Below are 72,089 nucleotides of genomic sequence, written 5' to 3'. Positions count from 1 at the left end.
ATGGTTAATATTTTTTGTATCATATTTAAGAAACCCTTCTTTACTTGAGGTCAGAAGGGGTATTCATGGATATTTTATTCTCACCATTCTAAGATTTTGTTTCTAAAATTCAAGGTCTAAAATCATCTGAAGAGTTTTTTTTTTTTTTTTTTGGTATGGTATGAAATAGCCATATGCTTTCCTTTTTACTTATAGATGAATAGTTATTCTTTTCAGCTTATTATGTAGACATCTGTGCCTTTCCTCAGTGACCTGGCCCATTAACTCTATAATTTTTAAATAAACCCCTACATGTGTAAGTTTGTTTGAGGGGCTATTTTTTCTAGTTCTTTGGTCAATGTATTATTATAGCCTTATAATAAACCTTTATATCTTAAAAGAAAGTCACTCCTTTTCCTTCTCCTTCAGAACTAGCTTGGGTATTTGCTCTTCCATATAAGTTTTAAAATAAACGTAAGTTCTATAATGTGTGACTGGGAACTTTGTTAATGTGTCTGTTTAGTAAACATGAAGAATAGCTTTACCCTTTAATGAAGGGATCCAAAGGAAGACCACAGGAGGTATCATTTGCAGCTGTTGTCAGAATTCACAAGTCTAATGATGCCAAATATGGACGTGGATTCGAATCAGTCTAATCTCTTGCACACTGCTGGTGGAAGTATAAATTGGTACAAACACTTTGGAAAACAAGATGGAATTGTATAATATATAAATTTTGCACATACCCATTTACCCCTCTGATTCTAGTCTGAACCTTCTTCGTCCTGTTTTGTGTTCTTGGAAGCTGAGCTTTATAGCCTCCAAAAGTGGGTAACCTGAGTCCTGGCTTCCAGCTGGGTTCAGCTGGTGAGAGACTCTGGAAAGACCAGAAAGGTAGAGAGTCAGGTTAGGGTTCTTAGTGATATCAGGTCCTTTTTTTCATTCAGCTGTTGTTACCTCTGTTCTACTGATAGCTAGATCTCTGTTCAGTAATCCTCTCCTATAGCTGCTTCTACTCACTTGAGATTCCTTATATAAACTCCTTCCCTTTTCTTCCTCGAGCTAGGAATAGTTTTGTTTCCTTGCTCTTGCTATTCCTCACATGCTTAATTGTCTCATAATAGTTCTTTTATTAAATTTTTACCCATTCCACAACTTGATATTGTTCCTACCAGGATCATTGTTGGCACAACTTTAAACTGAACAGTTTCACACAATGCCTATATTCAAGAGAAACCACAGCAAGTGTGTTCTCCATGAGTCATGTTCATGAAAGTTTGCAGTAGACATCAGGCACTTTGAAAATGGCAAAATAATAGTAGTAATAATAAGGAGAAATAAAAAAATCAAGTGTCAATTGTCAAGTAAATGGATATTTGGATATTGTGGTATATTTGCTAAATGTGACACTATATGACAAGAAAACTAATCAACTATATCCACATGCAAAAACAGATGAGTCTTAGTGATCAATGTCAAGGAAAACACTTTTAAAGCAAGCCACAAAGGGCAAAGTGTAGTACAATAAACTTTTGTGAAGTTAAATGGCCTATTTACATGTACATAAACATGCTAAATATTTTTAAAAAGTGATGTAGGTAAAAACCCATTTCAAGGAGAGTGGTTACTACTGAGAGAGAAGAAGGGGAATTGATTTAGGATACACAAGAACATAGGTTAATTATTGGTGATATGTTATTATTCTGTTACATGACTTTGTAGATTCAGGGATATTCATTATGATATAAATTAAATAAAAACAAATGCATAATTAACTACTACTGTTAAAAATGAAATATATTTTTGAACAACTAATGAAAAAAAAAGAATTAAAAAAAAAAGAAATAGATTGAGAGAGTCTAGAGTTCCAGGCTAAGAATTTAAAATTCACGCACTAGTCCTCTGAAGTTTGTGAGCAAAAAGGTAATAATGATGTATTGAAGTTATCCACTAGAATTGGATAAAAACAGATATTCAGAAGCAGATTTTGCCAGACTCCAAATGTGAATACATGAGATTCTGGCCCTAAGGTTATGACCATGGTATTTTAAGAGAAAGAGAAGGAAAGAGTAGCAGAGTTAAGAATTCATAGTATTCTTGCTGTGAAAACAGAAGGTAAAAGCAAAGAGATGACCAACATACAAGGCCAGAGTTAATAAAGAACAGATTTCCATCTCAGAATTTCTTAACCAGCATTTTAAATATAGTACATTAAGAAGATATAAACGGTTTTTGAATATTCAATACCACTTCTATAGTGGCTAAATTTATGTTAAACAATATGGAATGCTTCCATTTTTTGGCCTCTCACTAGAGCTAACGACATGTTCTTAAATACACTTGAAGATTCTTTGACAGCTTTCTTTTATATCCTTCTCTAGATGAGCTGTCTGCAGAACAGCTCATCTAGAGAAGAATATAAAATGTCTACATTTAATTAAATATGAATTAAAAATCTGTGCTTCCAACATCTTTGATATTTTGGGGCCAAAATACCAAGTGTATTTAGGAGTACAGGCAAACCACAGAAATATAAAAGGTTCAGTCCAGACCACTGCAATAAAGTGAATGTTGTAATAAAGCAAGTCACAAAATGTTTGGTTTCCCAGTGCATATAAAAGTTATGTTTATATTGGGTCTGTTAAGTATGCAATAACATTATATCTTTAAAACACAATGCATGTCTTAGTTAAAAATGCTTTATTACAAAAAATATTATGATATAAACTGTTGGGAAAAAGGCACCAATAAACAGGTTTACACAAATCGGTCAATTTGGTTTAAAAAAAAGGAGTATTATCTTCAGAGCACAATAAAGCAAAGTGCAATACAAGTTTTGCTTATGTCTGCTTAGTATTTTGCAGATAGTCCAAATCAGCTCAGTTCTAAAAGACTAAGAAGGTTTAGAAAAAGAAATGAATTGTGTGATTCTGATGTGCTGTTGTATAGTGAGATAACAGTGGCTGAGTAGATGGTATGTAGGTTTCCTCCTTCCTACTCATCAGTCTATCAATGCCATCTGTTGCATAATGTGATGAACAACTGAACCCATCTTCAACAAACACTGGCAGTTGGTCTTTTCATTTCTTCCCAGAAGTACTCATTATCCAGACAAAGGTCCCTGGAGCATCCCAGATATTTGTGCCCTAAGGAATGTAGCAAAATGAAATTAGGATTGTTTCTTGAAACTTTAAGTGGTCATGGAAAATGAGAAGAGAAACAGAAGAATAAATTGTTCCAAGAGAATGTCTGCCCAACATAATGTTCCTGATAGAAAATTTCACTTTTTATTCACTTGAAAGTGTGTGATTTGTTATAGAAACATGGAAGATTTCAAGACTCACCAGGATGTGGAGAAGTGAAGTGCAGTGCAGCTTCCCTTGGTTGCAATAGCAGAAGAAAACTACATGTGAACATTGAGAGTGATGTTAGATCTGAGCTGTATTATTTATACTGTGCTTAACTTAGCAATCAACATAGTTTTAGTTTAAAAGTTGTTTATATAGGTATTTATTTAAAGACTACTTTCCCATAACCTTCATTTTCCAGGGGAGTAGAGACCTGTCTTATTTATCCTCCACCTCTTATCCAAATATGTGATAATAACAATGAGTGTTTTTTTCTCCTTACCATATGCTCTTCTAAGGGGTTTATTAAAGTTAATAATTCAATATATAATAAAAATAGGTTTCATTATTACTTCCATGTTACAAATGAGGAAACAGAAACACGTGACCCAAGACCACTTAATTAGGTAATAGAAAACCAGAACACACATCTGGGCACTTTGGCTCTGCCTGCCATTGGAGTCACACAATAAATGTTTGTTGAAAGATTGCATGAGTGAGACAGAAGGTTATAATTTTTGTAAGATTATAATTTTGCTAAATGAGAGATAGATTTTAATTTTCTCTTGCATTCTCATTAGAAATACTGACCCAACTTCCTATAAATATTGTAAGAAAATAGGAGTAGCCAATTACTATTCATAGAATAATAGTATGACAATGTCCTAGCTTCATTCTTAACATAATTATTGTAGAACTCCTTTAAGTTTTAAATAAACATTAGGGAATTTGGGATACTTAGATTTAATTTGTTCACAGTTGTTAAGATTTCCTTTAAAATATAGTTAGTCTTCCATAAATACATACAAATACATTAAAAAGCACAAACTCTTTTAAATACTTGTAAAAGCAGCTTACAAAATGAGAAATTTCTAACTATGAGTTTATTAATCAATTTTTAAAACATTCATTAGTTGCTCACTGTGTAAAGTAGTAGGCTTCCAACCAATCTTGACCTTTCTTTCAGGCCCTCATTGTTGTTTCTATGAGGGCAAATAACTCTGCCAATAGTCTCTGAATTTTTATTCATTATGTATTTTTAGCTTGGCTTTATTATTACTTGTTTCCATTCCAATAGATTTCCACAAGGGAACAGCCAATTTTGCTAAATCATTAATAATAAAACTCTTATATGGATCATCAGAAATAACAGATATTAGTTACCAGTACTTTATAAATATGTTTCCTTGTTTCAAAATTATATTTCATGATAAAAATTCAGTAGTATTTATTTAAGATATTTTATTGCTAGTATCTGATTCCTTCAGCAATGTGTATGACCTGGCCTAACACATGGTATAGAGGGGACGGGCTGCATTCTGGATTAAGACACCAGTGATCTGGGTTCTAATTGTGGTAATGCCATCAACTTGCCAGGAGACTATATCCAAATCATTAACTTTGCAGATCCTCTAGTCCTTCATTTATAATACTAACATTCTTTTAAAAGACCCTTGTCTTTTCCAGAAAACATATTTAAATGAATCATTACATGAGTACTGTAAATTTAATAATGAATTTTTTTAAGTAGCCATTTGGGGGAATGTGTACCCTGCCCTTTCTCCAAATCTGAATTCCATTTAAATGCTACTGTCTCTCTATGGAGAAGTGACTTGTGTAAATGATCTCATTTGAGAGGCACCGAAGGGACAGAAACTTGTCATTGCCAAGTAAGTCACATTTAAATTTCCTCAAGCCTTGAGAAATAATGTAAGGGAAAGTGCAAAAATAGCACTCATTCCTTTGGACAAAGTCAACTTCTAGGCCCCCTGAGAATACCGAAGCTGTGTGTTCATCTATATGCAAAGAGAAATAATAAGAATCCTCTGTATTTGGACACTTTTCAATATACTAGTGCATTTGTCTATGGATACATTTTATGTTGAGACTTTTGGTAAAGAAACCATGCACACTGCATCATGCACTGCAATAAGCACATATTGAAGATGTTTTTTTCTCCTGCAACACAGAAAATTGCAAGAGCACACAGCCACCCTGAAACCAACCAGAATGAAACTAGAGGCAGCTGTATCTGATTGACAGCATGGTGAGAATAGAGATTGACAGAGTTGCAGGGCTAGGAGGTTAATGAGTCCATAGCCCTGCCTCCAAGCGGAACTGTCCTAAACCATTCCAGGCAAATGACGGCTCAGCCTGTTGGAAAATAAAAAAAATCCTTACAACACATTCCATTGTCTAAGTGTCCTTATCCTCATAAAGTTCTGAAAGCAATATACGTCCACATTCTCCTACATTTAATCTCCATGTTGACAGACATATAAAATAATAAATTGACAGAAGCATCAAAATGATGAGCTTTAGAGATAGGTCACAGAACTGGTTATCATTACTTTTCCAAAGACCTCCGAGGAGAGAATAATTAACAATTATCCCATGGAACGTGATTATAGTTATAGTTATATTTTGAGTTTAACAATTTGTTTGTAGATGATATTTATTTTCTCTGAGTTACTAAATGAATTGTCAACTTTCACAGCATGGGGGGGACAATAGGTTTAGCAAATACTATTTTTTTAACTGTTTAAAAAGTATTTATTTTTTCATTGTAGTTGGACACAATACATTTATTTTATTTATTTTTATGTAGTGCTGAGGACCAGACTCAGGGCCTTGCATGTGCTAGGCAAGCGCTCTACTGCTGAGCCACAACCCCAGCCCTTAAAAAACACTATTTTAATCTGAAGGAGGTAATCAAAGAACGAGTTTTTACATAAAAACAGCAAATAAAATGTAGAACTGATGTGCAAATAGACCTGTACTCTCTTATTTACTAATTATTTTTGTTATATATATTCAATTTATGGATAATTCTTACATATAATTATTGTAGTAATAGATTACTAACTGACTTTTACTTCTGGGAACTGGGAGTGACAAACCTATTGGCAGATTTTTTAAAGAAAAGAATTCTGGGTTCCAGCGTTCCAGTCCCTGTTCTGCTACTTTCCCTCTGTGCAGTTTCCAGGACACTGTTTTATTCTGGGCTTAATTGTCCTCATCTTTGAGGTGGGATGGATAGTACCTATTTTGCACTGGCCCTGGAGGATGAAAAGAATAATACTAGAATCATCTTTGACTTAGCAAGCCCTAGAGTAAATGTTAGTTGACCATAAATCTAATCTGTCACACATGGCCTTTCTTTCTTCTCTTTTCCTTGCAAATTCTGAGAAGTGATTGAGAGTGAGGGACAAACCTGCCTCCTCTGAGGCAGGAGGTTGGATTTCTGCTACCACTTGGACTCTGTTGCCTGTCACCATGCAAACACATTGGGTGGGGGCTGTCTCCTCAGCAACATGAAGGGCCAACACAAGGAGCCCTTCTGATGTCAACATAAAATTAATGTTGGATTACAGTTAATTTTTTTAAAAAAATCTGTGCATATTACATTTTCACTAACAAAAAGTAGAATTCTGGTTCTAATATCATATTCCTTTTTAGGAGGCTATGGTAGAAATGCCTGTGAAATTGATTCAAAGACTATTATTGAGTGTGAATTATAAATGCTATAATCTTTATTTGAAATTGATTTAAATAATTTCTCATTATCAAAGAAATATGCTTTAAACAGACAAGTGTAGAGATTTTTAAAACATTTCTCCTAATTTTGTGATCTAGAGACAATCATTAATAACACTGAGGTACATTTTCTTTCTTTTCCTGCACATATTCTGACAATCAGGACTGCTTTCAAGTTTATGTTCTGTTACTTAGTATTTGGTCTTTGCAAATTATTTAGTTTCTCTAACCATCTGTCACTGCACCTGAAGAAAACTTATCCCAACTTCATAAGGTTATAATGAGGACTAGTGAGATAATGCATAAAAACAATACCATGTGCCATACATACTTTGATACAGAGCTGTTATTATTATTTTTATTTTCTGTATTATATTTTAAATGGAAAAATAGTAATTCAAGGAGGGAAAATGAAGGTCACCAGTAAGTTAGTGTGACTGGGTTTTTAGAACATGTGTAGTACAGAAAGTCAGATTTCTAATATAATAACAACAAAATAGAAAATTTATTTAATGCTTTATTATGTGGTCCTACATACCTCAACCTAATCCTTACAATAGACCTATAAAACACATACTACTATTTGTATTATTATTCCCATTCTACAGATGAATAAACCAAGTCAAAGCCAGCTTAAGTAATGGGCAAAATATCACAATTTAGTGGCAAAATAGGGGTTTAAATACAATCAAACTCATCCCAAAATCCATTTGTAAATAGATTTAGAAGAGGGTAATATTTACCAGGAATATGTGTCAACATTACAGTCAAAGTCAAGCATTCTAAAAAAGCACATGTTTTGCAATTAGTAAGAGAAGGACCAGATAGAAAAATACCAAGAAAATAAATCAATAGATAGCCTATCTTTTTAGATATATTGATCTGGGGAGGTCTCAAATTGGCCTTTTATGCCCACCCAGTAAAGGTATAGGTCTCTCATCTGGTCCATTTCCTCTGAAATTCATATGTAGCTAGAAATGGTTGGGCAGCAAACAGTGTTCTTGGAAAAATATATTTGTATTACTCTTGGAAACATACTGTGTTGTAAGAAAGTCTTTGGCATGAAACAAGGCTGAGTATACACACTTGTCTTTCAGATGGCATGGGGCTGAAAGCACACATGGACAAGCCCAAACCTTGAAGTTTCCCTTTTCTTTTGAATTGAATTCCAGAAAGTTTTTCATGAGACTTTATGGTGTTCATGTTTTTCCTTACTTATTCCTGCATAATATTTCATTGAGTGGATGTCATAATGTCTGTAGACAAAAATCTTGAAAACAAGATTCTTCAGTCACTCCAGATGATTTTAAAAGTCCCATGTACCCTGAGTTCATCTACTTAGTGAGGAAACAGGATGGACAAACGATAGAGCAAGATTACTGTCAACTTTGGGGAAAAACTGCTATGTTCAGATACTGCTTGAGGAAAGTGTAAATTGGTGCATTCCTTTTAGAAAACAATTTGGCAACATTTGCAAAGTACTATAAATGTTCATACTGTTTGGCACAGTACTCCCATTCCTGGGAATTTATCCTAAGGCAATAATTAAAAAGAAAAAAAATATACAAATGCTAAGAGAATTCAAATGTAATGTTAACTATAAAAGAAACCTAAGGAACAAAGTGATTGTTCAACAAAAGACAAAATAAATAAACATCCCTGCAATATTTTGCTCTCTCAAATAATTATAAACATGAACTGCCTAAAAATAGAGAAAAATTAAAAAGCATAGCACCAAATAATCTCTCTGTATACTTTGATTATCCCATCTAATGTGAGCAAACTGAAAGGGAACATTGAATCAATGGAAGTAACGTTGTTAAAATAGAAATACAAACTGTGCAATTTTTCTTCTTGAATTCCTTTGTTGCTTGAGGAATGCAAAAGATTTTATAAGCACAATAAAAAAATGGATAGATAAATAGACAAAGAGGTTTCTTTGTTATTGGAAAAGCAAGTAATTTTTTCCCACTTCTAGTACCTCAAATCAACTAAACAAACACGTCACAAACTAAAGAATTTTGCCCTTGAGCTGGCCTCCCTAGGGAGGAAGATATTGGGAATACTTCAGGAGCAGGATCTTCGATTTACAGTCAGATTTCACTTCAAACTTAGATTGGTTCCATGTTATAGGACTCCCCTATAAGTTTTCTTTTAAAGGAGTCATTTATGATTCCTCTATCAGTGCATTTATAACATGATTTCATGTGCAAAATTTCTATGTCCACAATTTCTCGGTAGCAAACCTATTGTGTAAATGACTATCTACTTGTAATCTTCTTATACTTACTAAGCAAGGTGAATAGCCTCAAGGTCATTCAGACTAGTTTTTGGCTTCTATGTGAAGACAGCCCCAAGCTATTTAAGGAATATCTGGCTGCTGGAGAGCTTGGAGCCAAATTTGCAGCTCATCACCAGCAAGTGTGTGTTTTAAGATGCCTACTTCACTCCTGGCTCCTTCAAACTCTTCTATTCTTAATTTTTTCTTTGTTGCTTTTAAATGTACTTATTAACATAAAAGTTTTCATCTTTAAGTATTCAAAAAACTCTCAAAATCTGCCATACATTGCTTTTGGTACAATTGGGATATAAATAAATAGGGACTAAATAATTTGTGTGAGTATCAGGAAGCCCAAAAGAACAAGATTATGAAGTATCTATTATGTTTACCTATTTTTATGTTAGGAAAAAAAAAACTGAATAGCCATCTTAACAGCCAATCAATTAATGCATTGATAAATGTAAAGAGATAAAATGGGGAAATTATTTAGTCCAAATACATGGTTTTATTTGAAGTAATCCTTAAGGTACTTATTTATAAATTAAATTCCAAACAGTGCATTAATTCACATAAATAGATATGACATTCTGAAAACTCCATTTTGTTATTTAAAGTGATCCATTGAAGTTAATTTACAATTTGACTCATATGAAGATACCTATAATGACATATACATTAATACACAGTGAAAGGGCAGTAATCAAAGAAATTTCTGTGATTCCCACAGGAGCAGCAGTGGTGCACTGCTTAGTGTAACATCCAATTATATCCTGTTCAATCTGTGCAGAAATGTTTGAATATGCTTAAAATGTCTGTGGTTAATCATTTTGGGGTCTTGATTGAACATTTTTCTGTAACAAATTATAAACACTGAAATAATATTTTTCCATAACTACCAATTTATTTTGGAAGACTTCAACCTCAAATCATTTTATTATTTTCTTTGTGTGATCCAAATTTTGTCCAGAGTTTTTCTGTTCTATGGCAAATAATTCTAACATTTATAAAATGTTTATTTTCATCCTATAGCTATTGGTCATTTTTTGCAATTCAATATATTTGTATGTTAATATAGTAACACCATAGTGAGTTATAGTGTCTTCAATAACGACATATGCTTAAAGTTTGACATGTTTCCCTAATGATAAGCTACTTAGTGCAATGTACTGAAGTAGTAATGTTCAGTGCCAGACTCAAAACTATATTATGAATAATATTTTAAAAAAGAGCTCACTTTCATGGTAGAAACAAGTTGAAATGCTATTCTATGGTTGGCACAGAAAAGATTTTATGTAAAACTGAAAAACACTTTTAATTTAAAAAAAGGTCATCTTAAAAACCTATAACATCCCAGGTACAGTCTCTACAACTGTAAGATCCCAGAAATGAGCCACTTTCCAGGGTTTAAATCACTACTTGGTTGAATGTTTCAATCAAATAAATTATTTTGAAAATTTTTATTTGCCCACTTACTTGAAATAAAGTATATCTCTAAGAGCTAGGATTGCTTGTAGTAATATAATTAAAAATAGATGTAAATTTGTATTTTTCCAATAAGATATAAACTAAAAATTTGAATTTTGTTTTTGTTATCATTTTCCAGATAAATATGAGTCTACAACCATTTAAGAAGGTGTACTAGTCAGTCCTAGGTTGCAAAATGACAAAAATAAAAATAAAATAACACAGCAACAAAATATAGTCAAAGGTATTTGGTATTACAAGACTTGTTTTTCAGCTGAGATCTAATGGAATTTTGTAACTCCCTTCCTCTACTACACTTGCTTTGCCTTAAGCTTGAATCCCTGTGGGATAGAGTTCTTTATCCAGCACAGTGAGGGATCTGACTCTCAGTGGCCTTACCTGAATCAGGTGGTGGTAGAATCTAACTGACATTTTCTTCCTATTGCATCAATAACTCTACTTTCCTTTAAGGAGAATGAGGCAACACAGTAACAAATAATAATATTAAGAATCTTTTTCCCACCTGCTTACATAGAACATAAAACACTTAAATTCATTAGGTACAGGTTTAGCTTCCCATTTAAAGGAATATTTTGTGTTCCCTCATCAGAGAATTTCTCCTCTTTTGATGCAATTCTATAAGGGTCTCAAATCAAAGGGACAGAAATCAAATAATTGGAAAGTGAATCAGTAATTGTAATATGAAGACCCTCCTTTGCAATCTCCAACCCTGGGATTCCAGACCTGTGTGTTACACCTGAAGGGGAAAAGAACTCCAGGTGGTTCAGAACCTGAATGATATTTTGCAGGTGAGCACCTCTGACACCCAAGTGGTTGACCTTTGAGTGAAATTCATTCAAGTCTTCATTAATTAATTCCTTCTGAGTCATGCAGTATATGATAAGACCAGTGAAACCCTTAACCATTAGCCTGTTACTTTGCTTGTTTCTCTAGAAAATGATAATAAGAAACTTGTTTCCTTTAAACTGAGGAAATTCCATGAGATACCATGGCCTTGCAGCAAATAGTGTAATGACAGAAGAAAATAATAATAATCAGGGAAAGCTAAAACAAATGTAAATAAAGCAACCCTCCCCCCAATCAAAACCTACAAACAAACAAAAATACAAAACTAGAAGAAATATCTATTGAAATAAGGAAAAAATGCTGCTCCTTCTACTGATACTATAGTTACCAGGGACAACCTGGCACCAAGTATTTCTCTGGTCCTTCTAGTATGATGCCAATTAAGAGCTCATGGCTGCTTATTGCTACTAGAAAGTGGACCCTTTGTTAAGGTTATGGAAACCAGGAATATTCTTCATTCCTTCCAGAATACTCTTTGGTTCATGAGGCTACTGATATTGCTGAGAAAAGTAACTTCTAGCTACTGAATGTGTCACCTTATTCACACTAATTTTTTTTTTATATTTTTTATTGGTTAAATATGATTTGTTCCATTTTCTTTTTCCTTTTTGTGATGGGAATTAAACCCAAGGCCTTAAGCATGCTAGGCAAGTGCTCTATCACTGTTTTTCATTCCTAGTCTACACTATAGGTCTTTTAATGGATATATAATTTTCCAAGAGCTATACAGTCTTCTCTTGGCATCCTTGGGAGATTTGTTAGAGGACTCTTCTAACCCTACAAATATCAAATCCATGGATGCTAATTTTTTTTGTATAAAATGACATAGTACTGGAATATAACCTACATAATCTCTGGATTACTTGTAACATCTAGTACAATGTAAATGCTGTATAAATAATAGTTTTCTGTTTAGAGAATAATGACAAGGAAAAGAGTCTGCACATTTTCAGTACATATGCAACTTATTTTTTCCAATATTCTCAATCTGTGGTTGCTTGAAGTTGAGGATACAGAACCAGCTGAGATGTAGGGCCAACTGTATTCACCTTTTGTACTCATTATGAGTAATTATATTTCTTCTGAATACTCATTTTCCAAACACCCTCCATAATCCTCCAATCCAGTGCTTTGCAAGTATTTGGGACTCCAACCAACCTCTTATCCACTAAATTGGTATAGATTGTATTTCTGGTCATTGTTGTTGCATGAAAAATTAACTCATAACCATGTTATTATAATCATGGAACTCTGTAGATCAAGAATTCAAGTGTAACACACTGTGGATGTATTCTCTCTGCTCTATGAAGTCTGAAGCCTCAGTTCAGAAGTCTCAATGCCTAGGGATGACTCTGATTGTGGGCTGGAACCATCTGAGGGCCTCTTTACCACAAGTTCAGTACCTAGGTTGGGCTGATTTAAAGATGAATACCTATGTTCCCTCCCTTGGTAATCACACACCGTGACAGCCAGAGAGTAGTAGGATTTCATTCCAGGTAACCACAGGCTATAATTAGCTGCTTTATTTTTGCATATTAGGATTAGGTAGATCTGTATTTCATCCCTAAAATGATGAGGAATTGAAATTATTTTAGCCTCAATAAGGTCAGACAGGAACCCTGATTTTTCCAGTTTCTCAGAGGCTCCATTTTGCAACTTATTTGTGCTAATATTTTCAGTGTAAATCAAAGTGAAAGAAAAACTGACTTTTGTCTTAACCAGAAAAGGATGCCTTTGAAAGACTATAGGTTCAGAGAGTATAGAGGACTAAAGAACCAAGCTCAAGAATTGGACTAAATGAGAAACTGGGAAGCAGAAAATGTATCTAAATTCACATCTCAGAAATAGCCTGAAAGGTCATTTGCCACTAGCAGTAACATCTCTGGATCCTCATTGCTGCTGCTGGCATGAACACCTAGCATTTCTGTTGGCTACTTGCCTGACTGGCCTTGGGGCCTACAGAACAAGTCCAAGTTGCTTGTAATTACATCACTTACTATGGATCCAACTTTCCTGCACAGACATGCTGTCCTCAAACCTAAGTGACTTATCTGCATCTTATCTCTTGGGATGAAGGAGGGAGATAAGTATTCTTTCCAGTTCTCTAGAGGGATGGGGAACCTTCCCTCACTGCATTTACTCAACATAATTCCTCCCCAATATAAAGTAGCTTAGATTGTGCACATATAAAAGTAAAAATCCATTGAACATGCTCAGTCTGATTATTTAATAACAAAAATTATTGAGTGAGTGAAACACAGTAAGATTTAGTCCAAACAGCTGCTTTAATAAAAAGAGTCCCAAGATCCTAGTCCTTGTGCACTTAACCTTGGATAAATCACTAACTTCTCTAGTTCTCCTTTTATTTATGAAATGAGAGTAGGACCACTGATATGCAGACTTCATAATAACGTCAACTTTCTCCTCCTTCTTTATAAAAAACATTATTGTCAGATTTATTTGCAGAGATTCATCCACATGGTGGAGTCATATGCCTAGGACTTGGCAGTACCCACTACATGGTTAAAGAACTCTTTATGAACTAAGTTGGCTAGGTTTTCTGAAGTTCCAATGGATTGTTTCATGTGAGTGTACAAGCAGGTATAACTACAAATTATTAAAAACAGTTAAATTTCATTGTTTCGCATCTAATTTTCTAATGTGGGAGCAAAAATCTGAAATTTTTTTCTTAGTCTTATTTAACTTCCTCAATTCTAACAAGCCTGACTCTCTTGAGATAGCCAAGAGACAAGAATAACAAACTCAGGATCCACCAACTTCCCAAGATAGTGTGCATCTTTGGTACAGAAATCCATTCATGAGAAACTTAGTTTCAAGGTTCTCTATGAGGAAATTTGGGGACTTTCCATTTAATTCACCTCATCTGAGTCATTGCTTCAGTGGCCAGGATGTTACCTCTAAGGATGATCCAAATATTTCCAGCCAAAACAAGATCTTTCCATTCTCCTTTGGGAAAGACCACAATATTCGTAGAGGAAAAGGTGATATCACTCCAGAGTTTTGGCTGGCTTTCCTTTCACAGTGTATCTATCATGGAGATTCTCAAGAGAAATGTTTATGGGGAATCCTCTGGATCCATCTTTTGGTGACCAATACTGAACCAAGAGAAAATCTTCAGATATTTCATGTGCAATAGCTCCCATCTATGTGAATGACACAGAACTTTCAAAACAGAATAATGTCTTGTGAATTCAGAGATGCAGGTTCGCCTTTTAGGCAAAGATATTTGCCAAAACTTGCAGATTTTGCTATTCCATTGGCTGTAGAATGGATCCAAATTTCTAAATAGGATTATGACAGAGAAATAATAGATTTGAACTAAGCACTGAGAAATGGCTGTTCATATAGCAACATGATGTTAAGGTACTTTTGGTTTTTACTTTCCCTGCCTGAGTCATGTCTGTGCTAGAGGGAAAGTTCTAGTGAAAGTACTTGGTGTGACCATGGGTGTGCTCTAGTCTCTTCAAACTAATATCAGATCCAAACAGGATTTTATTTCATAAAGCTTAGAGTCAGACTGAAAATGACTATCTTGCTGAGGGACTGGCTCCATGGTCACAGAACAGGAATATGCATTCAGAAGTTCCTTTTAATCAACTACACTAACCCCAAATTATGGCAGCCAATAGTGGTTGTATTTTGTCACACAAACACAACTGGAGATTATTGGATAATTCCCAATTTACTATAGATAGATGATTGGTGAATTTCATTAGTAAGAGTTATTTGAGAATTTTTAGTTCTTTTTCATAACACCAAGTTCTTCTTTAACTTAAATAAAATATTAGTTAATGTAAAGTCTGACTTTTTCATTAACTTTTCATACATATGGTTCAATTTACCTATGATGTATATATTGTGCATTGCCTGATTTCCAATGTTTTATGAATATGTAGACAAAAACAAAAGCTTTTGTATTCTTTGTATTTTTATATGGTTAAACAGAATTATAGATTGCATTGAATTATGTGAACATAATAGATTTTCTGAAAGAACTATTTTAGTGGCCTATATTTGGCAGCCTCAAGATCAAGTTAACATGATAAAGTTGGAAAAAAATATACGTCATTTTGGAGGGTTCCATTATGTCAACCTCCATGGAACATTCTATCAGCTCTAACAATAGCAGTCATTTTAAAAATCACCTGTTACTCTATGTTCCTTTCTATGCTCTCTGAGGATTTATTTCACATTATATATTCAAATCAACCTTGTTGTATCCCTTAAAAAATACCATTACAGAGAAGCATATATGTTTGATTACCTATGTCTAAAACATGAGATGCAGGCACTGTTTTGAGAAGCTCATCTTGGTCTTCAAAGTTTTCAACTGATCACTGAATCACATGCTAGCCCCTTAATATTTGTCGACTCATCACATCTTTCCTTCCAGATTGCTTCAACTTAGTTCAGGCCTTCAGCCTGTTTCACTTGGATTACTAAAATATCTTTCCAAATTCTTCCTTCACATCTGAGCCATTCTATTCTTCACAAAATAAAGATTACATCATTACTTCCCATCGCCTTCCAGAGCCCAGTTCTCTTACTTCACAGCTGTGCAACTTTGGCAAAGTTTAGAACAGTGCAGAGCCCATAGTAAGTGCTAGAAATGTGTCACATAGTTACTCTTACTATTTAGAAGGATGTCCACATTCCTTTACAGAGAGCTCAGCACAGTCCCTAATCTTGGGTTAAACCCTCATCATTCTCCATACCATTCCCTTCCCAGTACCAGCAAAGGTCTGCTATTCCCTTACTGAACTACCTTTAGTTATAATGAGCCTTGCATTATTTCTTTTTTTCTTAAGTCTTTTTATGTGCATCTCTACTCTGTCTGGAGTATCATACCCAATGTAATTTGCCCAATTAAATTCTATCCATTCTTTGGAATTTAGCTTCACTGTTATTTTCTCTGCAAATACTTTCCAGGTCTCCAAAACTGGGCCAGGTCCTTTTTCTTACTAGATGACCTTTAGTACTGTTTAAGCTCATTCAGGCTGCTGCCTTCCCCTCCAAAAAACAAACAAACAAACAAATAAACAAACAAACCCACCATAAACCCACCATAAGCTTACAAGCAAAAAAAGTATTTCTCACTGTTCTGAAAGCTGAGAAGTCTAAGATCAAGTCACTAGAAAATTCAGTGTCTGGTAAGGATATTCTTTCTGATTCACAGAAAATACCTCATTGCTATGGATGAGGACCTCTCTGAGATCTCTTGAACAAAGGTACGGATCCCATTCATGGGGGTCCCACTCTTATGACTTATTCATTTCCCAAAGGCTCCACTACCTACTACCATTACCTTGGGGGTGAGAATTTTAATGAGTTTTGCAGGGAACACAACATTCCGACCATAGCAAGTATGCTGTGTTCCTTTCTTCCTGAAAGTCCATTGCAGCTGCTTGCTTCTTTGGCTATTTCCGCCAGTCATTTGTAAGATTCTTAGAGTCAGAATTTTTTGATAGCAGTACTTGACACATGATGAAACTATAATAATAAACCAACAATAAATGACTAAGTCACTTATGGCATGATAAAGTTGTTATTTCAAAACTGAAAGCAAAGCAAAATACATTGGTGGCAATTATACAAACATATGCTTTCTGCTCAAAATATTCAAGCATGTTTTGAATAAATAAGCAAATGAGGAATTTAAAATATATATAGCTTGGCAGATGCTCTTTAAAATTTGAACTGCGGGAACAGAAGTTCAATCCATTTGTTCTCTTGACAGATAGAGGCCAAATGACACAATGGAATGATATTCAACCAAGTGTCAAGAGGAACTCATGTTCTAGAGTTCTTTTTGCCACTGAAATTATCTTTGTTGTAAGTGTATCATTCTGTATTTGGCATAGCATGGTGGTAGAAAAATCTCTGAACACAGAGGCATCCACGGAACCCTGGCTTTGTTACTCCTACTTAAATAACTACTGAACCATTTGTTTCCATTTTGTCTCTTTCACTTGTTGAACATTTATGAAATTCTTGGCATAAACTGACATCTTGTAAGGAGGCACAAAAATAAATAAATGGCTCTGATCTAGAGGAACTCAAGAGTTTAGTGTAAAAGACAGCCTTCCAAAGCTTTGAAAACATTGTCATTTGCAGACTCTCTCATTGATTCAGTCAGTGTGGAGTAAGTAATCCCTGTGATTGTGCCCCACTGCTACTGAGATTTCTCACAAGTTTCCAGGTTATAAGTATGGGGATCAGTATTTGAGAAGCAATTGCAGTAAGACATAAACTGTACAGAAGAAAAGAACTCAATCTGAAAGTCTCCACTAAGGAAGTAGAATGAGTGAGAAATATGGTGAAGTAGAAATATAAGTAGAAATATGGTGAGGTGGTAACAATAATTAATTATGGATAGAGAGACTATGAGTGTTTAATGGATATTTTGTATTTTATACCTTATGATTTTCTCAAAGATGATACTAGCAGTCATATACAAAAGTAAATGACTGTGTGTTCATATGTGTGTGTGTATGTACGTGCTGTGTACAGTTCCACTCTCATAAGCACTTTGCTGGATTTACGCTAACTCAGAACAAGCCTATGAGGTGGAAACCATTGTTTCCATCCTCCTTTGACCTATAAGGAAACTGAGGCACAGAAAGTTGGACCTGCCCAAGATCCCATGGTTATTTAGGAGCAGAACCAGAAACCCAACCTCTGCAATCCCCATACGGGGCCTCTGCTTTTAACAAAGTCAGGGAACTGAGATAGCAAGTAGCATGGGGAGCAGAACACAGAGCTTTTAGGGCAGGGAATAAACTTATTCAGGTTCCAAGAAGAGGGAATGGCCTTCCAGGAGGGACAGGCACAGTTATGAGGATGCCTGGGGCTAGGGGTCAAGGTCACAGGCAAGTATGATACTAGACAAAAAGAGACAGAGGTCAGTTAATGGATTGGGGAGACAATGACCTCACTTCTCCAGACAACAGAAGGCAAGGTCACTTGTAGGGAGGCTGAGATGGGGATATAAAAGCAGCCAGGCCAGGCAGAAGCATGAGAGAGCTGGTGGTCCCCAGGTGGCTGGGTGTGGGGGATTGGCCATCCAGGACAGGAGGGGAGGGGAGACATGCAGACTGGGTGGCTCCGTGCCTCTGTCCTCCCTCCTATTTTACTGAAAACTTTATTGCTCTATGACAGACAGACCAGAGACCTGAGGAGGCTCACCTGGGGTGAGCTCAGGAAGCACAGTGGCTCTGGGGTGGAGGGTCCCTCAGCAGTAAGCGAGGCATCATAGACCTTGCAAAGCTGCCTCTGTCCCCACTGGACACAGGCTGAACAGTCACAGGCTTCTCCCCCGCCCCTCTAGAGAGGGTATGAGTGTGTGTGTGTGTGTGTGTCATGTGTGTGTGTGTGTGTGTGTGTGTGTGAGAGAGAGAGAGAGAGAGAGAGAGAGAAAGAGAGAGAGTCAGTCAGTCAGTCTGCACAGGGTGGATTGCTACTCTGCCAGGGTCCAGTTTGAGTTGTCACCTGCTGTGCCCTGGGGCTGGCTCTCCAGGATGCCCTCTGCAATGGCACCTGCATGAAGCTCTCTGGCTCCCAGAGCTGACATCCCAGGAAGACTGATCACTCTGCAGAAGTTTCCAGCCATCCCCAGGAAGCCACGCCAACCCTCCAGCAAATCTCCCCCAGTCCGACAAGATGTCACCTAACTCCCAAGCTTCTGCATCTGACCATGGAATGAAGTGACTGAACTCCACTCTGCCCCTGCTGCTCTGCTTCTGGGGGACTATATCAGTTATTCTGAATCTCCAGACTAGACCAGATCTCTGCATCCCTCAAATGGCCTGTCTTCCTCTAAGCAAAGGGTGTTGTGAATAGGGGGAGACTGGGGTGTGGGTTCACAAGAATACTAGCAGCTCCTGGATGTTTGGGAGGGGGTCATGTCTGAGTGGCAGAAGGTGCCTGTTCCTGGGAAAATTTTTAGCCTCCTGGTTGTCCTGTCAGGGCTGTTCAAAGCCCTGTGTGAGCAATAATGCCTCTGAGCTGCTGCGGCTATTTGAGTATCTGCTTCTATGTCTTTATTTCTACCATTCACTCAGTTGCTCATGTATTTATTCATGCAGTAAATATTCTATAAATCTTACATGAAGCTTTATAGTTGGGAGGTAGCAACTCCTTCACACTGGGATTTCTGGAGGCTGGAGGTGGGGAGGATTCCCAAATGGGAGGCTGGAAGTGCAGATGACCTTTAAGAGTGTACCTGACCTTGAGAGGATAAACCTCTGTGATGCAGAGCAGATATCAAAGCAATAGGTATGCTATCCCTGAAGCACTCTGTTTGAAAAGAGAAACAGTGACATTTCTTCCAGTCACAGAGTTTCCTCTGGGGTATGGTATTGCCAGTTAGGCAAGAGCTGGGAGTCTCTTGCATAGGATGAGGTGTGGGGCTTCTGGATGGCACAGAGAGGCTGGGGGACCCAAGTAGATTTTTGGGAGGAAGGGGTGCTTGTGAAAAGCGCAGAACATGGCTCAGTGGGTAAAAAGCTGAAAAACAGCTGTAGGGTGAAGATGGATGGGGAATAGGATTCAAGTTACACTGACTTAATTGAACCAGGATTCAGGGGGTGAGAGAGGCTGCATGGAGTGTGGGGGTGTGAGGGAGAAATAGGGATACCGTGAACATCAGCCCGAAGGGGATGTTGGTGTCTGAGCACTTGGCCCACACCATCTTTTATGCAAAGGCTTCTCTGTGCATCCCTTTTACCCAGACCTTACAGATAGGAATGTAACCCCCACTGTGATTGCCCCCCAACAACAACCAAAAAAAAAAAACTGCCATTCCAGTCATGGAGGGGGTCAGAGTCCAGAGCTCTTTCTCTTTAAATACCTTTGTGGACATTGACTCTAATTACTGTCAATTACCTGGAACAATTTCCACTTTGGTTTCTGGTTACAAATTAATGAAATTATCATTATGGGCTAATTATAAAGGATGCAAATTTGAGGCATGTTGCAGGAATATATCCTCTAGAGTCAGTGATATCTCATTTGCACTTCTTGCAGAGAGTCCAAGTATCTCTCCTTGCGTCTCTAAATGATGCAATTTCAGTATGCCTGGATTCCTAGTCTCATTAATAAGGGAAAAATAGTTTTTTATTTAATGTATTTAGTTAAAAGGTGAAACAGATTATAACTGTGGAATTTTCAGCCATGATATTGGATGGAAGAAGTTAGTAATCTGTACATGGAGCACCCTGGATCCAGGTGAGCCCAGCTTTGGGATGGGCACCTATCCTTTCTCACCATCTCCAACTGACCTCAGTTTTGATAGTGGCTTAGCAATAGCAGTCACGGTGCCAGGAGTTATAAAAGCAGGCAAGTTCTGGCTGAGATGCTCACACATATTGCACTTCTTGAGGAGCATTTTGCCGCACTATAATTCAGAAACTAAAGACCTGAGTTTGAATCCCAGCTTTATCACTTTTAAACTATGTGGATTTGGACAAATCAGCCAACTTCTCTGAGTGTGGCTTTTTATTTTACTTGTAATAGGTAGTAATGTCTCTCCTCCACACACCCTTGGGGGTGGGGTGAGCCCAAAGCTGCAGAAATGCCTTTTGAACCTGCAAATGGCATAAACAAGCTGTTCTCAGGAAAACCTTCAGGGGTCAGCACCAAAGGAACCCTGGCCTCCTCTTTCTCTGCACTTACCTAGCCCTGTTTTCTAACTTCAAAAGAAAAACTATCATGCCTGTGCAATGATAGTGGTAAGCAATTGCAATTTATAATTCCTCTTCGTTTTAACCAGCAAAACAAAAAACAAAACAACAACAAAAAAATTCCAGTAGGTGGTGAGAGTGTGGATGAGGTGATATGTAAGCATTGACATCCCCAGGTGAATTTGGAGGGCCTGGGACACTTGAGGTCCTTCAAGGTAGAGAGGATGAAAGAGGAGAAAGGAATAGAAAGTCAGGTGTTCTAAAGACAACAGAGAACAGAGGGGAAGTGCCACCTGCTTCCCCTGGGTGGTAAAGAAGTTTAGCCGCTGGTGGCTTAGCTCAGCTCTACTCAAGCTTCTCAGGTGCTTACCCAGAATCAGACTCAGGGAGGGACTTCCCAACATGGGGAATTGTTTAAAGCCTGGAAGGGAAGCCTGGGTGCACCTGGGCCTCCCTGGATGACTCTGAAACCAGTGGGGTTAAATGAATATGATCAAGCTCGGCAGCAGGTGGGGATGAGTAAATGAGAACCCAGAGTTGTCTTTCTTCCTGTGTCCACTGTGTACCTCTGGGGTCAAGTAACTTAGTTCTCTGTCTTGTTACCCAGCACATCCTTGGTCCTGGTAAAGGATGAAGTCATGGAGAGATAAATCATAAAAAGCAAACAATCAGATTATGAGAGTAAATGTCTTCTGTAGTCTTGTCCTAAACTCCCTGGCCAGCCTTGGCTTTCCCCATCCACTCTCCCAGGGACTCTTCCTCCCTGGTACTTTCCCAGGAGGCTCTGCCTACCTAGAACTCACAGGGCAAAAGGTGTCTGGGGAGGCAGGCCTGGGCTGGAGACTTGGGAAGAGACCCAGCCTTCACCCTGAAGAAGCCAGCTCACAGCAGGGATTTCCGCTCTTCTCCAGAAGCCTCTGCAGACCATGCCCCAGTTGTGGGGCCCCATGAGAGGCCTGGAAGCCTCAGCTAAGGCAATCCCAGGTGAGCACAGCTGACTTTGATTTTTATTTACCACTTTAACCACTGGGCAGTTCAGTGGTAGTGTGTCCATCCAGGCTGCTCCGCCACCATTGCTTCCATCCATCTCCAGAACCTCATCATCTTTCCAAACTGCAACTCCTAATCTCCCCTCTGTCCAGCCCTAGACAACACCCATTCTATTTCCTGTTTCAGTGCATTTGGCGACTCCAGGTCCCTCGTGTAAGTGGGATTGTACAGTATCTGTCCTTTTGCGTCTGGCTTATTTCATCCATGTTGTAGCAGGTACCAGAATTTTTCTTCTTAAAAGGCTGAGTGATATTCCACGGTATGCACAGTCCACGTTTTGTGTATCAATTCATCTGAGCTTGAGTGGCTTCCCTTTCCCAACAGTTGACCAGGGTTATTGCATTCTGTTTGGATAGAGTTTACATGATTTTTTGTGAGCCCCCTTTCCCCATGAGATTGAGGGAGAACATATACAAGCATAGCAGGCATTGCTGCCTATAAAAGCAAGGGAACAAACAAATAAACAAATGCACTATTGTATTAATTAACTGATGCATCTTATGGTTGAAAATTTGATAAGTGTGGAAAAGTGTCAAAGACAAGTAAAATGGCTTCTAATCCCTGAGATTGCAGGTGATCTATACGTACCTGGAGGAAACGGTTACAAGAGGAGAAAGCAGGACAGCAAGGAGAGCTCTCCCTAGGAAGAGCCTGGCTATGCTGCTGTCTTTGCAGAGGGTCTGCTTGGAGGAAGGGGGACAGTCCCCTGTGAGGGCTAGAGACCCCCGGACCAAGCGGCTCTGCTCACCAGGGTCAGGAAAGCTGCCAATCCCAGGTGGGTGGGTGCTGCACAAACCTTATGTGGCACTCAGGGGACCATTAGTTGGTGAGTACATGAATCTGCACTCTCATGGGAACCTGGGCAGCTGTGCCACAACACCTGGTGTGTGGACAGAGCAAATCCTGAGGTGTCTGAGCTTGGGTCTGTTGTGGGAGGCAGGTTCCAAGAACCCCTGTCCCTCCCATGTGGGGACCCCTTCTCCAGAACAGCCACCTCTGGGAACCATTTGGGGGACTGGAAGGAACCAGTCACCTCTAAGAGAGGTATAATGAAGCAGGAAACCCCAGGGTAGCAGTGGGGTAGTGTGGCACCAGATGAGTAAGAGTTGCTGGTGGTAAGGGGCAGTATTCTCTCAAGGAACAGGGGACAAACGTAAATCTCACTTTCTAGTGAGTCTCTGTGTTGAAACCTCCTGGGAAAACTGATGTGGGGAGGCCTTTTGCCCCAAAATACACCCTGGAAGAGCCTGTGGCAATAAATAAGTCACAGAAATTGCAGGACACTGACACTCTCCTCAAGCCCTTCCCACACCCTCTCTTCCCCAGTTGGCACGAACTGTCTCTGTGTGATGCCACTGGGCCTTGGTGCTTTGACAAGCCCAGTAGCAGTGTGCCCAGCCCAGCCACTGCAGGGCCAGGAGCTTCCAGGAGCACAACCATCCTACTTGTTCCCTGCCCCTGTCCTGGAGGTAGGCAGGGCAGGAGAAGGATAAGCCAAAATTCCAGCAGAGCCTAGTGACTTGGCTAGGACCCATAGCCACATTTGCAAGCTCCAGGCCAGTTCTCTTTTCCTGGCAAGAGGGCAGAAGCGAGCAGTGTGACAGGTTTGGGGAGAAGCAGAAGATCATGGGTGATGTGTGGACTCACTGCTGAGATGTTGGGACAAGGAGGGCTGAGAAGGAGAATGTGGTTTTGTGCCTCTGTTAACGGTTATTCTAATTCTGTCATGCACGAGGTGGCTTACATTTTTAAAGCACTCTCTTAGCCTTGTTCTTGTTTGTTTGTTTGTTTTTAGAAATTGTGTTTAAAATACACTTAACATAAAACTCACCATTACACCCATCACCACTATCTAGTTCTAGAACATTCTTACCATCCCCAAAGGAGACCCTGCTCCCACAGCTTGTGCAGAAAGCCAATGTTATGTCTGCACCCCATTAGCAGAGTGTACCCAAGCAGAGGGCATCTTCTCTCCCAATAAAAACAGCTCTTTAAAAAAACTAATTTGAATGGGCCATTTTTTTTTTTGGTGTACATGGACACAACATAATGCCTTTATTTTTATGTGGTGCTGAGGATGGAACCCGGGTCCTGCCTATGCTAGGGGTGCACTCTACCACTAAGCCACAATCCCAGCCCATGAATGGGCCCACTTTTAAAGGTAATACTTAACATGTTACCTTAGTGACAAGTTTAAAATCACATAGGACATACAATAATATATACACCTAAAATACTGCATTCCCCAACTCTTGCTGCCATGACAAGTCAAGCAGTTTACCGTTCTTGACGTTCTTGACGCTGCCTCCATCTCATTGCTGTGTTCTGCACACAGCACCATCCTCATGGCCTGAGAGTGGCTGCTTCTTATTAATCCAGAAGCATTTTAACGACAGCATTTTCAAGGTATACTTCACATAGCATAGAAGTGCCCCTTTAGAAATGCTCCCAGAATTGTGAAGTCATCCCACTGTGTATTTCCAGAACTTTTTTGTTACCCCAAAAGGAACCCCCCAGTGATGTTTAAGCAATCCCTCGCCACCCTCCCTCCCCAGATTCACTTCCTGGTTGTCCTTCTGTCTCTGTGGAGTTTTCTGTCCTCATCCTACAGGGGCTTCTGTGACTGGCCTCTTGGGGTCTGGGCTATTTCCCAGCTTCTTCCACGTGGTGGCCCCATGTTAGTACCCCATTCCTTGTTGTAGCTGAATCACATTGCATCACATCCATCCAATGGCTTTTTTCATCTGTTTATAAGTTGGTGGACGTTGGACCATTTCCACCTTTAGGCTACTGTGACTGGTACCTGTGCTCTTCTGCTGACTAGCTTGTGAAATTATCCCCATTTTACAGATGAGGTGCTGAAGCCAGAGTGATGGGAACGTGGGTGCCCCCTGGTAGGTCAGCCTTGTCTAGGGAGAGCAGCCGGCTGACACTGGAAAGTGGGAGACATGGATTCCTCAGTCAAGCTGGGGATAGTCCAGGAGCCCGGTGCTCCTGGAAGGCCTTGCACCCCTCTGTGGAGTGTTGAGGAGGCATGACTCAAGAGTCCTTCTCTGGCTTTGATCAGGTTCAGGAGAAGGAGCCTTGTAGAATCCAGTGGCCCCCTGCCATGCCAGCTTGGTGACATCCTGCCAGATTAGACCACAGCAAGCTGTACCTGCCCTCTTTTGGATGTGCAGGGGAAGCCAGACCCTCCTCTGAGACCATGGACCCCTCCCATTCTGCACTGCCACCCTGGATGAAGTTTGGCCTGTGGTGGCACCTTCTGCTCCCAGCAGGTGAGTGGCTGCCTAATCTCTGGGACTTCACCGCTGTGTGCTCATGTGCCAGGTGAGGGGATATCCTGCAGGTGGGCTCATTGCAGTCCTCAAGGCAGCAAGGATGTTAGAGGTCATAGGCTGGTTCCTGGTTCCACAGGGAGAAGATGGAGGGGCTGTCACAGCGCTGATATTAACAGCTGTGTTACCTTGAATGTCCCCAGCTTCAGTGTTGCTCATCTGCAAAACACAAATAGTGCAGCGGACCTCCCAGAGCTATTGTGGGGACAGAAGGAAAGCCTGTGCCTAGCACCTGGGTCATAGGAGGCACCCAGGACACACATGTGGTGGTTATTGTCCTTGCCAGGCTTTCTGTCCCAGCTGGAGCTGCTGCGGTTCTGGGTTTGGAGCAGTAGCTGTCCACTCACTCAGTGGCAGAGCCTTGGTGTGCCAAAGCCATTGGCAGAGTACTGAAAACCCCCTGAGAGACCCATTGACAGTGGTTGGCCTAGTTGATGAGAGGTGGCAAGTGCCAGTGGTTTAGGAACAACTCAGGGAGGTGCCCTCAGTGGCAAGGGCTACGGCTGGCACCGCTGGTTCCTCTGATGACTGGGTGGGAACTAATGCTGCTCACCACCAGGCTTGCTGTCATGGGGCAAGTCCCCTCCCTGCACCTTAACTGGGACCTGGGCTGGATCTCCCCCCTCCCTGCCGCTGCACTCTGGCTTTGTTATCTAATATCACACAGGTACTGATGTCCAGTACTGACGACCAGCACGAGCGAGTGCACTGTGGCTACGGGGCTCTGCACAGCTGTGATGAACATTATCATAGTGAGTCCTCCACAGGGTTTGAAGTGGAATCTGGATTCACATCCTACTTGACAGATGAGCAATCTGAAGCTCACACAGATGGCGGCCTCTGCTTTGATGGGAAGCCGGATGCCCGCTGCCTCCTTGGCTTCTGGAGACCTCTCCTCTTCTCTCCCATCCCACAGTGTTGACTCAGTGAGGCCCTCACACCCAGGCTGAGGATTGCCTCTTCAAATACCTCTTCAGGTGCTATAACCGCTGGGCACGGCTGGTGCCCAACACCTCAGACATGGTGATCGTGGGCTTAGGACTGTCCATTGCCCAGCCCATTGATGTGGTGGGCCTGTCTCCCAATCCTGGGCCCCTCAGAATCAGCCTCCAGACCCCAGGCTCTTCCCCAGGGTCCCCCCAGCCTCCCAGCCCATCTCCATTAGAGCGGGGACCTCAGCCTGTTTCTCCTGGGCTGCCACAGCCCCTTCCCCTCTCTTGCTCAGATCCCCTTCTGGGGCAGCAGAGGGCAGCAGGGGGGTTTCTTGTGTGACCCTGAAGAATCTGAGTCCAGGGGAATGTTGGGAGGGATGCTGGGCTTGGGTGCCGCACAGAGGCTCTTCCTGTGGGTGGGGATCCCTGCAGCCCCCTCACTCATCCTGTGCTCGGGTTCTGTTGCCCTCTCCCTCTTACCAGCCAGGATGAGAAGAACCAAATGATGACCACCAATGTCTGGCTGAGGCAGGTGAGGATTCTCCCAGCAGGGGGGGAAAGTCATCGCTGGACCCTGCCCCACCCCTCCCTGTACCTTTCCCTGACAGGAGCAAGCTGCTGCATTCAAGGTTGGTGAACACCTGCCACTTGGGTCATCTGGTTGCAAGTGACCTCTCCAGCGGACTTTGCTTTCATGGCCAGGCTCTGAGTCTACTCCCTGGACATGTCACCAGAGAGCCAGAGATGCCTTTCTTAGAAATGGAAATTTCATATTCCTTGCTGCTTGGGGACAGGCTGCATTGTCACCAAAACCCCAGGGGGTCTCATTCTGCCCATTTTACAGCTGAGGAAAATGAGAAGCAGGGTGTGGCTGGGACAGTAAAGGGGGGCACCCAGGTGTGCCTGGCTCTGCTCCTTCTACCAAAGAACACTGAGTTCCCTGTTTGTGTTGCTTGACAAACCCGAAGCTCGCCAACTAGAGCCACTTGGATGCTTCGTATCTCAGTTTCATGGTCAGGAGTTTGAGTGTTTCCTCTGCTTTGCATGGCGACTACTTGGGAGCATCTGGCTGGTGGCTGTCCTGTTCTGAAGGGTTAAGGACAAACTTTACTCACAGAAGGGGTGTTTGGAAAGTTCTGAAAGGGTGGGCCTGGCTGGCCTCCTGGCCCTGCCCAGGACCTCTTGGGGTCTTTTCCTGCAGTGTCTCCAGGAGGGAAGTCAGATTCCCACCTGTGGCTCAGGGCTCCCAGAAGGAAGGTCCCTAGAGAGAGGCAGAACCTGCTGGTCTCTGATGGCCTGAATGGGCTCAGCATCCATCTTGCCATATTCTGTAGGTCAGGGCAATACAGGAGTCAAGCTAGATTCATGGAGGGGCCATAGACCCCACCTCTCAGTGGAAGGACAGCCAAAGAGCATGTGGCCCTCCTGGATGGGCCACTCCTAGGGCAGACTCATTAGAGCACAGGTCTCATGAGAACCCCAGTGTGTTCCCTCCCTTCTTACCCCTCCTGATCTGCTCTGATGCTCTGAAGGCCTCTGACATAGAGGTGGCAGTAGAATGTGAGAAAGAGGAGCTGGTGCCCTGCCCTACCAGCACCTGACTGTCCCTGGGCAGAGGTAAACATGCAGAGAGCCACACCCACCAGAATGTTGATTGGCATCTCTGTTTGAGTCCTTTGAATGGGTGCCTGGTCCTCCAGTGCCCTTTCTGTAATCCCTGTCCCCCAGGAGGCCCTGGATGGTGTTGGGGTGTGGTGTTTCAGCTACTTAGTTTAAATTAGACCTTGGTCCAGAGACTCTGAGTGGATACTGTACATCCCAGAGCTGTTGGAGCGTGAGGAGGCTCATTTTTACAGATGTGCCAACTGGGGACCAGAACAAGGAAGGTACTGTGTGTGTAGTTGGGGTAGGCCTAGAACCTAGGTCACTGCAGCTGTCCCCATGGTCTGGTCACCTGGGCCAGGGGCTGGGCAGGAGGTGAGAACATACACTGCTGTGGGACCTGGGCTATCAATCCATCACCACCTCTGACTAGCCTGAGATGCTGAGCATGTTATTCAGCTTCTCTGAGCCTCATTTTCCTCATCTGTAAAATGAATGTGATTCAACCTACTACCACATGCCTGAGGACAGTAATATGCCCCAACTTGATGTGGGTTCCCCAAAATGTTGATTGGAACTGAAAACATGATGAATGGAATGGAGAGAGAATAAAAACTGATCGGAGGAAAGAAACATAGGTTCACTTGGACATGATTTGGGGGGAGCAGGAGTGAAGTCCAGAGCAACTCTTGCTCCCTCCTGGGCCATCCCCTGGGTAGGGAGATCTCTGGAACATATTCTGGAGGTCACAAATAGCTCCGAGCCTTAGCCGCATGCCTCTGGCAGGTGGCTTTTCCCCTCTGTGGTCCTCACTTCCACCTGCTCAGCATGCCCTGGCCGGCTGTCTCTGGAGCCTCTACCTGGATGGAGAATCTAACCACTTCTGTAAACTGTGATGTGCTGAAACACGACTTCAGCTCAGATCCTGCAGTGCCTCACCGGAGTCAGCCAGGGAGGCAAAAGAGAACCAGGGGCATGGATGGGGACACCACCTGCCTGGGAGTTAGCTACTGAAGTGGGGGCAAAGTGAGGAGGGTGTTTATCTGGGAGGGTGTGCCTGGTTCCTTGGTCAGAGCCCTTTCCTGGCATTGCAGCCTCTCCGTTCTGTGGGGCTGGGTGGGGCTCTGGGGGCTCCTGAATCCCTAGCTCAGCCTAGGTTGACAGAGGCCCCTCCCTGGCATGGCAGTGATGGGACCCCTCCCCTGCGCAGGAGTGGAGGGACTACAAGCTGTGCTGGAACCTCGCTGATTTTGGCAACATCACCTCCCTTCGGGTCCCTTCAGAGATGATCTGGATCTCTGACATTGTCCTTTCCAACAAGTAGGAAGCCATGGAGCCCTGGGAAGATCACCAGGAGGGATGGTAAAGGGGACTTGGAGGGCTTCATCCTTTCCCTCTCAATACTTAGCAGAGAACCCCCTCCTCTGTATTCTTTTATTCCTTTCATTCTGTTCTCTCCCTCCTACACACCATTTACTGGGCACTGAAGATGTATTCATTTGTAGCAAGGTGATATGGGACAGATTTGCCAACTCTGAGTATCCTTTGGAAAATGTGGTTCAGGCTCTCTAAAAACACTTAAGAGTTGAAATTTTAGAGGATGACAATATTGTCTGAACAGGTAAGTGGCATCCTATAGTAGCACCTTTGAAGAACAAATTCACTGGGTATGTTTTTTCTTTAATCATGTTTTCTTATACTTGCTTTGGATTCAAGACCCAAAGGATCAATCTCATCCTAACAACTAGAATCTAACAGAAGCTGGAGGGTGGGGGGGGGGAGGAGTATATAGAGAATCCCAGTGGGCAAAAATCAATGAATTAACATACTTTTTGATAGGAGAAATAGAAATCTATATTTTTATTAGTTTGTTTAGTATCAGGCAATTCTTCATTGAGAAGTTAAGAAGTTCAAATTTAAAAGAAGGTGTTATAATTGTCTAAAACCATTTTCTAAAGAAGGTTGCTGCTTCCTTAAGATATGAATACCTATGACAAGGTTCTGTGGTCATGGTTTTGGATCACACTGTGTGTCTGTCATCCCCTGCCAAGGGCTTTGGAAGCCAGCAGAGCGCAATAGCGTTTTAAATGCTGTTTTAAGTCCTGCAGCAAAGAAACCAGCTTACTGAGCACTTCCCAATCCCTTGGACCCTACCTTGGAAATGATATTTTTGACCAATAAAACATATAGAGAGAGTCCATTTCTAGACCTCGAGAGAGGTCAGTGGTTCCTTACACCAGTTTCTTACACTGTCTGGTCCTGGGCAGGCCCAGCGCCCTCTCACCTAAGCCGTCTTGGTAAACACACACTTGCCACTGGGTGACCTGGCAGGTCTGACACTGCAGGTACCTGTGTTTGCTGACTCATTCCCCCACCCCATTGCTCTGTACCCAGGAGCTGGCACCCAGGAACATTCTAGTTTCTACTTCCTGAGCATTTGGCAGAGATATGAGCAAAGTCCTAGGGTCAAATCCAACTTCAATTTTCAGGATTGTCAATAAAGCCATGACCACTAAGACTTGATTTTCACAAGAAAAGCCCAGTTAAACTTCTGTAGACATATAAAGAAACATCTGTTCCACCCAGGTACTACACTCTGGCCAATCAATAGAACTGTTCCTTCAACCAAATGGGTGCATGTTGCCATCTAGTGGCAATTATGTGAAATGACCAAAATGCCTTTAATTTCTTTTTCTTTTTTTCTTTTTGACTTTTTGCCTGATGTATTTGTTACTCTCTTTCAAAATTCCTGTTTCCAGCCAGTCTGTCTCTCTACCCTGGAACTACTCCATGGGAAACTCCCTTGTATTCTGATTCCCTGGACTTTAGGACAGACCGTAGGAAGCTAAGGGGGAGTTGACGAAGTCCCATCTGATTGGTCACCATTGTTCCAGTGTCCCCATAGTCCTTGTGGGTCTTTGGATTCTCATTCCCACGAAGTCCCCAACCTCATCTACCACAGTCACTATGATGCCCACCTGGTGGCTCCAGTGAGCACTGTTAAGGTTTTCCTTGGCCACAGCTATTTCTTGTTCCTGCAGGGCCCTCTGCTGTGGTGCCCCCTCCCCTCCCTTGGCTGAGTCCTCCCTGAGCACTGCAGCCAGCCTCCTGTTGGTGCCAAGCTGCCTCCTAGGGGGGCCCTAGTGGTTGAGGTTAGATGCATGGACTCCAGGAAGTTTCCTCACTAGCCAAAATCTTAGGTCTCTTGAGCAAAGAACAAAAGATCCAAGTGGGAAAGTCATGATCTTCTACCTAAGAAGCTGCTTGCTCACTGTGTGCTAGGAAAGTACAGTTCAAAATTATCACTCTAAAATATTAAAGGAATAAAACAGGCAATGGAACTGCATACACCCTGTGACCTCAAATATGCAAAACCATCAGAATCATTGTCTGCGTGACAGTAGAATAGACATGTATCATATCACATTGTTAATAGTGGGTATTTTAAAAATTCTTGGTACTTTCCAGTGTTCTTCAAAACTCCAACTTTTGCAATTAAAACAATGTTATATCAAAAGAAAACTCAAGTATATCCATCTTCTGGGGGAATTTTATACTCTTGCAAAAGATGGGACACTTGGCCAGCTAAGAACTGCCTTGTTCAGGTTGTTCTCTGCAGCAGTCTGGGTGGGTCAGGTGGGTGTGCAGAGCCCCCAGCTGGTCTTCTCTCCGCAGTGCAGATGGGGAGTTTGTGGTGACCCACCTGACCACAGCGCACCTCTTCTCCATGGGCACTGTGCACTGGGTGCCCCCCGACATTTACAAAAGCTCCTGCAGCATCGACGTCACCTTCTTCCCCTTCCACCAGCAGAATTGTAAGATGAAGTCTGGCTCCTGGACCTATGACAAGAGCAAGATCGACCTGGAGCCGATGGAACAGACGGTGGACCTGAAGGACTACTGGGAGAGTGGTGAGTGGGCCATCATCAATGCCACGGGCACCTACAACAGCAAGAAGTATGACTGCTACCCCGAGATCTAACCTGACGTCACCTACGCCTTTGTCATCTGCCGGCTGCCGCTCTTCTACACCATCAACCTCATCATCCCGCACCTGCTAATCTCCTGCCTCACCGTGCTGGTCTTCTACCTGCCCTCCGACTGCGGCGAGAAGATCACGCTGTGCATCTCCATGCTGCTCTTGCTGACCAGCGAGTACCAGCTCTTCACTATGATCTTCGTCACCCTCTCCATTGTCATCACCGTCTTCGTGCTCAACGTGCACCACGGCTTCCCCAGCACCCACAACATGCCCTGTTGGGTGCGGGTGGCCCTGCTGGGACGTGTGCCCTGGTGGCTACTGATGAACTGGCCTCCTTTGGAGCCACACGACTCCCCAGGCCTGAAACTTGGCCCATCTTGTTACTGGTTGGAGACCAACATGGATGCAGAGGAGAGAGAGGAGGCAGAGGAGGAAGAAGAGACAGGCAGATGGGTGTGTGCAGGCCATCCAGCCCCCTCCATGGGTATCATCTATGGCCGCAGATGCCTGAACCCACCAGCCTCAGGGCCCAGGGCCGAGGCTCACTCTGGGGAGCCTGAGGTCTTGCTGTCGCTTTGCATACAGAAAGCCCTGGAAGGTGTGCACTATATTACTGACCACCTGTGGTCTGAGGATGCTGACTCTTCGGTGAGTGAGATCTGGGTGAGGGCCTCCCCTGGGTGACCCTACCAGCTTAGCAGGGAAAACTTCCACCTCAAGGTGGTAGCTAAACCAACCTGGACCCCTCCCTGTGGGCTGGCCTCACTCATTCATGGCTCCAAAGAGTCTGAAATCAATTGGGAGAGAACATTTAGCTGGCTCTTGGGACACTTGATGGCAGTAGGAAAAGAATGTCCCTGCTCAGCCTAACTGGGAGACAGCAAGCAGAGAAGGGCATGCTTAGATGTGGACTCTGCAGTGCCATGCTATGCCACTACCTACAGGAGTTGGCAGGGATGGGAGGTGGAGGGGGGATTAGGAGAGCCTGGTGGGATAGCCCCCTGTGGTAGTGGCCTTCCTCTTTTATGCTAGATGGTCCCCTCTCCTCTTTGCTCATGAGGCCCTCTGTGAAGCTCATGAGTCAACCACAAACCCTGCAGATTCTTGGTTGTACGAGGCTGGTCCTCTCCGCAGCCTCTGCCTTATCTAGCACTCAGCATCAGCATTTTCTTATCAACTTAGGGAAGGGTGAAAGGCTGGAAAGTATCACTGGATAGCCTTGATAAGTGAATGAGAAAATTAATCATTAATTTGGGAGCAGCTAGGCATCCATCCCTGGCCTGGGCTGGGAATCCAGGCTACACAAAGCCCACCCACTAACCTGCCCTGAGTCACACCTACCCCACCCACTACCTTCTCTGCACTGAAATCACGGCAGCCACTGGGAGTCCATCTCCTTAGATGGTACCAGCACCTCTCTGTGTTCCTCTAGTCCCTTTGCCTGAAACCTGCTGAGCCCCGGCAGTGTGAAGGGTGACATAGGTGGGACACAGGAGAGGGTGGTATGGGGCTTGGGCCAGCTCTGTTTCTCCCTCCACCCTATCTCTGCACCTGTGCCAGTCTAGCTTCCCCTTGGGTCTCAGGGGACAGTTGCTTTTGCCCTGTGGTTGTCCCTACAGGGACTGAGCATGAGAGGAACACTTCTTGAGACCTGGCCTCTGTCACTGTGAGCCCATTTCTCCCGCAGGTGAGAGAAGACTAGAAGTGTGTTGCCATGGTCATTGACAGAATCTTCCTCTGGCTCTTTATCATTGTCTGCTTCCTGGGAACCAGGCAGCAAGCAGAGTAGGGCAAACTGCCGACTCCCCTCCATCTTGGGGTCCTGTCCTTCTGAACTTCCTCCTCCTCAGCACACAACACTCCTTCACACATCTGGAAAGACCTACCTACCTGTGACCCTGGCCCAGGCCCTGCTCCTGAGTTCTCTCCTGAGACCCCCCCCAACTCCATGGCCCTCTAGCCTCATTCCTCCTCATTCTGTAGCCCCCGCCCTCAAACCCCTGTCTCTCTGCCTAACTGAGGCTCCCAAAGGTGATCTGCTGCAGGAACAGCATGGAGATCTGTGTTGTTAATGTTTCATGTCCATCCATCTTGCATGTGAGTAAAGTGGTTAAATAAAGCCAAGTCTGCTGTTCCTTCAGCTGTGTGACCCGCTAGAGCCCAAGTGGTCTGGGTGCAGCTGAAAGAGATGCCACATGGATGAAACTGCCCTGGGTCCCTCCTGGAAAGTGGCCCCTGAGTCAGGTACCCTACTGACCAGTTGGGACCAAGGACTGGAGCACACCTGTCCCACTGCCAGGTGCTTTCCTTGGCCATGGCCCAGCATCCATCAGCCCTTGATCTGCACCCAAAAGAACACCATCCATCTCTTGCCTGGCTGTGGTTCATGGCCAGCCTCCTCCCACAAAGGGCACATCAAACCAACACCACAGTCCAACAAACCACAAAGAAAATGGTATGAGTTTAATTCAACCATAAATCTGATAGAAAGGAGGCAATAGAAGGCTCAACACAAACACTTGAGAAAGGAAGGGGTCAGATGAGAAAAGGGGGAGAAGAGGAGCAAGAAAAGGCAGGGAAGGTTAAGGAAGAAAGAGAGGAGGTTGCCAGGGATAAAGCAGATTGTAGTCCAAAGTCCAGTCCTGGCCACTGTCTCTCTGCTCCTTCCCCAGATACTTGGTGTGATAACAACAGTGTCCTGTGCCAGAATTCCCAATCAGTTTGTTCTTGGACTGTGTTCCAGATTCCCCATCAGGAGGAAACCCAGCTGTCAGTCCAGACCAAACTCACATTAAATAAATTTGAATATACACTGTACAAGAAAGCCAGCCCATCCCCCATCTTTCAAGCCTCCTGACCCCCCCCCCCAATAAAGCCATTCCCTGGCCCCTCTGTGCATCAGGGGATCCCTGAGGGCTGGAGAGGAAGGAGAAGAAATAGCTTGGTTCCCATATGGGCCCGCCATGTCCATGCATAAGGTGTTTTGGCTGCTAGGGACACTACTGTGACCCCAATGAGGCTTCAGCACCCAGGTTGGGGTAGGAGGGGTAGCTGGCGACGACAGTGATCTTGGAACCATGTGTGTCACACCAACCCTGCGTCAATATCCAGAGTCCCCTCCATCCAGCTGCAGCCTGAACAGCACAGTCTGGGGTGGGGCGGGGAGGGGTTCATGCAAAGTGGTGAGGGAAGGACCCCTCACCCAGGTCCTTCCCTGAGAAGACCATGTGACCAAAGGCAAGGCAGGGGAGGTGCATGACCGGTGGGGGTGGAAGATGCAGGTGGGTGGCCACCATGCTAGGTCACTCTGCAGGCAGGTGGGCCAGATTGGCCAGGACCTTGGCCTGGTCCATGGCATCCAGCAGGTTCTTGGCGTCCACGGCCAGGGTGTGGGAAGCCGTGAACATCTGTCGCTTGCACTCCTCACTCAGGGAGGTCAAGGCATTCTGCTGCACCAGCTGCATTTTGTTGATAAGGTCTGCCAGGTCCTTGTTGAGCAGCTTCTCTATCCCCTCAATCTGTAGGGAAAGCACACAGACAGGCGAGTTGCTTGGCCATTGGGAAGGGTATTGGATGAAGTCCCTGGGGACAAGGTGGGTCTAGGCCTGGCTGAAACCAGCCCCCCATACAGATTGGAGTGGGCATCCCAACCCCTAGCCAATCGTGTGAGCATGGCCTGACCCCACCCCATACGCAATCCAGTCGCAACAACCCTTCACACCACCAAAATTCAGGTGAACGGTCAGGGTCCACGTCCTTGTGCCATTTTGTAACTGTCTACCATCAAATCAAGAGATCTGGGATTTTTTTTAACCACCACATGCCCAGAGCCTAGCCCACTGAGCACATGAAACACAAGAGATGTTTGTTGAATGAGCGAGTGAGTACATGGTCATCCCTAGGATACAAAGCTATCATATCACATCTGACCTCTCCTCAGGAAATTTGCCCTAAAGCTGTCTAGGTCCCTGGTGGCCATCTCAGCCCTCTGATGGTACCTGCCTAGATGGGGTGCCTCTGTGGGCTACTGCTGCCACCCAGAGGCAGGTTGAGAAATGTCCCAAGTGTCCCTGCTCTGTCTTGCCTTGAGCAGGCAGATGGTTAGGGTGGTGATGGGATGGGCCACATGCCACATGGATCATGTGGCAGATGGCTGACCATGAGAGGCAGAGGATCCCATGGCTCCATGGGAGGTCCACATTTGGTTTCTAGACAGACAACCGACAAATGTCCAGTAGCCCTGGATCAGCTTCTTACAGCTGCAGTAACAAATGACCACAAACCTAGCAGCTCCGAGCAGCACAGGTCATTCCTTTACAGTTCTGCAGGTCAGACTTCTGAGCGGGCCCAATGAGGCTAACACCAGGGTGCAGACTGGACTGCATTCCTTCTAGAGCTGGGCAGGGTGTTCCCTGTCTTTCCCTGGGTTGAAACTGCACCTTCCAACAGCAGTGTCCCTCTGACTTTGGTTTCTGTCATCACAGCCCTTCTCTGACCTTCCTCCCGCTGCTCATTAACAAGGACACAGGCCCACTTGGGTAATCCACATAATCTCCCCCTCTCAAAAGCCTCACACTGATCACATCCCCCAAACCCCTTTAGCCTTGTAAGATAATGTGTTCACAAGTCCCAGGGATCAGGCTAGGTCCCTGGTGGCCATCACAGGGCTGTGTCAGCAGAACACCGGGATTCCCAGGGCTTCATTGACAGGATTTCAATGAGACATTCACCTTGACCTTGGTCCAGTGAGTAGATAAAGGATAAAGGGTGGGGAGAGGAGACAGGCATGCCCTCTTGCACATCCACATTCAATAAAAATTTATGGCAATCTGAGACCTGATAGGAAATTCACCCCAGAAGCTGGCCAGGCTCCTGGGGGCCTCTCGGCCCTCTGATGGTGGCTGCCCAGACATGCTGTGCAGTCTCCTGATGGACAGAAATGGGACTGCCCAGGTGGCTTAGGGACCTCTGCTAGAAATGCAACTAGGAACAGGTGGAGGTATGGGGAGAAGGGACAGATTCGACACCATCTAGGATAGGACACCTACCTCTGTCCTCGAAGATGATGGCAAGGAGGGCAAGAGATCATCCACACTCCCAATGAGCTTCCTCAGAGTCAGCCCCATGTGGGGCTGGAAGGAGGAAGGCACAGGGCAGCTGTTAGCACCTGCTATTTTCTTTTCCACAAAGCCCTGTTTGCTTTGGCCAGAGCACATCTTGGGGGTTCCAGGAACCAACTTCCCTTTGACCATGGGTGGAGACACCACCCCCTTCTTCAGGGGTGACAGCCCCACTTCCTTGGGTCCCTTCTGCCTGGGCTCTCACCTTCACCACCACCACGTAGCCCTCAGGGGGCAGCTGGCAGAGCTCCTTCTTGAGATCCAGCACTGCGCGCACCAGCTCCATGACATTGAGGTTCACTAGGTCATCGGTCTTGTCCAGGTTGGCTGTGGACTGGATGGACTAAGGACAAGAAGTAGAGGGGGCTTGGGGGACCTGGGAGGACACTGCTACCACTGCTGTTCTTTTGTGGATAGGCAACTCAGCCACCAGCCCACCAGGAAGGACTCTTTTGTGGAGAAATAGTGACCTTTCCTGGGCCTGTATCCCTCCCTTCTGCCTCCAGGACAATGGCTGTCCAGCCAGGGAGCCTAATCACATTCTGGTGATTGCCTAACCAGACCCATGGAACCATCACCTAGCCTTGGGGTCCAGGTTGGTCAGTGCCCGTCAGGTCATTCTAATGGGCAGCCGAAATCGAGCACCACTGTTCTAGAGCAAAGAATACCAGTGGCCACCCAGGCTACTGGAAGGATCTGGTGAGGGGTGCCAAAAGCTTAAGGGTCGATCAAAAGAGACAGGGGCCACTCGTCCTCCCCCAGGGCTGCACATATGAGCTTTCCTCTGGGTCAGGCAGTGGGGACAGGAGCCTGGCTCTACCCCTGCTTCTACATGAACCAACTGAGGTAGCCTGAGGCAAGGTGCTTGTCTTTAAATACCATAGTATTCAGTCCTGGGAATCCCCACTCCAATTCATATCCAACCTTGGGGGAGCCAACACCTATCTGTGCCTCCAGTTGTGGTGGCTTCTGTGGGGGCCCTGTGAACTCTGCTGCAACGGGAAGGACAGTGAGTGAGTAAGTGGGTAGAGGGGTCTCAGCAGCTGGCCTTTGCCTTTATACCCGCTGATGATCAAGCAAAGCCCTCTCCTCCATTATCAGGAGACTCCAGGGGTATTAGTCCCCAATCCCAGGAAGATGGGAGGGGAAGAGCATGCTGGCCTCTGTGGTTTTCTATAGAAAGAAAAAAAATCAAAGTCACAGCAGAGATGGGGTGACCTCATGGGAGTTCCAGCTCTGGCATGCTTCCTCCTTAATAGACACAGGCCCAAGGGATAGCAACATTCTGGCCTTGGTCACCCATGAAAAAGAAGCCTCACTCTCTACAGGCAATGGGGGTCCATGGAGCCCCCACCCTGGTGTATCAGCTGCTCATGGGTAGATTTGTAAGGATGCTATAATGATTTTCCTTGAGCATTTGGGGCTCAAGTAAATGAAATACCAGTAGAGCCTTGCTATTCATGCCCACTCTGATGAACAAAGACACACACAGGCCCTGCACAGCTGCTGGAAGGGAAAGCAAGGATGGAAATCAGAACACCTGGTTCTGCTCACACCTCCACCATCAAAGAGCCCTGCCACCCAAGACAGCACATCTGTATTCCCCCAGTCTCAATTTTCATCTGCAGAATAAGAGGGTTAGCTCTGAAGTCACCTGGAACCAGAGAGCCTAGGCTCACCCCTGAGCCATGCTAATTAGCAGCTTGGTGACACTGGGCAAGTTATCAACCAGCTGGTGTCTCAGTTGCATCCTTTGTAAAATGGAGACATACTGCCTGTCTCTGAGTTGCTACAATACAAATGAGTTAATACTTGTGACTTGGGCTGGTGCCTGGCTTGTGTTAAGTTCTTTGTTTCCATTGTCCTTGCTCTTCTTATCATTATCATCAGCTCCACCCCCTCCTTTCCCTGACTTCAGCACAAGATTCCGGAGAGATCTCCTAGGCTTGGTGTTGTTCATTCCTTGGGCTTGGAGAAGTCGGAGGTGGATGGAACTACTTAACCTTCCTCCACCAGAGTGAGGAGTGGAAAGGCGAGAATCACCCACTCTGCCAAATAAAGGCAGGCAGGAGATGGACCGAGAAGAGGACCGAGGAGGTGGTCAGAGCAGGGAGTAGCTCTCCACTCTAAGCTGACCACTTTTGCACATGCCACATTAAAAACAAGGCAAATAGACGGTTCTTAACATTGAAGACATACTCTGCTGCCCCCTGCACAGGCAGTAAACAAAGATGGGGTACCACAGAGACCCAGGTGGGGACTCCCCAAGGAAGGGCAGGAACACTCACTGTAGCCGGCTTCCTTCTCTGGGGTCTACAAAAAAAGAAGGGAAGAGAACAGTCACTTCTACAGCTCTGGGGACCACCCACTGTCCCCCCCTCCCTCATCCATAGTGTGATTAGAGACTGTGGCCATGGGGTGGGAGGGTCCCAAGATGGGCAGCCCCAAGGAGGAGAAAGGCAGACCCAGGGACTGGTGATTCCTGGGGCAACCAGGCCTTTCCAGGCTGTGGCTCTAGAAAGAGGCCTCTCCAGTTGACTTACCAATGGGGACTTATCATTCATGTTAACCATAGGGTCCTGCAGAGGAGACCAAAGGCAAAAACTTAGGATTCTGGAACTGAACACCAGAATGCATGGCATGCATTTGTCCCAGTTAGTGGGAGGCAAAGAGGGCACGGGGAGAGCAGGGAAACCCCTCCCGTGTTCCACGCAGGCTCACCAAGGACTTCTCCTGCCTCAGCCACTGGGAATCTTCCAGCATCTGCTTCTGCTGCTTGTCCAGGATTTGCCGCATCTTGATCTTCTCAGCCTCCCACAGCTGCTGGGCCTCTTCTCTGCTGCCTGGTGAGATGAAGTCCTCCTCCTGGGAGGACAGCAGAGAGAAAGGAGAGATGCAATGAGCCCCATCCCAGGCTTGGAGGAGGGACGGTCCCCAGAAGAGCCTCAGGGGAGTCACAAGCCTTGGCCTTGCAGCCACTTTTTTCTAGCTTGTTCTTAGCCTGGCAGCCCTATATGCAGACAGTTATTATCAGGTGTCAGCCTCACACATGGCCCTGGTGGCAGCAGGAATGACAAACCCCAGCACACACTGCTAAACATGCACTGTACTCAAGCTGCGACGCGAACTATCAATGACATTTTAACATTATATTTTCTCAGTTGGCATTGGTGATGTTGCTGTCATTTAATAGATTTAGAAATGCAAAGCCAGCTTCTGGAAGCCCTTTGGGTTTTTTTTTTCTCCATCTAAGTGCCATGTGGCAGTCCTGGAAGCTTCATGGGACACAGGTGCGGCCTCCAGCTCTCTGGCATGTAGTCCCACTCAGCTTTGTTAAGGTAGCCGCCAGGGTTATCTAACCAAAGGCCAGAAGTGCAGGAGCTATGAGTCAATATGAAGAATGAAATTTAAAGAAGCAAAGCTCTGCAGATCTCCCCAGCTTTATTAACCTCACCCTGTTTTCACTCACCTGTGGGACTGTGGACCTACAGACCGAGGTGCTGAATGGAAAGCACGGTGTTTTCCTATTTTCCCTCCTTTTTATGGTTCAATTGTGTAGTTATCTGTTTAGTCCCTCCAACTACTCTGCTTTCCCCCTGCTGTAGAGTGATCCGCTTAGCATCTGGGATGGAGGGAGAGTGCCAGGGGCATTCTTTTGAGTACTCCCCAGGGAGCCTTTGCCAGTGACAGGACTCAGCCATGACAAGGAAGTCTACAGGCACTCCAGTTCCTGCTATAATTTGAACGTGGTCCTCACAGTTCATGTGTTGGATGTTTAATCTCCTGCACAACAGCATGGGCGGTGGGGACTTTAAGAGACCACTAGGCCACGAGGGCTCTGCCTTCATGAATGAGTCAGTGCCACCAACACAGGGGTGGGCTAGTTAGCACAAGAGGGGAGACTGACAGAATAACGAGTTAGGCCTCCTTCCCTCATTTTCCCATACTGTTTTTGTCACATGGGTGATGCCTCTGCCAAGCTATGACACAGCAAGAGAACCCTCACCAGCTGTGGCCCTTGGTGCTGGACTTCCTAGCCTCCAGAACTGTAAAAGATCGATCTCTGTTCATCATACATCACCCAGTCTCCAGTGTCCTGTTACAGCACCACAAAATGAACTAAAACAGTTCCTTTCCTTCAAAGTGGCCAGTGCACACACAAATTATGTAAAGAAAATTCTAGAAAAACTCTATATACTTTTAGAAAGCTTCAATCCCTGCCAAGCTTCTCAAAATAGTTTTCCCAGTACACCCTATAAAATAAACTTGAATATTACAGTATAGTCTAAAAACAGCTGTATTGGGACAGTTTACCTAGAGTTCATTTAGCTTCAGTTACCAATCTTGATTTCTAATAATACCTTCCCTACAAGTTAGCTTTTTTGCTAAAATATTCCTTATTCAATGATCTATTCAGTATGTACTCATTAAGCAATGCTATGAAGCAGGCATAGAACTGGCTGCTGGGAGAATAGTAATTTTAAAATAGAAGATGTTCCTTTTCTCATGGGGATCAGTAAACAATAGTTAGGCCAGTGTTGGGGCCAGACAATCAATCCTTTATTTCAAGGAAATTTCCTTGTAGGATGCAAAGCAGCCTCTGGCCTCCACCCTCTAGGTACCTGCAGCCCTCCCCATTGGGACAAACATGTCTCCAGACATTGCCAAGTGTCCCCACAGAAGCAAAACACCTCAGCTGGGGATCACTGAGCTAGACCTTTTTAAAAGAAAACAGATTTCAGAATGTAAGGGTATTTTACAACCCTGAGATTGCTGAATATATGATCTACTTCACAGAGACAGAGTGCTATGGTTTGGGCATTGTTTGACCCCCAGAGGTTCATGTTCTGGATGAAGGCTGGGTTCCATGTGGCAGTGCCAAGGTGTTGGAACCTCCAAAAGAAATGGGGCCAGGTGGGACATAACTAGGCTGCAGGGGTGCCACTCTTACAAATGGTTTAATGCTCTCTCATGGGAGTGGGCCATGTGTGGAAGGAGTGCATTAATTCTTGAGAGAGGGGACTGCTATGAAAAATGTATCCTCTTGGGATCTTGTTTTCTGTATTGCCATGTGATCTCTCCTTCCTATATGTGCTCCCACCGTGATACCATCCATCAGACTGTAATGTAGCCAGAAGGCTTTCACAAGAGCTAAGCACAGGTCAGTGTTTTATTCTTGGATCTCTTTAACTATGAGCTAACCAAACCCCTCTTCTCTATAAAGTATCCAGCCTCAGGCATTTGTTATAGCCACACAGAAAGGAATAAGTACTCATTAAGCAATTGAAGCTTAGATCTGATACTCGAAAATGAACAAATTTTGAGGCCACAAATATCCTTGGTTAAGTGTCAATACCTGTAAACACAATGGTATGGCTGCCCCATACCATTTTATACTATTGACAAATAGTGATAAAAAGGAACTAAGTGCCTGAGGTTCTATATCCAGAGATAAGAATATCTAGGTGTAAAAAAAAAAATACACAGACTGAGAAAGATTCAATGCAGAAAATATGAGTTACTGGAGTCCAGAAAATACTGTATAATTTTACAAATGCCACCACTTTCAGGTTTTGTGTGTTCCAAGCTTAATCTTAGCAAATCTTTAACGAATAAATATTAGAAGACTCAACAGAATGAGTCTTTCAATTTCGTAGTAAGACCAAAGGAAAAAAAATGAGAGACTTTACAACCTTGAATGTCTAGGCTGGTTTTTCTGAAATACACTCTAGGTATTCTTCCCAGGTCATGGACAGTTAACACTCCCTTTGTCTTTTAAAATGATGTTCATGAGCCACAACACCTGCCAGCCTCGTTCCCCCCTGCCGCCATATATACCCTTCCTTGCTCAAACACCACACCACTTGCCCCTGCCTCTTCCATCCCTACATTCCAGTTTTTTCCACTCCAAATTTTCTCCATCCTTCAGTGCCCCACTGAAAGCCAGAAGCAGGCAGGAGTCACTCTCCCCTCTGAATACCCTTTACATGGCCCCCACAACTTTCTGGCTCACATTACCCATGAACCTGCACTTGACCTGCTCCTTCTGACTGACTGTAAGCTCCTTGAAAGCAAAACCACGTGTTCCTCCTTCAGCATCTTGGACAGCACCCGCAAGTGCACAGGCCCACTGTGCCCTGTGGAACTTCAGTACTGACTTGTGAAGACTCCGGAAAGGAGATGCTACCATCCTGACTCTGAGGCATCCCACAGGCCCCCAGATGAGCCAGGCCATGGGGCCAGTCAGGAGGAAAATTGTTGTTACCATCTCTGAGCATTGCTTTAATGTTTCCAATTGCCTTGCAGGGAACCTCGTCAGCGCTTCGCCTGGGAGAGAATTTTCTCAGTGTTTCTGATCTATATTTTTAATCTTTTTTGTTTGGTTAAAGAAGTGCTCATTATGTTCTTGCAGGCAGATTTTTTTCTTAGCAATTACTTCTAAACCTCTGACACAAAAGGTCTTTTTTTTCTGTGACACAGTCTGTCTTTATGGAATGGAACAAAATCCTCCCAGTGGAGCAGGGCTTAGACAAAGGCCATGCAGCCCCTCATGTATACAAAACAGCTTCTTTCTAAAAGCACAATTTTTAAAGTAAAGCTCCCTAAAACTTAATTAATTATGGATAAAGAGTCGAGGGCAGAAGGGTAGAGAAACTGCATACTGCCTAAATTATAGTACATGCTTAGAACCATAGTTTTATTATTGTTATGCATATGAGAAGACAGAAATTGTTTAAATTAATGTGAGAGAGAAAAACGAGGTAGGTTGGGGAGAATTTATTTCACAATAGATCTCGCAGCCTGGAATTTGAAGCTACCATGGGCATTCAAATTTTTACTAAATAAAGAATAACAGTACAGATATATGTCAACATACTTGCCCCAAATTTCCAAATCTCTTATGATAAACACATATTTCCTTGCCTCCAAATTTTTAGAGACATATATGTTGAGCCTGAAATATTAGACATATATACAAGTAAGAGCTCAAATAGTGAGTTTAGCCTGTTTTGTAACCCAGTTTGGTAAAATGTGTCAAGATTTCATGGCAACAAGTGGCAAGAGGTCATTGCATTAAAGGAGATGATTGGTGGCAAGTGAGCATCTGCTTTCAAGCAAAGATGGTTTTGTTACATAAGATCTGACAATCAACAGATATTCCACAAAGTACTCAGTGTCTCACAGTCGCTGATGACATAGCGATCAATGGGGAGGTGGCTTAGCCTCTCTAGCAGTTCATGAGCCTGTAACCACAATACCCCCTAAGCTCCTTCCCACCCAGCAACACCTTTACAAAAGCAGCAGCAGTAGAAGCAGCTGCCAGGAAGCCTTTCTTTCCTCTGATGGAGGAGAGATTTAGCAATCAGGCAGGATGGCAGAGTGGAGCAGAACATCCAGGGTCTTTTATTCTCCAGCACCACCAGGCCTGGCTGCACTCCACCCACCAGCCTCCACACTAATGCACTGCATTCTGCCTCTGGGGCTCAGAAAAGATAGGGAATTTTACATCATTTGCCACAGCTTCAGTGTGGACAAGGGTAGTTCCAGCTGGTGTCCAACTGGTGTCCCCAGGAGCAGAGCCTAACTTCATCCCAACTTTGATATATTTGCAAAGGGAAGAGTCACAGAACACCTTGATGACTTGACTGGCACACAGAAGCATGGAGGGCACCCCCTGAGGCTGAGAATGTGGGGTTCCTAGTATCCCAGGCCACCTCCCTCCAGCAGCTTCCTCAGTCCGGGCTGGGACTCAGCATGCAGTGCCCTCTTACCGGCATGCTGTGGCGCTTGAAGACATTGTGCTGGTGGAGAGATGGGGTACACAGCGAGTTAATGGGAGATGGGTACTCTATAGGGCTGGTGAGCATAGGGGAGCTGGACACAGACCCTCAGGGACCTATTAAGGAGAAGCAAAGAAGCACTAGGCACAGGACAAGGCAAGGGGGTGGACAATCAGCTGCTACAAACAGGAGCACAAAGAAGTGATACAAGAGCATCATGGGGGACACAGACTTGCTCTCTCAGAGTTGCTGAAGAATGTGGTGTGGCATTTCCTTGGCCCTGTTGGAGACACCTGGTGGAGCATCATGGCCTCTCATCTGCCTAACACTCCCCTAGTGGTATTCTGCACACACAGGGTCCATGCAGGCTGCTATTGAGACCATGACTCCTCCCTTGGGCCCTTTTCCAAACAGTTATGTTTCATAGTCATGTTACAAATTGACAGATATGATTAGCCCATGGATAAATAAATTCTCACACACATAGTTGTCCTTCCATATTCAAGGGGGATTCATTTCAGGACATCCTGAAGATATCCCAAATCTGCAGATGCTCTAGTTCCTTGAGCAAACTGGCATGGTATTTGCATGTAATGTACATATATCTCCCAGTATGCTTTAAATCATCTCTAGATTGCTTTTGCCATCTAATGTAATGTAACTACACAAATAGCTGGCATACAGTAATTTTAGGGGAATGGCAAGAAAAAGTCTGTACATATCCAGTATAAATGAGATTTATTTTCCTATGTTAATATTTTTGATTCCTGGTTGGTTGAATCCATAGATACAGAACACATGAATATGGAAAGCCAACCGTGTGTGTGTGTGTGTGTGTGTGTGTGTGTGTGTGTGTGTGTGCATGTGTGTGTATGTGTGTATGTGTAATTTTCAATAATTATATATAGTTTAATATAAAATTTAAATAACATCACTATTTTAATTATGTTTAGTTTTTAAGGACATTGCTTCCACCTTCTGAATCAAAGCATTTTATTTTCACATAAAGGACTTATCTGGGGCTGAAGATGTGGCTCAAGTGGTGGCGCGCTTGCCTGGCATGCATGTGGCCCGGGTTCGATCCTCAGCACCACATACAAACAAAGATGTTGTGTCCACCAAAAACTAGAAAATAAATATTAAAAAATTCTCTCTCTCTCTCTCTCTCTCTCTCTCTCTTTTAAAAAAGGATTTATCTGTTGGTTCTTGGTTGGGTTTACTCAGGCATAGGGCATTTCCTTGGGAGGAGATACACAAACCTGGGGAACAGCCCCCTGTAAGGAGCATCAGTAAACTGACATTGTTGCTATTGGTTGAGATATTCCAGTTCTGAATGGCAACACTGATTAGGGGATGAAAGAGAAGGACAGAGATGAAGCTGGGCTCCCTCTTACCCAGACACAAAAGAAGGACTCAGGACAGAGGAATTCTGAGTCAGGGACCTACAGCCTTGGTGAGAGACATGGTTGGTGGTGGCAGAGGTGGAGAAGGCTCAGATGGAACCCTTCTCCCTTCACTGGCTACCCAGGTCCTGGCCAGGACCTCTGCAGGGAGCCTCAGGGATCCACTCTATTCTCTGGAGACATCATCCATCCCCAGTTCCTAGGGATTACTTCTCAGAGGCTCTGCTCAGGGTAGGAGGCCAGGGAAGTCTTGGACATGGGGAGGGAGCTACAAGCAGGTACACAAAGCAGCAGACACTGCAGACAGACAGACTAGGCTACAGGAAGGTCTGCTTAGCTGAGGACAGTCTGGCAGGACTGAGTTGCTATTCTTTTGATGTGAGTTCAAGTTCACATCAAAGAGCCAAACAAAGAAACAAAGAAGAGTCAACCCAGCTATCTTTATCATCTGAGCAGATGACTGCTACTCCTTAATGGCACAGGAATGGAATTTCAAGAAACACCTGACAAGGGATGGGCCTGGCCATTCCAAGCCCCCTGGTTACACATTTACCTGGAACTGTAGTTTGAGAGCGAGCAGGTTGGTTTGTGGAGGGGGTCTAAACAGCAAGAGGTCTTTGGATGGGCTGGGCTGGAAAACAGGATATAGAGCAGTGTCAGTTGCATTTCTCCCATTAATAAATGAGTTGGCCCACTAAGGGGAGCATCAGGTTGAATGTAGCTCAGCCTTATTCACAATGAAGGAGCAATAGTGGACAAGGTTATCATTAAAATAATTTTGCATCCACTTCTGAGCACCAGTTACATGCTGAGAGATGGGAAGTCACAGGGGCTGGCCTCTGCCACCTGGGCTACGGCTAATTGGGGGTTTAATGACCTCTGTGTGTGCAGCCTCCCTGTATGTGGGAGTGCCTGACAAAACAGCCATGGATAGCCACATTCAAAGCAGGAGGTCACTGAGGGCTCAGGGACTCACAGAAACTTCATGGAGATAAAAGCTGCATTGGGCCCTAGGGAAAGGGCAGCAGATGCCTGGCAGGAGGAACAATGAGAAAAGACCTTGGTCCACATTATGCATTATTATAGACTGAATGTTTGTGTTCCCCTCAGTTCATATGTTGAAGTCCTGTACCCCAGTGTGATGGTTTAGGAGGCAGAGATTTTGGGAGGTGATTAGTGTTCAATGAGTTCATGAGGATAGGGCCCCATAAAGGGATTAGTGCCCTTATAAGAAGAGGAAGAGAGACCAGAGGTTTCTTCTTTCCACCAGGTGAGGACACATTAGGAAGGTGGCTATCTGAAAGCTAGGAAGGGGCCCTCACCAGATACCAAAGTTGCTAGAGCCTGGCCTTGGACTTCCAGCCTCCAGAAGAGACATAAGTGAATGATTTAAGCCACTCATTCTGTAGGATTTTTTTAGGGCAGCTCTAGCTGACAAATACAGGCATGGTCTCTGGACCCCTCCCCCACCTGATGGTGGAACAGCTGGGCTCTGGCTCCTGAGCCCAAGGCTGTCATGGAGAGCATGGACAGAGAATGGACTTTGGGGACTTAGGATAGTCTCCATCCATGTATCCTCAGGGAGAGCTAACTTAGCCCTAGGAAACTCTCAGAAGAAAAGTGCCCAGGTTCCCAAGGGAAAGTTCTGAGAAATGACTTTTCCACAAGGTGTCTGCTGTCTCAGATGACACCTGCCAGGGCATGAAGATGACAAGGGGTGATTGATAAGTAGCTGAGTTGCAGAACTGAGAGAGGATTGTAGGAAAGCATCCTGCTTCCATTGAACAGGCAGTGGGTCACACAGGCACTGGCTCTGTTGTGGCTCATGGAACTAATAGCAAGGCCAGGGGTGGCTTACCTTGGGTGGGGGTTCCTGGGAAGCAATGGGCTCCAGTATTTTAGATGAGCATTCCGTTCTTGCTCTATGGCAATGTCCTTCTCCATCTGATAAATGTCACTGCCAAGGCAGCAGGTCAGACAGGGTGAGAGGGCCAAAGCGAGTCACTCCTCTCTATGACATTGAAACTAGGAGAGGCCTGGATAAGGGCCTTGATCCCATTTTCATTTGTTTTTTCTGAAGAGTGACCTGGGGGACCCCTCTGAGACAGGCTGGGGTATGGATCCTGAGGGCACCCTGCACCAAGTTGGGAGGACCACAGGGATGGGTCCAAGGTGGGAGGAGGTCCCTGGAGAGCCAGACTTAACCCAACAGGGCAGCAGAAGCCTGCTATATCCCCAGCTCCCCACACTTCCTGCTTTTCTGTGACTGCTATTGGTGCCAACCCTGTTTAGATTTCCAGTGTCCCAGTCAACTTCATGATGAAGGCCTGGGTTTGACTTGTCATTAAACAATTCACCATCTGGTTTCTGATGTGAGCAAATGGGCTGTGGATTCATCTCCCCCAACCCTCACCTGTTAGCCATGCTAGTGCCCCTCACCTTTCTGCCCCAATTCAGTGCTTCTCAACCTGGGCATCACAGACCCCAGAGGCCTCTGTAATTACTGCAGAGGCTCCATCAATCCATACTTTCAAATGGGTATGAGTGTTATGTACTTTTGTTTTTATTTTATTTTTCTTTAAAGAGAGAGAGAGAGAGAGAAAAATTTATATATATATATATATTTTTAGTTTTTGGCAGACACAAAATCTTTGTTTGTATGTGGTGCTGAGGGTTGAACCCGGGCCGCACGCATGCCAGGTGAGCGCGCTACCTCTTGAGCCACATCCCCAGCCCCAGAGTGTTATGTACTTTTGAATACTGCCTGGTACTTTGTTTTCAAACACAATGTATTTTGCCAATCAAAGGATTCTAAAATTACGATTACATGGAAGAATTCTCCAAATTTGACCTCTAAAACAGCCCTTCCTACCCCTACAAGATTGGGAAACAATAATCAAAACCTTTATTTCCCCTAAAGAAGGGACTGTGAACTGAGGGAGGCAGCTGGGGTCCTTTGGGTCTTTGAGTATCCTTCCTTTGCATCAGAGAAGCCTGCTTTAAACTGCATCATGGTGGGGGGGTGGCTGGCCCATTGCCTCCAAAGGAGACACCTCTCATCTTAGGCACCCCATCATGCTCCCCTGGTTCTCCAGATCCCATAATGGATTAAGACCACACCGTCCTCACTCAGAACTTCTGCTCTCTCAAAGTACAGCTTTCAATACATTTCTCCTAGAACTCCCTGGCTTCTTCAATCTTCCTTGTGAGGGACAATGCAGATGAATTAATCAGGACAGCCAATGAAGGAGGAAAATAATTTTTATTTTGAGACAAGTCTTGCTAAGTTGCTTAGAGTCTCACTAATTTCTGAGGCAGTCCTTGAACCTGCAATCCTCCTGCCTCAGTCTCCCAAGTCACGGGGATTACAGGCATGCAATACCACACCCAGCCAAAGAGGATTACAGGTGTGCAATACCACACCCATCCAGAGAAGCTTTTTAAGCTAGAGGTTTTGCAGACTATGTTGGGGACCCTGCCCCACAAATAAATGCACGGTCATCCCTGCTGCCCCCTGCCTGGGCATTCCCAGCCTCCTCCTTGGTTGCCTTCAACCAGCCAGTTTGTAGAGGTAATTTTCTTGCCCTCACTAAAATTTGCTAATATGTTTATATGATATCAATGAGTAGTATTAACAACATGTTAATGTTGTTAAAGGTCAACTAAACAAGAGATCTCCTAAAACAGAGGTCAGCAAACCATGGTCAAAGGCCACATGTGGTCTCCCACTTATTTTTCTATGGCTTCAAATTAAAAATGGTTATCACATTTTTTAATAATTAAAAAAATAAAAATAAAATGATATTGTATGCCACATAAAAATTATGGTATTGAAATTCTTATTGAACCCAGCTACCCCCATTCATTCACTACTGCCTATGACTGTTTTTAAGCTGTGGAGGCAGAGATGAGAAGACTGGACAGAAGCCCCAAAGATTCACTATCTGGTCCTTTACAGAGAAGGTCAGCTGACTTCCTTGCTAAAGTATGCCTAATGAAGGGGACCACCCTTGGGAGCACTGATGGCAGGCATTCCACCAAGCAAACTGGGACTCCTGGACCTCTGAAATGGAAACACCCTTTACCTGTGACCTTCCAGTAAGAGGGGAACAAGTGTCTTGGCACTGAGAAAGATAAGGCTTCAGACTCCGAACCCCACTCAGGAGACAGGTGTTTTCCAGCCAAACTCTGCAGACAATAGGTGTCTGGGTCATCTTTTTTTTTTTTTTTTTTTGGTACCAGGGATTGAACCCAAGGGGTGCTTAACCAATGAGCAACATCCCCAGATATTTTTTATATTTTATTTTGAAATGGAGTCTCACCTAAGTTGCTTAGAGCCTCTCTAAGTTACTGAGTCTGGCTTTGAATTTGTATTCCTCCTGCCTCAGTCTCCCAAGCTGCTGAGATACAGGTGTGTGCCACCAGGTCTGGCTGCACTGGACATTTTTTTATTCCAATAGAGAAAATACCTTCTAGGCACAGCATGAGCAAGGCACAGGGCTGGGTTGGAGATGCCCTGATGAGCAAGGCCTCCCCAGGCTCACCTTGTCTCTGAACTAGTATCTGACAGTGAACCTGGCCTCAGCCTTTCAGCCCCTGACAGAGCTGCTTCTGTACCGAGTGCCCAATGCTCATCATGCCTCTGCCAAGGACCAACTCATTCTGTGTGGTCATGTGGCTCAGAGATGATCAGAAGGGAGGTCTGGGTACACGTCCTGACCCTCCTGTCACTGCCTTGGGCAAGTCACTGACTTTGAACCTGAACTCTTCCATTCAGCAGATGGGAATGGGGCCACCTGCTGCATAGGCCTGAGGAGCACCTGAGTGCACTGACTTAGCTGTAAACCTCTCAGTGCCACCGGCAGCAGCTTGCCTCTGGGGCAACCCAGCCAATGTCCCCCACTCCAGCTCCCCAGCCCATGCTCACCTGAGGCTGCACACGAGCTCCGTGAAGTGAGTCCAGACACTGGGGTCATAGTCCCAGCAGCAAGTCATGAGGGTGTAAAAAACAGGTGGACAGAGGTCAGGCTTGGGGAGCCGGTCCCCTTTCTCCAGCACCCCAATGACATCCTTGTTTTCCAGCCATAAGAAAGGCTGCTTCCCAAAGCTTAGGATCTCCCACATGCACATAGCTTAGGGAAGAGGTGAAAGGTCAGGCACCCTGCTGGGAAGTGGGCACCCCGGGGACACTATGGCCATTAGCATTTGGCCCCAGCAGGGAGCGTCTGTGTTATTTTGCAACTCCCTCTATGGCCACTGGGGTCTTACCCACCATGGTGGTCCACTCAAGGGACCAATAACCTACATCTGTGGTACATGAACCAGGGCTTCCCCTTCCTGACTCTCTCAACATGGAGCTGGCTGGATTCTGTAGGTTCAGGAGGTGGCCCATGTTGGAAACACCAGATCCTTCTTGGGAAGGTTAGGAGCTACAATAATAGGGCAGGCACCACCTCTTGCAGCCTGTATGATCATGGGCAAGCCCCTTAATGGTCTGAGCCTCAGTTTTCTTACTTGGAAAATGGGGGTAACAATGATGAGGTTTATAGTCAGCTGTGGGAGAACTGGCAGGTAACCTGAAGTGCTGTGTTTGGTGAGGTTGCCAATTCACACCCAGCTAGGCACTCTCCACTCCCTGCTTCTCCTTTCATGAAAAACCTGAGTTTTGTGTTTGAATCTCCCCTCCAAGGCATCCCCATATTTGTCCTCAGAGCTGGTTGGTGGGGTCCATGCTTATCAGAGCCTTTTACAGGAGGATGAACCCAGATTTTCTAGGCCAGTCCTTGGCTCATGTCACCTATGACTCTACCACCACCTCCCCACCTCTGGGAGTTCTCAGTGGCCACAGTGAAATGGGCTATTTGGGTGAAGGGATCATCCTCCTCTTGGTCAACCCGCACGGAAAATTTGAGCCCATTTCCCCACTCTCCTGAATTGCCTCATACCAAACATCCAGATGTCACTGGCTGTCATGAAGCGGCAGAATTTAATGGATTTGGGGGACATCCATTTGATGGGGAGACGAGTCACAGAGGCTTGGGGTGGGCAAAGAGGTTTACAGGTATTATTAAGGGAAGAAAGATCTAGAACTTTCCAGAAAAACAACCTACTGTCAGGAAGCTCATGGTCTGGGCTCCCCAGTTGTAGGCTCCTGAGATTTTGGTTTCAGAGACAAAGCAGGGGCTGGAAGTTCCTTCATCCTTGTAATATGTGTCATCCTGAATGTATCAAGAAAGGCCAAAGTTCCCCAGCTTCACATACTCTGGGGAGGCCACCAGGATGTTCCAGATGGTGATATCCCTAGAGAAGGATGTGGATACCAGGATGAGGCACTGCCTAGGACCCTGGGGCAGGTGGGAGAGCTGAAGGAAGGTTCCAAGCAGGTGAGTGAAGGAAGAGGTTGTATACAGTTAGCTTCCTGCGAGCTGAGTTCCAGCCTCCTAGAGGAGCTACTGGTACTGATGGCCTTGGTCCTAGCATGGCTCCCCACCCCAAACCAGTGGGCGCGTTGGCTTCTCGCAGGCAGCTCTGCTACAAAAAGTCTGCTTCTGTTGTTAAAATGCTGACATGAAAGCATGCAGGCTTAAGTTCCCCAAGGGGCCAGACCCATCATTCCACTCCCTTACCCTACAGCCACTGACATGATTTACCTGACGTTCATGCTAGGACATGAGCTTCACAAGGACAAGGTTTGTCTGTTTGGGTGACAACTTTGTCCCAGAATTTAGGACAGTGCCTGGCACCCAGGAGGAGCTCCATAATACTCACTGAATGAATGGATGCTTCCTGTGTGGCTTTGCATAGGGTCAGGCACAAGGCCACACAAGCCACGTCAGTGGTGGGGAAGCACCTGGTAAGTGCCCAGGTAGTCTCCTGGGGCTATGTTCCCATGGCAGTAGCCTCCTCTTAGGGAATGGGAACAAGGCCAGGTGGGGAAGAGATAGCTCCACAGCCCCAGGGGCTGGGGAATGAGGGTGGTGCTGGGCCTCAACCTCAGGATCTCCAGGTGCTCTATTAGCTCAGATCCTCTTCCTGGACCCCTGGCAGCTAAGTGGGCAGGCTGGAGGAGGTGAAGCTCTGAGAGGGTGGGAGGAGTTTTCCTGGCATTTCAGGGGAGGGGCAGAAGGTCTCAGCTACAGTCAGACGCTAAGCTTTGGAGTTGCTCTGGAGCTACTTCTATTGAGAGTTCTCTGAGGCCCACACAACTGTTTTGGCTTTTTAGTGAGAAAACACTTTGTAGAGGTGCTCAAGTGCTCTAAGCTGCTTGGTGCAGGCCCAGGCAGGGACTCCAGCTCCTCCCTGTGGGACTCTGGCCCTGATACTCAGTTTCCTCTGGGGTTAGGGATGGGCTTCGCTTTTCTGCTGTCTCCGTGTACCCACCTGTGCACACAGCTGATGCTCTCCAGGTAGGCCATGGCTTTGCATATCTGCAGCGCATACAGGACAAGGGTGGGCACCTTCAGGGGGTTCTTATTTCGCTCTAGATAGTGGCCCAGCTGTGGGAAGGGAGGTGCTGTCATGTCCCCAGCATGGAACCAGGGCTGCTGGCAGCCACTGACCCTCCCCTTCCTCTGGGGCAAACCCCAAGTCAGCAAGATGTTCTGGCGACTTCCTCTATTAACAGGGCCTCTGCTTCTGCTGAGTATGGAAGGCAGGAAACTGGGAGAAGTGTCCTTTGCTCCCTTGGTGTCCCAGCTATCTTCAGGGTGCCTGGCCTGCTTCCTTCAGCTCACCTCCCCATAGAAGTACAGATCCATGATGATCCAAGTGGGCTCCTCTTCGAAGATGCAATCAGCTTCACGATGTGGGGGTGGTCGAGATTCTTCATGATCACTGAAGTGGGAGCAGGAGGTCACACAGGGGAATGGGGAAAGCGGAAGGAGAGCCCTCCCCTCTCCTCTTCCTTAGAAGGCCAGGGAGTCTGGGCCCCGCCCAGGTGTGCCTACCTGCCTCGCTCATGAACTTCTCCTTATTGTCCAGGGTGCAGTCCTTCTTGCAGGTCTTGACAGCCACATTGATTTTATCCCCTTTCTGCAACAAGAGGGTTTAGGGAAGCTTGGTCCAGCCTAGTGCTCAAAGGAAACCGTTCCCGCCCTTGCCTCAGTAGGTCCTTCCCACGGACTTTGCCAACTGCTGAGGGGCAAGGCGACCTGGCCTCTGCAGGACACACCACCCCTTCCTTCCTTCAATTTCTCTCCCCTTTCCCCTTCTCTTCCTCTTCTTCCCCTTTCTTCTGGACCAGGCTGGGTTAGACCCAGAATGAGGTTTGGAGATCAAAGAGCTCAAGCTCAGCTGTTCAGACCAAGATGCTGAGATGAGGGGCCGCGTGATCTGCCCTGGTTAGCAGGTGACCCCAGGCCTTCATGAAATGTGGGCTGGCTGGCCCTGTTCTCTCTAAACTTGGCTTCAAACTGTGCTTCCTTCCTTCCCTGCCCACACCCCAGCGCTGCCCTCCCCAGGCTTGCTGAGCATGGCCACAAAGGTGAAGCCTGTCCACCTAGAGGTGCCCCGGATGAACTTCCACTTGGCAGGGTCCACCCTCCTGCCCTCCGTGTATTCTCCTACCAAAGCCTCACCCCTACACAGGTGGACAAAGAGTCAGGAAGAGTCTGGGACTCACGTGATTTGTGTGGACCCCTTCATAGACCTCCCCAAAGAAGCCTTCTCCTAGAACACGGTTGAGAACCACATCCTCGAAGGCAATGCCATACTGTGGACCTGCACAGATGGAGAACACAGCCTCTGGGCACACAGACTAGCTGGCATCCCCTGGTGCCCCAGAACCCCATAACACCTCAGCCAAAAGGCACAGGCTGGGCTGGGAAAGGGGATCTAGAATGTTCCACTGCTCCAGATCCATGGAGGATCCATCACCCCGTTTCCTGGGTCCCAGGTTCATGTTCTTAGAACCCCCATATCCCACAGACACACAAAAGCACACAATCCATCAGGGGAGGACCACATCTCTCAACCCACAGGATCCCAGGTTGGCTGCTTCCTGAGCACACTTGGGGCAGGAGGAAGGGAGGGCAGGAAGCTCCACGGTAGTGTCCCAGGAATCCTCATCATGTCACTTCCCAGACCCCTGACTGGTCACCTTGGTGGGGTCCAGGACCTACCTCCCGGTCGTCTCAAGGTCTCGTTGGGAATCTCTGCATAGATGTCTGACTCTGGAATGACAGGAGGATGCCCAGCACATGGGTGAGATGTCTCATAAGGCAAGGAACCTGGTTGTGGCTCCCACTTGGAGCCCAGCACAGCCAGAGGTCAGGGTGCTGAAGGGGGGGGAAGCTGGGCAAGTCTGTGGCTCCTGTTCCAGGCTTTGGGGCAGCCACTGAGCCTGGGGTGTCTTGGCTCAAGTCTCTGTTTTGTTATCTAGGGCAAATCCATCTCCTTCAAACATGCCTACCACCCATTTAAAACCATTATGAACTGTGTGCTTGTGTCTCAAAGCCCAAACTCAAAATTTGATGGTTTTAGGATATGCAGCTTGGAGGGGCAATTAGATGAGGTCAGGGAGTGGAGCCCCCATTACAAGATTAGTGTCCTTATAAGAGGAGGAATGGCCACCAGAGTTCCTTCTTTCTGCCCCACAGGAGCACACAGTGATAAGGCAGTCACCTGAATCTGCTGGTTCCTTGACCTTGGACATGCCAGCCTCTGAAACTGTGAGAAATCAATGTCTATCTGTAGTCATGTGGTCTGTGGATTTTGTTTGGAGCCACCTCTCGTTATGACAAACTCAGTATGTGTACAGACTACTCAATATATGCTTGCTATTACAACTGGCGATATTCTAAAGCCAGCGCTGAGAAGGGATAGGAAAGGTTGTTTTCTGTAACTTGGAGGGAATGGTCAGAAGAGCAGGCAGAGGGACCAAACATGGGGAGGTGGGCACAGGCCATGGACAGGGTGGGCACAGGCCGTGGGCAGGGTGGGCAGGCTTACCTATGCTGCAGCTTTCTGAGAGGTGGGACCACCTCGCCTCTAGGTTTCTGCAGGAGGTGAGAGGGCAGGAGGCAGATAAACCCAGAGCTTGCAAAGCTCCCCCAGAGCTTTGGTCCCCCTTACCCACCGCCTGATAGCAGAAGTAGCCCACCTGGCTGCAACAAGCTGGGGCATGGCCTGGGCCTGGGATGGGGCTCAGCAGCAATCCTTCCTGGATGTCACCAGGGGGCTGCATGGAGGGCAACACACTGTGGGAAAGGCCAGGGTCTAGAGTTCTCTCAAAAATGAGGGGGTGGGGGCACCCTGCTTGTTCATCCTCCTCCCAGCACACACTGGCTGAGCTCAGGGCCCTTCCAAATCCCCACTGTACTCACAGGATGGAGATCTGGGGCAGGCTGTTTCGCATCTCACCATCTGGAGAGAGAGGACAGGAGGGTAGATCGGAGCCAGGGACACAGAGTCCAGGATGGATGGAGGGCCTGTCATTGCTCCACAAGGAGACCCCTCCCCACCTTCTGTCCCCTCTCAGCATCAGGGTGGAAGCTATGTAGGCTTTGGACCAGAATCAGAATCCTCCTTGTAGGCTTCCTGCCAGCACCCTGTGATCCATCTCAGAGCTAGTTGCTGACCCTGGTCCCAAAATGAGGAAGGTCCACCCATGTCCTAGCAATGGCTCTGATCTCCCTGGTACTACAAATACAGCACTTCCAGAAGCTGGCCTCTATGAAGCTCAGACTAGCAGGACCAGGGGTGGCTGTCCAGGACCAGGGCCTGTAGCTGGCGACCCAGGATGGCCCCACAGGAAGCACCTGCAGGGCTGCTTGAGTGCCTCCTCACACCCCTGAAGAACGCATTTGTTTCAGATGGATTGGAACTTGGTGGCTCTCATGCATCTATACTCTTCCTCCAGTGCAAAAGAAGTAATTACAAGTGTTCAAGCCAAATCCATAAATCACATGTGGTGAGAACTCTGGTTTCCTTTGATGTCCTCCTTAAGTGAATGCAATCTCAATGGCCATTGATATCCACTAAACTGATCTTGCAAATGGTTATTACATTTGAACTTTGAAGACTTAGAAACAATTTGTATTCTCTGATGGGCTTTTGTCTTTGAAATGTCCTTCCGCTTGTGATCCAAATGGAATGCCAATGTTGAACCTTTGATTCACTCACATTTGAGAAAAGGAATAAAAATAATCACATATTTTAAAGCTCAAAAAAAAAAAAAAGAACGCATTTGTTCAAGGGCCAATGGCTCCACACCCCCCATGCCTCCACATCACCCTGCAGGCTTGGCTCAGCATGCAGCTGTCCACTGTGCCTTTTAGAGAAACTTACCTTTCTTGGGATGGATGAGGAGAGAGCCTTTATGTTTCCCCTGAAGCTGGCAGTAACCATCTTAGAGGTCAGCCATGTTCTCAGCCTCTGCCAGAGATGAGGTTTTGATGGACAAAGACTGCAGAGAAAAAGCCAGCCAAAGGTGAGACCTCAAGCCTTGGCTACACTGTACCCTCTAGTGCTGCTTGAGAGGCTGCAGGACCTTCATCTCCAACCCTGCTGCAGGACCCCCAACCCCAACCCACACTTCCTCCCATCTCTGCTGGCCTTCTCTGTTGCCACTAGTGGGTGTGCTTGTGCTCCCTCCTACTAACCACCTTGAGCTCTGGGAAGACTAGTGAGAAAGCAGGATGCCTTGTACTACGTGGGGTGCTCCCTATGTAAAGCAGAAACTGAAAAATGGAAAACAGAGTGGAGCAGGGACAGACTGGTGAGAGCAGAGATAGATGCTCTGCAGTTGGAGGTCTCTGATTCTTCCACCATGAAATCCCCTCATCCCTGGGATCTTGACCTATAAGTCATTTTTACTTGGTCAATATTAGACCCTACTTCTTTCCTGACATTAAAATAAAAATACAAACCGTCATCCCAGCACCTTGTTAGGGCATGGGTGCAGTTTTCTTAACAAGATCCTCAAAGCCACTGAAGCCCTGGCTGCCTGCTTGTCACAGTCATGTCGACCCAAGGGCATCCTAACCCAAAGTGATACCCCTGAAGAGACTCCAGGTGTCCAGAGAGGCTTACCTGGGGTGCGCCTTCAATACCCAGCTGCAGGACAGCCTGGCCCTCCTCCAGTGGGAGGCACCTGATGGACCTGATCTTCTTGAACTCAGCCAGGCAGGTGGGCTGTGGAGAAGAAGGGGGCCTTAAGAGCATCCCATTGCTGGGATCAGGCAATACAGATGGGTCAGTAGGGGGAGGGAGGAGCGACTGGGAGTCTCTCTGCAGATGAAGGGAGAAAGTCTGGAAGGATCATCAAGTCCAAGCCCCTCACCTTACAGAAGAGAAAATGGGGTGTGGAGAAAGGCAGGACTTGCCCAAGGTTATACGTCAAGGTGGCAGTAGAATCAGAACTGGACCCAGAACTGCCTCCCTTTGCCACTTACAGAGCTACTCTTCTCTCTGTACCAGGAGAATGTCAAGCATGTCCTTTTCTCTCTCTCTGCACCTATGTCTGCAATAAGGAGCCATCTGCTCAAGCTGGCATCCCCAAACACTGTCCACAGAGCTCACGCCAAGGGTGTGGCTCTCTGCTCTCAGGAATGGGGGAAGATGAATGATTGGGCAGACAGAGAAGGAGTCAGAAATCTAAGACCTAGAGCCAGGGGCTGGCATGGCCTCAGTGCTCTCTACCTTTGCATCTTGACTTGTCAGCTGGCGGATGCCTTTGGGGCCAATGGCCAGGTCCACTGTAATGTTCCACCCTTGCTGTAATAGAGGAGAGAGAGGACTGTTATCTCTTTTCTGCCACCTGGTGTGTTGACACTCTAAGAAAGCCTCATGAAGCTAGACAGGGACCACTGTCTCTACAGCTCACCCCTCTGGATAACTGCCCACCTGCCCACCTCCCACAGCTGGAGGCCAACATTCAGCTCCCTGCTTGGCACATGGATTAACATGAGTTCCGCCACAGGCAGGTAACAGCAAAGCCCTGCTGTCTGAACACTGTTCCTGGCCCCAAATGGCTCCCTGGCCCCCTAGCCTGCCAGGCCCAGAACCCAGGCCCAGAGAGAATAAGGAGGGTGGTCATTACAACAAGTTCACAGCGATAGGTCTCCTGATCGATGTTGGCAAAGCCCGCCAGGGTATTGAAAAACTTCATGACACACTTCTCCTGGTGTGAGGCGTACTGCTGAAAGGTCTGCTGGATCATCTTCCAGAACTGCTTACGCTGGGGAAAGGTTGGCAGTGATGAGCCAGGCCCTGCCCCTCCTGGCACCTGTCCTTCCACTAGGTCTCACTGGGAGGATGCCCATGCTGGAATATGCCCCCAGGGCTCCTGCCGTGAAAGCAACACTGACCTGTTCCTCAAAACACACTCAGTGGTCTCAGGCAGGGCCCACCCTAACCCTGAGTGGGAGGCAGCGAAGTCAGCCTCCCAGGGCTCAGACTGCCTCTTGGGAGGCTAGAGCCAAGTGCAGCCCGTCCTGATTCTCCACCACAGAAGTGGCCCACTGGGGGCATTTGGCTGTCCAATGTCCTGGCTCAAGACAGCACAGATGCCCCAGCTTCTTTGAGGATCCCCAGCCCAATCCTTGTAGTTCTAGCCCAGGGGATCTGCACAAAGAAGGGTTTTCTGGGCCCCTCACCCTTTGATTTTCTCACCTTTAAATTCTCCTGCATCTGCTTTGGGAAAAACAGGTCGAGTCCCACTTCCTTTCTGAAAACAGGGAAATAGAAGCAGCATTTGACTCTCCTTCTCTCCAGCTCAGGACTTCTGGCTAGTCGGGAGGAGGTACCAGGGCTTGGGGACAAAGAGAAAGGCCCTGACTACCCCGCTCTGGTCCAGGGCTGAGTGGGAAAGGAGGCTCTGGAAGGAAGGAAAGGAGGCAGGTCAGGAGGCAGCCCTGCACTTACTCCAAGAGCTGGAAGCTGGACTTCTTGTCAAGGGCGTTGTGAAGAACTGCCTGGAGAGAAAGGAGTTACAGAGGGGAGACTCGGTAACTAGAGAAGAAGGCCATCAGGGCTGTAAAATAAAATAAAATAAAATAAAAGGGCACTCATGCCCAGGATTTGGCCTGGAGGCCCTTCCCCTGCCAGAGGTGGGATTTGCGGAGAGGGAGCAAGGTGGCTGGGGGGTAAAATTGGATCTTCAGAAAACAGTGAGGACTAGGAAATCCCCCAGACTTTGTTCCCAGAAAGGCAACATCCTCATGCTCTGGGAGACCCAGTTCCTGGGCTGTGGGCTCTGAGGCTGAGGAAGAAGATGGCGGCCAAGCCCAGGAGGCCAGGAACACCACCTGCACCTTCAGGTCCTGGGTTCCTGGGCACTTTCTTTTTTGCCTATTTGCTATCTCTGAAATGTGTACATATGTTTGTGTGTTCACCTAAACAATAATTAAATGAACATGTTAAAATTTTTGAATTTGTAAAAGAAAATATAAATAATTCATAATCCTACCACCAGAGGTGGCATCAATTAATATATGACACATCTTCTTCAAGTCTCATTTCTCCTAAAAATATATGCATTCATGAAAACTTGTATGTACGGTCAGATGCCACGTAATGACCTTTTGGTCAACAATGGACCACACATATCATGGTGGTCTCATAAGATTATATCACCTAGAGTCATAGCTGTCTTTGTTTGTGTAAATGGACTCTATTGTGTTAATGTGACAATGAAGTTACCTAATGATGCATTTATCAGAATGTATCTCCATTAGTAACTGATGCATGACTGACATATTTATTTGTAGCAATGGTAGTTTCAGCTGAGACCAAATAGCCAATGTCCCTGCATATGCCAGCCTCCCTTCCCTGTCAGGATTGCTGTGTCTAGTCATTTCACTGACTATTTCAGACACTGTCCAATCTTACATTAAAGTAACTGATGCTTGCAATCCCAGTGATTTGGGAGGCTGAGACAGGGGAGCCTCAAGTTAGAGGCCAGCCTCAGCAACTTAGTGAGATCCAAAATTAAAAATAAAAAGGGCTGAGGATGTAGCTCAGTGATAAAGCACCCTTAGGTTAAATCCCTAGTACCAAGAAGAAAAAAATAATAACTCAGTAATCCTTTAAGCCAGGTGTCCTATAGACATCTGAGACCAGTTTTGTGCTACTAATACTATAAGCAGAGAGAATCAAGTAACTTATGACCCCGAAGCAATGAGCTCAGACTGCTCACCCTGTTTAGAAAATAGGAAGGTTGGATCCTCACCTCAAACTATTATCTAGAATATTTATTTTCTAAATATAGATAAATATAGATATAGATTAAACATAGATAAATATAAGCAATAAAACCATTATAAAGCTAGAAAAAGAAATCTAGGAAAATATTTTCATATCACAGGGTCAAGAACATCTAAAGCATGAAATTATAGAAAAAACCTCCAATAGGAGCATAAAAATACAATATTATGTCCTGAACAATTTTTAATAAATGGTGTCTTTGAATATATTGTCAAGCAACATAAGTAGCTGTCATTCATAAGAAAATAAGCATGCTGGGAGACACGGGGATGGAGCTACCCAGTGAATGGAGGCCACTGAACTCCAGGCACAGTAAGACAGAGGGTCTTCTTACCTGGGGAAAACTGAGTCTGTTTAAGATGCCACAGGGGGACAAATCATTTGGTTCCTCAAACTTATTTCTAGCATATAGGCCATGAGTTTCACATTTTAACTTAGAGCAGGAGATTTAGATTAAATAATATAGTTGGCATTTGTAAAGCATCTTCACTAGATCAATAAAACATCAGTTAGGCTGCACTTCAACTATATGATATTCTGCAAAAGGCAAAACAAGGTGACAATTTAAAGCCCAGAAGTTGCGGGGAGTAAGTGGGAGGGAGGGATGAAGAGGGGGGACATGCAGCATTTTGGGGGCAGTGAAACTAGCCCATATGATATTATAGTTGTGGATGCAAGCATTTGTCCAAACCCCGAGAATGTGCACCTCCAGGAGAGAAGCTTCATGTGCACTGTGGCATTTGGGTGATAATGATGCATCAATCGGAGCAATTGCTCCACACTCGCAGAGTGGCAATGATGGAGCACTGTGCGGGTATGGGAGAGAAGGCACAAGAGAACTCTGTGCCATCTGCTCAGTTTTGCTGCAAATCTAAAACTTCTCTGAACAAAAGTCTATTAGAGACAAATAAGTAAATAAAATAAGGGTTGAGAGAAAAATGTCAGCCAAGTAAATACACAGTTACAGAACACTTTAGTCCCTGTCATGGTTGTAAGTACTTGAAATATAGTAACTCACTAATTCCTCCTAACAACCCTGTGAAGTTGTTCCATCATTCCGATTTTACAAATGAAGGAACTGAGGCACAGGGAGATCAGACGACTTGCCCAGAATAACAGAGTCAATGCAAGCCCCAGGATGCATGCCCAGAAAGCCCAGCTTCTGACCTGTGCTGTACATCATTATATCCAATTCTCCAGATAGGATCTGATCTGAGTCCACAGAGGATTCATGTCCCTAATCTCATGTCTGCTGCACCTACCATACTTCTCTTTTACACCAAGAAACAATGCATACTCTTTTCCTGGTGATGCCCTTAGCCATAGGCAAAGTGTATAATCTGTGATGTTAACAGGACAAGAGACTGTTACCCATGATTTTCAAGCAAGAGTCACATCCCTGGAAGAGTTCAGAAAATCATACCATGTACAAATCTGTCACCTCCCAAACACTGTGAGCTCGAGGACATCGCTGAATGCTGTGCTAATTTCACACAGAGTACCTCCTGGAGCTGTGGTGCTATAGTGAGCAGCAAAGATGGGTACCCCTACATACCAATATCCCCAGGGCCTGGCCTTGTGCTCTGAAGCATTTGCAGAAACACTTGAAAAGGACAGAGGGAGAAGCAGGCAGCCCAGAGAAAAGGGCAGGGCAGGGGGTGGGGACTGAGCAGATTGAGCTGGTCCTTCTCTCCCATTTATTCCAAGGACCAGATGATGAGCACCTCAGAGGCCCACTCTGCTGGCTTCCTATCCTCCCCTTCTCAGCTCTCACATGCCTACTCCCACTTCCACCCTAGATGCTTGAAAGTCCAGGCCAGCCTCTGGCCCAGCTCTCCCAGGTGAAACCTTGAGGCCACTTACCTGAGGTCCAGACAGCCCAGCTGCAGGGCCATGCCTTCGCTGACCTTGCTGGCATAGCACTGCATGTAGTCACTCCGGACCTGGCAAGAGAAGGATCACAGTTCAGACTCACACCCTCATTGTCCCCTTCCCTGAGCAGAGGCCCCAGGAGGTGACACACCTCTGCCTCTGAGCCGTCTCATGCTCACCTAACCACAGACAAGCACTGAGCAGGGATGGGGAGCAGGATGGGAGCTCCCTCTCAGCTCTGCCTCTGCCCCCTGGGCCCCTGAGCCCCTTCACAGGTGAACTTTTATACACATTCTCTTCCTGCTTCAGAGTCTTCACCCCATCCCAATTTGGAGAGAACCGACCCCCCCATATTTGGGGAGGAGTCATTAATTTTTCCAAAGCCCTGTCTGGATTAGTGTTCAGGAAACCAGAGGGGAGATGCAGCTGAGACAAGCTAGAAAATAATGGAAGTAGCTCACTCTTCCTTGGCACATCTTCACACAGGTGCTGGGCACTTATTTAATGCTATGGCATGTCAAAGAGGCTTGGCAATTGTTCAAGAGAGCCAGTTATCACATCTTTAGAAGTTTTATGAACTGGTGAATATCCCATTGGTAGCTTGAATCAGGTCTTGGAAGGAGCATTTACACCATGGGAATTGGCAGGTGCTCTAAACCAGGGGTCTCATCTTCCCAGAGACAGCTTACCTGCACAGTGCCAATGATGTCATTTGATCCTCACAATAGCCCCCATTGAGTAGGTATTAGTATTTTATAGACGAGGAGACAGTTTCATGCAGGTAAATGAAGTCTCTGGTTAGTAAATGGCAGAGCTGGCTAAAAACCAGTTATGAAAGACCCCAGGGCCTGTATGTTAACCTGCTCCTGCTTAATTAGCCCAATCACCTGGGAAGCCAAGGAAGTCCTAGAGGAGCTGGGAGCTTATGGAACAGGTTGGTCTGCACCAAGGTTGGAACAACTGACAATGATCCTCAGGCATAGCAAAAAAGACAAATCTGGGCTTTGTCTTTCCATCATCCTATGGATACACTTGGTCTGGAGGGTGCAATGGGACTCTGGAGGAACTTTTTATCAGTTGGTAAAAATAAAGCAGCATGGTCCTGTTCTCTTTCAGGCTCTCCGTGAAGTCTTCCGGCAAGTAGCAGATTTGAAGGTCATACCTGTGATAGGCAGTCAGACTCTGGGTGATGCAAGGAAGCTCGAATCTCCAGGAGGAAGTGGGTCCCTCCATCCTCCCTATCCTTTGCTCCCCTTCACCATAGCACTACAGTATCCCAACTGGGAACATTTCTGGATACAGATTTACTGTGAGTCCACGTCAGGCTTTGAAAATGCATGCATTAGATATTGTAGGAGGTCTAAGTCTACGATGCCACTTGGATTTTCTAGAAGATTCTGAGGATGGGGAGTGCTTTGGGGAGGACCTCCAGGGCTTCCCCACCCCACATTCCTACCTCCACTCATCCTCCACGTGTAGACATTCATACTTGTCCTGCACCTCTCCCACCTTCATCTGGGGGTGCAGCCAGTGGATCTCATCTGACTTCATGTGCTTTAGCCTCAGTCCATAGCACTCAGGAACCTGGATGTTGGGCCCAATCCACCCACTTAGCAGGACGGAGGTGATGATTTCCTGCAGAGAAGAGAGGGACACAACTCAGGGGTGTTCCTTACTGGGTTCCCCAGGGTGTGTGATTCTCTAGGGTGGGATTCTGCCTTATCGATGTACTTGTTTCTGATTCCCTAGCACTTAGTGCAAGATGTGGTACACAGTGAGCTGTATGTTGTGAATGAACAAATGCTGTTCATTTAGCCAAAATGAGACAGAGACAGAACTGAGGAGACAACACAGGTGCTATGCTTCTGCACGCATTCCAGTTGAACCAGTTAATACTCACTGAGCACCTGCCATGTAAAAAGCACCTTCGCAATGGTTCCCAAGTTCACCATCCTTACTGAGTACCAGACCAGGCACTGCTAGATACTTTACACACACGATTTCACTGAATCTGTCCAACATGGGGAAATAAGCAGGTGTCACTGTCCTTGTGTGACAAAGAGGAAACTGATGTAGGTCACACAAGCCATGGCATTATGCTGGGATTTTGAACCCTGGCCTGCTGGACTCTAGATTTCTACTAGGCCAAGCTGATTCACTGGGATGATGGAGAGGGCAATACAGAAGGACAAGACTCACCTCAAGGGAGCAAGTGGCACAGTCCCTACACAAGAAGGATGGTCATAGGAAATGAAGATATGACAATAAAGGTGGCCTCTAGTTAACTGGGCCACTTGCCCACAGCCTGATGTCCTAGCTTCCTGGCCAGAGCCAGAGCTGGATTGACAGGAGGGCCACTTGGGCAGCTGGCTGCCTGGATGTGAACCTCTGAGGCCTTGCCTTGTTCTGACATCACTTTTGCAACATTTTTCCTCAAGCCTCTTATGTGGTTCCACACGTAATGGGTGACTGAAGCCGACTCTTGACAGCAGAGAGATGGCTCAGATGCAAACTTAGAAGCCCGCAGGCACTGACCTATCCTGTTGGATGGCTTGGTGGTGTGACAGACGGATCGATGCCCAGGCAGTTGCTGTTCTGACCAGGAAGAGCAGAGGCAGTTTATTATTTAGATTTCATGATTTTTTTGTTGTTGCTATTTTTTACCATGCCTTCCAAGAAATTCTCTAATTTAGTAAATAAAATGCAGCTAATCTCTTAATTGGAACAAAAAGAAGGAGATATGACATCTTTTTTCTCAGAAGAAAATCTGTTTCTTTCTATCTCCACTAGGAGAATGTTAAACTAATATTAAAATAATATGACTATGAAGAAATGCCCAGTTGTTCATCTGCCCAAGCACACATGTGTCTGGGTCCAGCTATCTCCTACCAGGATGCTAGAAGACCCTCAGCCTAAAACCTCCCTTTCCCCTCAGAGAAAGTTGACTACTGCAGAGAAGTTGACTACTGATCTGTGAGAGAGCTGGGGAAACTGAGGCATAGCATGAACATGTCATCAGTTGTAACAAATCAGCATGGGAATCAATTGACGCTCAGGATGTGGAAGAGGGCAATGACCTAGGCTACCCACTGGGAGAGGGACATGGGTAAGAGGATGTGAAGTAGACAGTTTCGTCACTCTCCACCCACTTATACCACTCATCTTTACCACTCTGTCCACAAGGTCCTCATGATATGGTACCCAACCCCTTTTCACTCCTGAGCCCCATCTGGAGTTCCCAGTTGAGGTGTTTAAACTGAGAGCATTCCCTCTCCCCAGTTAAAACTCATTAGGGTAATGTCTAATTTCCTTAGGGCTGGGCCCCTGTGCTGTTTTTTATTGAAAATCCTTAACATATGTAAGGTAAACAGAGAAGCATAATAACTTCCCTTGTACACACAACCCAGCCTCAGCAATGACCAACATTCTGCCCCTCCTGCTTCATCTGTGCCACCCCCTACTCTCCAACTGTGACTCAACTATTAATTTATTTTGTGGTTCTTCTTTTAAGGTAAAACTTATATAAATTAAAATGCACAATTTTAACTGTATGATTTTGAAACATGAATGCACCTGTGAAACCCACACACCAATCAAGAAAGGCAGTTTTCCAGATCCCTGAAAAGTTTTCTCTTCTCCCTCCTCAGTCATCCCTCGTGGCTCACTCCCACCTCTCCCTCCCAGGAACCACCCCCTCCAGAACTTCACATAAGTGGGGTCATTTTATAGGTGCCATTCTTTTGTGTCTGGCACAGTTTTTTTCACCGAGAAAAATATCTGAAATTTCCCCACATTGTTGTATAATTCAGTAATGTGTTTCTTTTTATTAATGGTGATGTTCTACTTTATAAAGAAAACACAATATGTGTATTTATCCCCCTACTCTTAGAAATAGGGGCTATTTCTAATTTTGACCATTATGAATTAAGTTGCTGTGAAAACTAATTTACAATATTTTTGTGTGTAGATGCTCTTATGGCCTTTGAATAGACACCAAGGAGTAGAATTGTGTGGCCTTATGAGAAACTGCCATGCTTGTTCCACTTTTGTGTTTCCATCATGACATGGGGCTTCTGTTACCCTGCACCTTCTCCAACATTGGGTGCTGTCATCTTTCTAATATGTGTCATCTCAGTAGGGAAACTGAGGCACGGCATGCATGTATTAGCAGATCAGTGTGGGAACCACTTGAGGGGCAGGGCTAGTAGTATATTATTGTGCCTTGATCTGCACCTTCCGATGGCTGACGGCATTGATCACATTTTTATGTGTGTATTGGCCATTCACACTCCTTCTTTATGAAGTGTCTGTTCAAGTCTTCTGCCCTTTTTTCTATGTTGTGTTTTTGTGATTGAGTTTTAGGAGATCTTTATACATTTTAGCTAAAAGTACTTTGTATGATCTGTTTTACTACTATCTTCTCCAGATCTGTAATCATTTCCATTTTAGTGTCTCGGTATCTATAATTTATCAAAAATTTCTTTTACGGTTAGTGCCTTCTGCGTCCTAAGAAATCTTCACCTGCTTCCAGGTCATGAAGATATACTGTGTCTTCTTTTATAAGAGTCATAGTTTTGGAGCAGTGGTAGAGTGCTCACCTAGAATAGGTGAGGCACTGGGTTTGATCCTCAGCACCACATAAAGATAAATAAATAAAAATAAAGGCATTGTGTCCACCTACATCTAAAAAATATTTTTAAAAAGATTCATAGATTTAATATTTACTTTTAGGTCTTTGATGCATTTTAAATGAATGTTTCTGTGTGGTGTGAAGCAGGGATAAAACACTTGTTCATGTAGTTCTACAGTCATTTGCATTGGTTGTTAACTTTCCTTTCCAAGTGAATGGTTTTCCTGTCTTTGTAAAAGATTAGTTGGCTATCTAAGTTTAGGTCTATTTCTGAATTCTAACTCCTTTCTATTGATCTTTCTTCACACCTCGCTGATACCATAAATGTACACATTACTGTAGTTTTAGGGATCTTAAAGTCAAATGGGATAAATCTTCTGTTTCTCGCCAAGATTATTGGTTTTTTAGATCTTCACATGTCCATATTGATTTTAAAAACAGCTTTCCCTGTTCTTTTCCAGAACTTTGTAGCATTATTATGATTGGGACTGTGTTAAATCTCTAGTTTAATGGGGTGGGGATGCAGGAATGGATCTCTTAACAGTACTGAGTCTTCCAATTCTGAACATGGTATTTCTCTGTTTCTTTAAATTTTCTTTAGTTTCTTTAAGTAATGCTTTATAGTTTCCAGTTATAGGCTTTAGTCATAAGTGGCTGGTGTATTTCGATGCTTTTTTAAATTGGAATTTTTAAAAGTTGATTATTCATTTTGCTCACCATTTCTGTGACTCCCTTCTTGCTGCTCTGCCGGCCCTGGTTTCTAACCGCTTACACCTTGGGCTAGCAAGGCTGCTGCTTTCTGCCTGTGCCCCTCCCAGACTGGATAGTATCCTCCAAAGAAAAGCCAGGCACTCCCACTCATTCATCACAGTCCATGTCACAAGAGCTGATGTCCTTCTTAGTCTCTGCTTGCTGTAGACACTCTTCAGTCCTTAGAGATGGCTTTAAAATTTTGTCCTGGTTTTATCATTGTTACCTGCAAGAAGATGAGTCCAACCAAGCTATTTCACTGTTTTTGAAATCTCTGTGCTATTTTATGAACAAATCTGTGTCCTCTGAAAATGGAAGAGGCCTGGGGAGCTGAGAGCTCCTTTCAAGGCACTAACAGCCAGACAGCAACATAGAAAATATCAGGAATAGCAAGCCCTGGTGCCACTCTAGCAGGGCCCAACCACTCACCAGTACCCAGCTAGATGTCCTTGGAAAACACTGATGCTCTCTGGAATCCGTTTTTGTTTCTTTATTTCTTTATTTTTTGTTTTTAAATCTAGAACATGGGAAAAATGGCAGTATTTGGAATGGTTTTGTGAGAATTAAATTAATTAGAACTCTTTAGACTATCACTTGACTCAAGGTAAACACTAAAAACACAAACAAATAAAACATTGTTTTAACAACAACCTTTTGCAAAGTCTGGTGCTTCATAAACTAGATTGGGAAAACAAAATTTTGGAGTCTCCTGTTTTACTCCTCTTTTTTTTTTTCTTTTTCCTTCCCTAGGAGGTGGTGGCACGGCCAAAGGTGAAAGTGGTGAGGCTGAGGGCCCATTGCAGAGTCAGCTAGTGATTAGGAAATTGGCTCCACACAGGGGGCTGAGCAAAGAAGAAATCTATGAGGATGCTGGGAAACTTTTACTGGTGGAAGGAGTACACAGACTATTGAGAGGGGAAGGCTATAGAGGACCCCATATAAGGAACTGGAATTAGAAATAGTGTTTGACTCATAGTTTAAGACAAAGAGAGAGAAAGAGACTGAGCTTTGTTTACGAAAGGGCTTAGGGGCAAGGACATTCCCTAGTGATTTGCAAACCAACCACCCAAGTCGTAGTTTACAGATAAATAACCTTCTTCACTGAAAGTTATCTAAGGTTCCTTGGAGAAATGGGTGATTCCAGAGCTGGGGCAGAAGAAAAGAGAAAAGTACAAAATGAGCCTGAAACATCATTTTTGTGCCAGGAAAAGAGAAAATGTTTAGAGGATGTTGGGAATATATGACAATGAGACAGAATGAGCTTGAAGGGACCCAGAATGGCCAAATCTGGGACAACCTAAGTATTAAAATATAATGATAGGAATTACATCCAATGGAAAAAATATACTCTGAATAGATAAATAAACGGGGGAGAAGAGAATGCTTCTCTTCTTAGTAGAAGGCCAATTAGTAAATGTAATGAAAAGGATGGAAATACAAATCACCATTTGGCAACAAGCTCAGTGTTGGTTAATCAGTGCACGTTTCATCAAAGGATGATGAAGTTGGAGAGTGGAGGTCTGATGGTGGGCAGAGGATTGACAGTCTCAGGGCATTGCTCCTCAGATGTCAACCAAATACAAAAGAAAACCTGGCAGGCATGAAAGGCCCAGTTGTCCAGGTTAGCATCTCCCAGTTTAGGACAGGCAGCTCTGGTGCGCTTCCTGCCTCCATGTGACAAGAAAAGTACAGCTTCACTTCTGAGATGTCCTGCCAAGAGTTTGAGGCCCAAGACTGGTGATGAGACCCAGAGTGAGGGGTCTCCCCAGAGTCCCTGTGGAACAAAGGATTGAGGATCTCTTTCACATTGGAGAAAACAGAAGAAATATGACAGCAATGTATGCTCCTGGACTGAGGGACATGGACATGGCTGGGTCAGTCAGATGGAGTTTGTGGGTTGCACAGTGATATCAGGGATATGGGCTGAATGATGGTGTCAGGGGTGTGAGTTGTGTGGTGGTATCAGAATAACACTGACTTCCCAATTTACATGGCTGTAGTGGAACTTGGCAGGAGATTGCCCTTGTTGGGGAAAATAAACACTGGAGCATTTTAATAATGGGCAGCATTGCCACAACTTGCCCTCAAATAGTTTTAAAAAAAGATGAAGGGCATGCTTGAATGAATGTGCTTAAGAAGAAAAAGAGCTAGTAAATAAAGCAGAAGACATTGAAAAACTGTGGAACCAGAGTGAAGGTGACTTGAATTCTTAGAACTGCTTTTTCAAACTTTTTGTTAAATTTGAAATAATTACAAAATAAAAAGAGAGGAGAGACTCTTATAGGACCTAGGACATGTGAAAGAAAAATACTATATCAAGGGGATAAATAAAACTTCTGTCAGGCCAGACAGAGCCTTGCTGCTTTCCAAGGTATCTGAGAGGGGTTGGACAGAGTCCAGCTCTCTGTTTCATGGTTGGTGAAACTTTCTAGGACCTGCTCTGGGCAATAAATTTCCAGGTTTCTTTCTTGGAAGTGAAAGATTCTGTAGAGAAGATAGTGGGGTAACTCTAGATCCTTGGAGTGGAAATTCATAACTCCTTGCTTAACAGATGCTTATAGAAAGATAGATTTCAGCCCCAGGAAAGGAAGAACTTGGGATTTCTCCAAGCTCAAACACACTCTCTGGGAGGCTGTCCAGTGCTGGGAAGATTCTTATCAGGGACAAACCTGAATCTCCAGGGAAACTACCAACATGACTACCACTAGTCACTGAGGTTGTATGGTGAAGAATCTGGCTATTCTATGACCTTCGTTCTGGGGAAGGAGCCTCTAGACCTTTGGAATTCCCAAGTGATAGGATTGTCTTTGAAATTCATGATGGGTACCTGGACCACACTTGAATCTATGCTAATGAACGGAGAGGGACCCTAGATGACTTCAGGATGGGTCCTGGTCAACCATGTTTCAGGCTTTCAAGTTGGAAAGACCAACTCTGTGATTAGAGTGTTGGAGCTTTGAGCCACATGATGGCCTTATCTTGAAGGAGGGAAGAAAGCTGGAGATTAAGTTCAGTGTGGCCAATGATTCAATCAACCATCTAAACAGGCCCCCATAATAAACACTGAGAAAACCCTGGAAACTTGTGGGCTCAGGTGAGCTTCCTGATTGGTGATGCATCCTAAGGACATGGAAACTTCATATTTGGGATCCTCTTGGACTTTGTGTTATGCATTTCTTCCTTTGACTGGTCAAAACTAAAATCATTCATGTGTATGGCACTTTTCTGAGTTCTATGAGTTGGTTTGGT

General features: G+C 45.1%; 2 pseudogenes; one reads left to right on the top strand and one right to left on the bottom strand.

Annotated features, from left to right (window-relative positions):
• The first annotated feature begins 26,569 nt into the window (after window positions 1–26,569).
• LOC143389039 (neuronal acetylcholine receptor subunit alpha-2-like) lies at window positions 26,570–33,869 on the top strand (annotated as a pseudogene).
• A 1,513-nt stretch (window positions 33,870–35,382) lies between these two features.
• Window positions 35,383–65,095, bottom strand: LOC143640458 (protein-tyrosine kinase 2-beta-like; annotated as a pseudogene).
• Window positions 65,096–72,089: the final 6,994 nt, after the last annotated feature.

The sequence above is a fragment of the Callospermophilus lateralis genome, unplaced genomic scaffold (genome assembly GCF_048772815.1).
Source record: "Callospermophilus lateralis isolate mCalLat2 unplaced genomic scaffold, mCalLat2.hap1 Scaffold_2916, whole genome shotgun sequence".
Lineage (NCBI taxonomy): Eukaryota > Metazoa > Chordata > Mammalia > Rodentia > Sciuridae > Callospermophilus > Callospermophilus lateralis.
This window is presented reverse-complemented; position numbering and strand designations above follow the sequence as displayed.